At 50.9% G+C, this 68,060-nt stretch overlaps 4 protein-coding genes across 10 annotated transcripts in view; 1 reads left to right on the top strand and 3 right to left on the bottom strand.

The window, feature by feature from the left end:
* Window positions 1-536: 536 nt before the first annotated feature.
* Pgam2 (phosphoglycerate mutase 2) lies at window positions 537-3,053 on the bottom strand. The gene is made up of 3 exons (XM_021632697.2): window positions 2,254-3,053; window positions 1,981-2,161; window positions 537-809 (listed from the first exon to the last, which is right to left on the bottom strand). The coding sequence occupies exons 1-3, from the start codon at window positions 2,665-2,667 to the stop codon at window positions 643-645; spliced, it is 762 nt and encodes a 253-aa protein (XP_021488372.1). The 5' UTR covers window positions 2,668-3,053; the 3' UTR covers window positions 537-642.
* A 23,028-nt stretch (window positions 3,054-26,081) lies between these two features.
* On the bottom strand, window positions 26,082-35,461 carry Polm (DNA polymerase mu). 4 transcript variants are annotated; one of them, XM_060365622.1, is made up of 11 exons: window positions 35,071-35,461; window positions 33,848-34,028; window positions 33,339-33,437; window positions 33,049-33,219; window positions 32,372-32,443; window positions 29,790-29,910; window positions 28,375-28,507; window positions 28,142-28,244; window positions 27,795-27,974; window positions 27,624-27,707; window positions 26,082-27,235 (listed from the first exon to the last, which is right to left on the bottom strand). In XM_060365622.1, exons 1-11 carry the CDS (start codon window positions 35,256-35,258, stop codon window positions 27,149-27,151), a joined length of 1,419 nt encoding a protein of 472 aa, XP_060221605.1. In that variant the 5' UTR covers window positions 35,259-35,461; the 3' UTR covers window positions 26,082-27,148. The 4 variants fall into 4 exon arrangements, with proteins under 4 accessions (XP_060221605.1, XP_021488409.1, XP_021488411.1 ...); XM_021632734.2 differs by having other exon boundaries at window positions 27,795-28,040; window positions 35,071-35,362; XM_021632736.2 differs by having other exon boundaries at window positions 27,795-28,040; window positions 33,848-34,023; window positions 35,071-35,209.
* A 20,298-nt stretch (window positions 35,462-55,759) lies between these two features.
* On the top strand, window positions 55,760-66,288 carry Aebp1 (AE binding protein 1). Of its 3 annotated transcripts, none has more exons than XM_021632687.2 (21): window positions 55,760-56,263; window positions 56,469-57,159; window positions 58,663-59,037; window positions 59,769-59,840; window positions 59,948-60,058; window positions 60,136-60,204; window positions 60,757-60,834; window positions 61,220-61,300; window positions 61,383-61,439; window positions 62,001-62,110; window positions 62,183-62,322; window positions 62,638-62,722; window positions 62,817-62,961; window positions 63,064-63,149; window positions 63,373-63,496; window positions 63,650-63,846; window positions 63,938-64,117; window positions 64,304-64,655; window positions 64,741-64,880; window positions 64,980-65,079; window positions 65,447-66,288. In XM_021632687.2, exons 2-21 carry the CDS (start codon window positions 56,913-56,915, stop codon window positions 66,049-66,051), a joined length of 3,354 nt encoding a protein of 1,117 aa, XP_021488362.1. In that variant the 5' UTR covers window positions 55,760-56,263; window positions 56,469-56,912; the 3' UTR covers window positions 66,052-66,288. The 3 variants fall into 3 exon arrangements, with proteins under 3 accessions (XP_021488362.1, XP_021488363.1, XP_060221606.1); XM_021632688.2 differs by having other exon boundaries at window positions 55,771-56,263; window positions 61,386-61,439; XM_060365623.1 differs by lacking the exons at window positions 55,760-56,263; window positions 56,469-57,159; window positions 58,663-59,037; ... (2 more) ...; window positions 60,136-60,204; window positions 60,757-60,834 and adding an exon at window positions 60,963-60,981 and having other exon boundaries at window positions 61,386-61,439.
* A 92-nt stretch (window positions 66,289-66,380) lies between these two features.
* Pold2 (DNA polymerase delta 2, accessory subunit) overlaps window positions 66,381-68,060 on the bottom strand; it is a 6,137-nt gene continuing 4,457 nt past the window's right edge. For both annotated transcript variants that reach the window (XM_021632653.2, XM_060365625.1), the window contains exons 7-11: window positions 67,856-67,936; window positions 67,567-67,724; window positions 67,245-67,372; window positions 66,873-66,974; window positions 66,381-66,619 (exon numbers count right to left, since the gene is read on the bottom strand). In XM_021632653.2, coding sequence (XP_021488328.2) covers window positions 66,459-66,619; window positions 66,873-66,974; window positions 67,245-67,372; window positions 67,567-67,724; window positions 67,856-67,936 — 630 coding nt within the window. In that variant the 3' untranslated portion in view covers window positions 66,381-66,458. The remainder of the gene's footprint in view (window positions 66,620-66,872; window positions 66,975-67,244; window positions 67,373-67,566; window positions 67,725-67,855; window positions 67,937-68,060) is intronic.

Consider the following 68,060-nt stretch of genomic DNA (forward strand, 5'->3'; position numbering starts at 1 on the left):
TTTGTGCATTTCAGTTCTGGAAAAGGCCACTGCTGCAGTTTTTCCAGGAGCCTCTGCAATATGGTCTAGCTCTAATCTGCCTGGAAATGCTGGGTGAACATGCTTGACTCCTAGACCTAGCCAGTAGCGGCCTGGAGTGGAAGTGCACAAGGAAGCCACTGACCTCAGGCAGTGGTCAAGCCTACTTCCTCCCTATCTTCTGCCTATCCTTTAGACTTTATGGTGATGACAGCAGGCCCTGGAGGACCTATGAGCTTAAGCTGTTGCAGGCCTAGCCCTAGGCTTGCCGTGGCCTGGAGGTACACTTAGCCAACCATTTAAGAGGTCACCCGGGTAGCAGAAAGCTGCCCTGAAGGAAGCTGGTCAGGAGCCACACTTGCATTACTCATGGAGAAGGCCAGGTCACATTGTTTTTTTCTCTAATATAACCGAGTGGCTCTAAAGCTCCAGGGTCACTACGGAGGGTTTGCATGGTCCTGCCCTAGCCCCCAATCACCAGGGATGGGTACTGGGCTTCTGCCTCCATAGATGTTGACTTGAACCCAGGAGTTCCTGTGACTAATGAGTTGAGCTGGGCAGACCAAGCCTGGCTATACTAAATTTGGCACTGTGCAGAAGTAACTTTATTGCCCATGTCCACCCTCACTTTGCCTTTCCTTGGGCAGCAACAGCTTCCATGGCCTTCCGAACTGTCTCTTCATCTCCCAGGAACCTCATGGGCTTGGTAGGCTTCAGCGCCTGGTCCAGCTCATACACAATGGGAATTCCCGTGGGCAGGTTCAGTTCCATGATGGCCTCGTCTGACATCCCTAGAGCAGAGAACAGTGTTCTTAGCCCCTTCACTCAGTTCATAAGCATGGCCTTTGTGGCCTTGGTACTGGGATGCTGCCACTTTGCCCATCCCTGAAAGCAAGGCCGAAAAAATGTGCCTAAAGGTCAAGGCAGACCTGTCTACAGAAATAGCCCAGCAGCAAGACAAGTACATCCCCCATGAATAGCAGTGACCTGAGTGGTGCACGCATGCGCTCAGCCCAGTGCGAATTGGCCAGGCTAAAGGGTTTGGAAGAAAGTCATTTGGTTTCTAGAGGTTCTAAATTCTGAACAGGGGAGGAACAGGAAACCTGACCCACTGCCTGCTGCTGCACTCCCTGACTGAAATAGCAGCTCAACCTTTGCTGTTGCCATCACCCCATCCTTACCAACCAGGAAGACCAGGGAGGAGGGGCAGGGGTATCACCCTCGTGTTGCCCATCTGCCCACTAGTACTCTGGAGCTGGAGAAATGGGCCACACCCTACTCTTTTCTTGGGATCCCAGCAAGCCTAAAGGTCATCCAGAATCTAATATAGACTTCTGGAGTCTTAAGACCCAGTTGAGGCCATAATTTGTGTCCTCCCTACACCATATGGCCTTCCAGGGCCTGTGTGTTGGCCCTTGCTATCTAGCAGGAGCACCACCATAAGCCTGAAATCAGAAGTAGCTGCATAGCTCTGCACCCAGACTGCTAGAAACTCTGGGAGGGAGACACGGTAGACCAGCCTTGTGCAGCTGGGCTAGCTATGCATTGTAGGCCCACGCATGAAGCAAAAGGACCTCAAATCCAAGGCCTTGTGTATATAGTAAGACTATCTTGAGAGAAAAGAAATTAGCAAGAGTTCTGTACCAGCTCAAGTGGCTTGTACTCGGGGCTGAATGCACAGAGCTCTGGCACGTTTTCCCAGCGGCTGCCTCAAGCCTGCTCAGCCCAGTCAGCTGTGGCTGGGGAGGGGTGGGGTGGCTCAGCTGTGCCGTGCAGACTAAACACCACCGTTGTCCTAGCAGCCTACTGTGTACTGGAAATGGAGCCACATAAAAAGTGTCTCTCCAGGCTTCCCTCGATCTCCTTTCGAAGCCCTCGCAGCTTGTAACAGCTGAAATGCGTCAGGGCTCTTCCCTCACTGGTCTCTGCTATCCCCTCCCCTCCTCCCTGAGCGGGCCTCACCTTCCAGGTGTTTCACGATGCCTCGAAGGCTGTTCCCGTGGGCTGCAATGAGCACTCTCTTGCCCTCCTTAATCTTAGGGGCAATCTCCTCATTCCAGAAAGGCAGGGCCCGGGCAATGGTGTCCTTGAGGCTTTCACAGGTAGGCAGCTCCCCAGGCTTCAAGGCTGCATAACGCCGTTCCTGGGGAAGGGCACAGGAACACTTGTGTTTGCTCCCTGGGTAGCCCTCCCACCCGGGCTCCCAACCTCACAGCTCCCCACCACCTGGCCCACCTTGCTGATGGCAGTGTAGTAAGGGTGCTTATCATCCATGGGGGGTGGTGGGATGTCAAAGGAACGCCTCCAGATCTTCACCTGCTCCTCCCCGTGTTTTGCAGCTGTCTCGGCCTTATTGAGGCCTGTGAGGCCACCATAGTGCCTCTCATTGAGACGCCAGGTCCGAACCACAGGCAGCCACATTTGGTCCGTAATGTCCAGGATGGTCCAAAGGGTGCGGATGGCCCGCTTCAGCACTGATGTGTAGCAGATGTCAAACTCTATCTTGGCATCTTTGATGGCAATGCCCCCCCGCTTGGCCTCCTCAGTCCCCTTCTCACTTAGTTCTGCATCAAACCAGCCACAGAATCGGTTCTCTTGGTTCCATGAGCTCTCACCGTGGCGAACCATTACTAGGCGGTGGGTGGCCATGGTGGCAGGGGGACACAGCTCCAGGTGACAACTGCTTGCTTGGCGCTTTCAGCTTTATAACAGTTTTCCCAGCCCCCACCCCAGCCCTTAACTGCCAATCAGCATTCCAGAAGGGACAAGCAGGCGTAGGCAACCAGTGGCATAACTGGGGGTGGGGTATAGTCCAAGGAGCTGGACTTAAAAATAGCCTCACAAAACCATCAGCTCTGCCTGGGCTCAGATGACAAGTCCAGAACCAGCTGGCACCTGGCCAAACTGGGTGGAGCTGCTGAACTGGACCAGAGTGAAGGGCAGAAGTCAGATATGGGGTTGTTCTCCAGGTGGAAATACTTACCTTTAACGTCAGCAGCTTTCAATGTCTGCTCAGGCAGAACCAAAACTACTGCATGCCCACTTCTGATATATATATATATATATATATATATATATATATATCAGGTTTAACTCTGTGACTCAGGCTGCAATTCTGCCTTAGCCTCTTAACACAGTAAGACAAGCTCATGCCTATCTCGGGAAGGAATCTAGCCTAGTGTCAAGATAAAGTGTGTGTATAGGATATCCACACATAGAAGTCAGTGAATATATAAACATGTATGTGTGCGGTGACTGTTCTCTCCCCAGGTGCCTGACTCAGCAGACATGCATTGTCTGCTGTCCTTGCTCACTTGGAAAGGTGTCCTGGGATTCAGGAGCCTCAGAACCACATAGCTCTGAGAGGAGGCCTCCTCAGGAGCCACAGCCCTGCTCCACTTCTTGGCTTCTTCCGATGTCACACCAGGCAGCAAATCTAACAAAAGAGATTTATTGGGAGGGTCCAGGGTGTGGAGGGATGAATTCAGGTTGGTTAATCCTGCTCCCGGGAGAGGACAGCAGGGAATGAAACAAAGGGCAGGGTTTATATAGGATTGCGGGGGGGGGGGGGGTAGGGGTGGGAGGGGGAGGAGCTTTTCAGGGCAGAGATTTCTATTGGTGGGGTTTCATGCTCAGGGACTGGTGGATTTTGTGGGAGGCTCAGGGATTGGTAAATTTTTTTCTCCCTTCATCGGGCCCATATATTAGGATGGGAAGACCTTCCAAGCTGTAGGCAGCTTTGGCTGAGGCACCATCACTGCCTATCTTCTAGGGAAGGCTGAAGAGGAGGTGCTGCTCCCGAGCTTCTAAGGTGGTACCTCACAACAATGGCAGCAAACAGAGGCAGGAAAGGTGACCTCCCTTCCACAGGCAGCCAAGCTAGGAGGGCCCTTTGTTAGACAGAGAAGGAGGAAAAGTCACAAGAAACGGAGCGGGGAAGTCATGTGGAGGACAGCACCAAACCCAAACAGCTAAAGCAGGGGCTGAGACACCTCTCCCCCACCCCCTTGGATCGGTTTTCAGAACAATCAAAAGAAAAGGACTCTCCTCTGGGTTCCCTTGTTAAGTCTGAGCTGTCATCCGAACTAGGCTCATCCCACCAAGCTGAGACCACCTTGGAAAAGAAAATAGGATTCGTGGCACGTGCAAGCCCCCGCCCTCTAGGGACAGAACTGCACTGACTTACCGGTGTTAGTTATGGGGTATGTACGAACCTCCACTCTCGGGAGCACCAGGGATGGGTTGAGGCAGGGAATGAGCAGCATGATGTAGTTATGCACACCTTTAATCCTGGAGCAGGTGAGGCAAGGCTGCTCAGCCAAGACTGGCTGCAGAAGGTGGCAGAGCCACCAGAGTGGGGAGCCGCTGGCTTAGCCCTGAGCCCCTGATGTGTTGAGACGGTGGAGGAGCCCCAAGCGAGGCAGGCGGATTGCTGTGAGTTCCAGGCCAGCTTGATACACAAAATGAGTCCAGGACAGCCAAGGCTGCATGCATTGTCTGCTCAAAAAAAAAAAACAAAAACAAAAACAAAACAAAAAAAAAACAAAGAGCAGCAAGGGACAGGAGACCAAAGCTAAGAGGTTGCAGAGTCCCAGACAGTCCTGGGAGGGCAGGCTAGCCTTGGTAGCCTGAAGTAGCACTTGAAGTAGAATTAGGTAGAAAAACCAAATATTAGATACTGATTTGTTAATGTGCCTAGTGAGATTACTTAGAGCACCACTGGTACTTCCCGTTTGCCAAGCATGACTTGACCTCCTGCCTGGAGCAGAATGTCCTGGAGGAAGAGCTGAAACCGTGGTCAACACCAGGTTACTCTCTCTGCTCGCTGTCATGTAAGCATCTGTGAAATCTTGCTTGCCCGCCCCACCTTGTGGTTTTAGTGTATAAGATGAGGCTACAAACTGGATCTGGTATTGAAGCCTTTCAGGAGCTGCCCCCGCCCACATCCACAGCACTCTCTTGGGTGCCGGAGTACTTATTCCAGCAAGAGCGTGTTCCTGTAACACCTTAAGGGCTCTGAAAAAATCAGGACAGGCAGACATGAAAAGGAAACCAGGTTCAAAGTTCCATAGAACTGTAAGGATACCTTCCCTCCCGTCCCCTTCCCTTTCTTATCCTTCCCCTCTCCTCCCTCTTTCCTTCTCTTCTTGCCTTCCCTTCCCTCCCCTCCCTTCCCTTCTCTTTTCCCCTCTCTTCCCCTTCTTTTCCCTCCTCTCCCTTTTTCCACTCTCCTTCCCTCCCCCTCTCCTCTCTAAGGGTCTCACTACATAGATCTGACTGTCCTAAAACTCACTCTGTAGACCAGGCTGGCTCAACTTCACAAAAATCTACCTGCCTTTACTGGGATTGTACTATACTGCCTGGCCCAACACAAAGCAGCTTGAAACCCCTGGGATGGATGGAAAGGACTCCTGGGGCGTCCGCATCTAGCAAGAAATGGAGTCCTGCAGGTCAGAGTTCAGGAAATGTGCCACCCCCTCCCTCTTTCTTTCCCTGTATTTCCCATGGAGTGGCTGCAGTGGTAGTGGCAAGCAGCCACCTAAAACCTGAGGAGCTGAAGCCTGGGGAGAACAGGGCTTTTCTGCACAGCTGTGTCCTCTCCCTGCACTGGCCTCAGGCTGTGGAGGAAGCCTACCACAAGCTAGAATTAAGATCCTCACCAAACTCTCAAGTTTACTAAATTTTTTTTTTTTTCATTTTCCTCTGCTCTTGAGCCTGCCCAATAGACTTCCGGTTTTCTTTATTATATTTGAAACGTGTTCACTGTTTGTTGTTGTTGTTTTGTGTATGTGTGTGTGTTTCTCTGTGTAACAGTCCTCCCTGCCCTGAAACTCACTTTGTAGAACAGGCTGGCCTTGAGCTCTTAGACATCTGTCTGCCAAGTGCTGGAATTAATGCCACCACACCCAACTAAAAAATATGTTTACTCTTATAGCTTTGTTCTTACCTTTCCGCCCATTTTGATAAATTATCTCTGCCAATGAAATAAGCCAATTCAAGCCAGGCTAGGTGGTACACACCTGTAATCCCAGCACTCAGGAGGCCAGCCTGTGAGTTTGCTCTACAAAGCTAGTCCATGACAGCCAAGGCTACACAGAAAAACCCTGTCTCGAAGAAGAAAAAAAAATAGAAGAAGAAGCCAATTCAAGTCAAATTAAAAGCAAAAATACAGTTTTATTGGGAACAGCTCTTGGGCAGGTTCACCCAACCTCACAGGAGGAGGTCAGAGAAGTCACCATGCAGAGGCAGACAGAAAAACGAGGGACAGAGAAACAACACTGATGGAGAGAGAAAAGGGGAAATGCAGAGGGGGTGGGGAGAGAGAACACTGGAAAAGCTGCTGGAGGAGGAGAACCCCAGCCCATGGCTGGAAAGTTCAGGGCAGAGGGCTGCGTGTGCTAGCCATGCCCTGTAACAGGAGAGACTGAGGCATGCTGGGAGAACCTGGAGGACACGTCAACTTTTGTTAAATGGGCACCTCAGCTGCTTGTCCCAGGTCTGAATCCCAACATTAAGGATGTTTACTTTTTTGTAGTTTGTTTTTTTTCTGACAAGGTTTCACTATGTGACCCAGCATTGCCTCAAATGCCTAAAGATCCTCCTGCTTCTCCAGTGTTGGGATTAAAAGTGTAAAGATACACCAATGTATTTTTTAATTGACTAATTTTTTTGTTTGTGTGTTTGTTTTGAGACAAGGTCTCTTTGTGTAGCCTTGGCTGTCCTGGAACTCACTCTGTAGTTCTGCCTGCCTCTGCCTCCTGAGTGCTGGGATTAAAGGCATGTGCCACTACCAAAGCCTGATATATTGTTTTAAAGACAGAGTCTCATATAACTCAAGCTGGTCTCAGGCTTTCCTGATTGTTGTGTGCATTTTTTATCTATTTTATTGGTTTTGTATGCCTCTACCACCCTTCTCCATCCCTTATCCCTCCTAATTATCTCTGCTCTCCCAACATTAGGTAGGAGAAAAAGAAGGTTAGAAGGTATTAGGGTCCAAGAATTGCTGAAGAAAGATCCCAGACTCAAGTAGTATGCAAAAGCAGAAAGCATTTATTCTGCAGAAGTTTCCAGTATGCTGGGATCACCATTAAGGCAAAATGGTGATCCAGAAGTGAATACGTAGGCTCTTTGTATAGACAGTTAGGGGCTTTGTGTGGTTACTCTTAAAATAATTGGTCAGGAATAACATAGGGGCACAAGGGGATTCAGGATTGGCTAATTGTTTAGTGATTTTTCCCTAGTTGCTGGGGGCTTTACTGACTCATTGAGATTTGGCTTTTACTTATGTGTTGACCTTTAATTTCATTGGATAGGGCTGGAACAAAGTGGAGAAAAGAAACATGTCATGGCATCCAGGCCTGGCTGTCCTGGACTTGTAGACCTGCATTTGTAGACCAGGCTGGCCTCAAACTCACGATGATCCACCTGCCTCTGCTTCCCAAGTGCTGGGATTAAAGGTGTGTGCCGGGCCCAAAGGCAGGTCTAAGAAATAAATTCATAGCACTATAAGTACCTACGTAAGAGAGTATGAGAAAGAGAGGAAGAGAGAATTTATATTAGGAACTTAGTGGCATAACTGAAAGCTCTAGAACAACAAGAAATAACTCCCTAAAAGAATAGACAGCAAGAATATTCAAACTAGTGGTAAAACCAACGAAACAGAAATAAAGTGCAAAGAATCAATAAAATGAAGAGTTGGTTCTTTGAGAAAATAAAGTGGACAAACTCTTAGCCAAATTAACTAAAGAATAGAGAAAGAAGAACTGTATTAATAAAATTAGGGATGAAAAGGGGCCATTAGCCAAGTATGGTGATGCATATCTTTAATCCTGGAACTCAGGAGGCAGAGGCAGATAAGTCTCTGTGTGAGTTTGAGGCCAAGCTGGTCTACATACCAAGTTCCAGGAAAGACAGAGCTGAGGAGTGTGATCCTAACTTGAAAATATATAAAATATTTATAAAAGAGAAGGGGTACATTACACCAGACACGGAGGCAGCCCTGTATAATGACAGTCTTCAAAATTTTGTAATTCACTAAACTAAAAAACCTAAAAAGAAATGGATGGATTTTTTAATATGTATAACCTACCAAAGTCAATTCAAGATCAAATAAGCAATTTAAATAGACTCATAATGCTTAGTGAAGTGGAAACAGTAATTAAAAGTCTCCCAACTGATGAAAGCCCAGAGCCAGATGAATTCAGCACAGAATTCTACCAGATCAAAACTAACAGTACTCTTCAAATTGTTCACAAAATAGAAACTGAAGGAACAATTCCTAATTCTTTTTACGTCACTCTTACCCTGGTTCCTAAATCATACAAAGATTTAACAAAATGACAGAAAATATAGACCAATATTCCTTGTGAATATAGATACAAAATTCTCAATAAAATACTTGCAGAATAAATTAAAAAAAAAACATTCAAAAATTTATCCAGGCTGGGCATGGTTGTACATGCCCTAATCATAGGACATGGGAGGTAAACGTAGGTGAATCTCTATGAGTCCAAGGCCAGCCCGCTCTACATAGGAAATTCTAAGACAGCAAGGGCTACTTAACAGGGAGATCCAGTTTCAAGAAGGAGGAAGAGGAGGAGGGGAGGAGGAGGATTATCCCCCAGGATCAGTGGCTTCCTCCCAGAGATTGAGGGATGATTGGACATACGTAAATCAATAAACATAATACACCACACAAAGAGACTAAAAGACAAAAACCACAAGCTCAGCTCATTATATGCAGAAAAGGCCTTTGACAAAATCCAACATTCCTTCATGATACTAAGCCAGAAGAGACTAGATATACAAGATACGTAACATAACACAGGCAATTGACAGCAAGCTCACAGCCAGTATCACCCTAAACAGGGAGAAATTCAAAGCATTTCAACTAATCAGGGACTAGAGAAGGATGCAAACTCTTTTCAACCTATTCAACTTAGTACTTGAAGTCTTATCTAGAGCAATAGATAACTGAAAGAGTCAAAGAGGTGCAAATAGGAAAGAAGTCAAAGTATCTTTATTTGCAGATGATATGATTTTATACATAAATGATCCTCCCAACCCACCACACCCCCATAAAAAAGTTTCCACCAGGAAACTTTTACAGCTGTTGTGGACACAAAGATCCTTGTACACACAGAGCACTAGGGAACCAGGCATATTAAACACAAAGAAGAAATTACCTGTTTTTCACCCAGAAGCCTGGGAATGGGTGTTTTTAATGGCCTGGTGACCTTTTGCTAGCTGTATGAGCAGACTTCACCCAAACCCCTCAGAATGTGTATCCCAGACTGTCCCTCCCCTAGCCCTTTATCTTTAGCTCCGAGTTAATAGAACCTGTTCTTAGGGGAGATGTCTTATGTATTTTAAGGCTTGCTGACATATATGCTATTTCAGTCAGAGACCACAAGAGATTATAGGCCTTTAAGCTATAGAACCCACCCTCAAGGTCACATGTACTTTGTGTTAGGATTGTGAAGCAAAGTTACACAGTGGGTTCGCAAATCACGCCACATGACTGGTTCCACGTGAGAAGTTTATTAAGGAAAGGGTCACAGAGACCTTCTCAGGGCAGGGCAGGAGAGAGAGAGAGGAGAGGCTGCTGAGTTCTCTTACAAGGTGACTCAGAGCATGCGCAGGTGGTTTCAGGTGGTCTGTAGGTGGCTTCACAGAATTTTGTCAGCCCCAAGGGTGGGGCTGGCCATAGAGATGCCTGCTTACAGATCCCAACATTCCTTCTTTTTTGTTTTATTAAAAAGTGAGGAGGGCTGGAGAGATGGCTCAGAGGTCAGGAGCATTGACTGCTCCTGCAGAAGTCCTAAGTTCAATTCCCAGCAACCACATGGTGGCTCACAACCATCTATAGTGAGAGATCTGGTGCCCTCTTCTGGCATGCAGGTGTACATGCAGGCAGAACATTTTATATGTAATAAATAAATGTTTAAAAAAAAAAGTGAGGAGCTAGGAAGGGGTGATGGTGAGGAGGGCATAGGGGTGACCTTTGCTCTCCAAGCTACTTCCTGCTGATTAGGGGCATTGTCATCCTCAGAGTATAGCTGGTCCCCACCATCAGGCTCAATTGGAAGGTCATATCATCTGGTCCTGTGGGCAGAGGTTGATAATCCTGTAAGAGAAACTGATTAATGGTTTGCTTAGAGAAATTTTGCTTTTGTTGTTGGAGGAATATAGAGAGGAAATTAAAAAAGCAGGGTGCAAAAAGCAAAAGCAGAAGGATGAGCTGAAGAGGTATGAGGAAGGGCAAAATCCATTTCCATATGGGGTTCTCCAAGGCCCAAGAGCTAGAGGCCTCGAGCCGTTCCCTTTGCTTTTGTAGATTTGTCTGGAGTTGTTGGATTTTGTCCTTTACTATACCTGACTGGTTGACATAAAAACAGCATTCCTCCTGGAGGAAGATGTAAAGGCCACCTTCTTCAGCTGTGAGGAGATCCATCCTCCTGGAGGAAGATGCAAAGGCCACCTTCTTCAGCTGTGAGGAGATCCAATCCTCATCAGCTTTGAAGCACTACTGCTGCCAGCGAGTCAGTCTGTCTTTGGAGGGTTAGTATTGCCTTAGCCACTTGCTGGAGGTCCTGGAAGAAAGCTGGTAATACAGAGCTCATGAAGTGGCTAGTCCTGCTATTCCTGTCCTAACAGCTGCTGTGATTCTTGCAGCAGCCAAGAGGGGCAAGATTTGAACTGCCCTCTTATCCTGCTGGGAAGCTATTGAGTCCACGACCAGGATTGGTGGGGGCTCCTTCTCACTTATCACCCCCACCTTGGGGAAGAGGAGCCCCAGAGTGCAAACCCCTAACCAACCAGCAGGCAGACAATGGTAGACTGAGTACCACTAAGAATGGAGGTGTTATTAGCAGTAGGGCATTGGGAATGAGATGAGGTATCAAGGATTATAGTTTTATTACACTCTAAGGAAATTAGCATTCCTACAGAGTGTGTCCTGGATGCCTTGAAACAGCTTGCCACACCAAAGAGGGTGATATGAAAAAGGTAGGGGGTTGTGGCAACATCAGTCAGGGCAGTTAGTGAATGGTGAAGGAAGGTTACTTGACAGAGTCACCGAAGAAGCTGCCAGTGGTAGTTCTGAGTTGGTCCCAGGTGGGACACACAGACAGCAAGCTTTAAAAAGGCCTGGTTGGGTCACATTAAGGAGCTTGTAGGCCGAGGTCAGAGTCTGAAGTAGGAGATGAAATGACGGGTTTGTATTATTTAGGAGAAAGGATGTCAGAGAGGCAATGACCTTAGATGCTGGAGCCCACCAGCAGAATCAAACAGTTCCTGAGTGGGGAGTAAGGATTGAAATAATTAAAGCAAGTCACAAAAATACAAGAAAGAAATTTATGGAACTGCCAAACTTGTTTTCTAAAATTACTTCCCTATAGCAGATATGGTCACATAAACAAGTTTTAAGGGACTTGGCAAAACTTCCTCTTCTCTCTGTCTCAGGTGAAGGCCAGGGTGAAAACATGTTTTTAGATAAATAACAAAGCTGCTTGACAAACAAGCAGCTCTCCACACTTAGAGGAGTATTTAATTACCTTCTCTACTTCTCCCATCCCCAGGGACTGGATAATATACCAGGTAGGATCCTATAGCTGAATGACCACAGGGGAATGGTACCTAGCAACAAAGGGGTTTGGAGCATCCCAGACTTGGGGGTCCACTTGAGAGGATGGTAAAGGAAGTAGCATGGCACAGCTGGGGGCTGCAGAGATGGCTCAGCGGTTAAGAGCACTGTCTGCTCTTCCAGAGGTCCTGAGTTCAATTCCCAGCAACCATATGATGGCTGACATGTCACAACTGGTAGGTGGGGTAGCTAGGAGAAGCAGGAGAGAGGACGATGGCAAGCTTGGGGTCAGGCAAATGGGTGGAGTAAAGGAGATAGAGGCTCCCACTTTAGCTAAAAAGCCCCTTCCCAGTAAGAGAACTGGACAGGTTGGCATCACTAAAAAGGAATGAGTCAACGGAACACGCCTGCAAATATAATTAAGTGGTGGAGTCCAGCAAGGCTGTCAAGGCTGTCCCCCTACCCAGACAATAAAGGAACTAGGAGTGGTTGGTCCCCAGTACTCGGTCAGGACTGAGTAAGTGGCTCTGGTGTCCACAAGGAAGGAGATGCCTCCCCCCTCCCCATACCATGATAATTACCCGTGCCTTCCTGCTAGTGATGGCAGTGGTCTGGTCAAGTGAACCAGTGTTCTGTAGCCAGGCCTAGGATATCAGCCAAAGGGCAGTCTGGGAGTGATGCCTCCATACCATGGGAAAAACGGTTATAGCCAACACTCCAGTGTCCCTCTTGGTGGCATTTTGGACATGGTCCTGGTGCCTTGCTGGGGTTAGGGCAAAATCGGGCCCAGTGACCTTCTTGACCACATTTGAAACAGGGACCCCATGGTCCTCATGCCTTAGGAGGCAAGGGAGCCTGGGTAGTGGCTGAGGCTGGTCAGATGGCCTTGGCCAGCATTTGGTATTTTTGCTTGCCAGCTTTCTCATCTCTCCCAAGGTACACCTTAAAGGCCAATGCTAAGACTTCTGCCTGTGGAGTCAGAGGTCCTCTCTCCAAGCATTTAAGCCTGATCCAAGCCCTGATATCAGGGTAACTCTAGAGAAAAAAAAAGTCATCAGGAGTTGCCTACCCTCTGTACTTTTGGCGTCTAGATTAGTATGTTGTAAGAGGGCCTTTGTAAGGAGCTCTAGGAATTGAGATGGGTTTTCATTCTTGTCCTGAACGATTTTCTCGAGCTTTTCAAAATTAACTGGCTTAAGGGCAGCCTTGCAGAGACCAGCCAGGAGGCAGGTTGTAAAATGATCTCTGGCTAAAATACCTTCCAGGGTATTATAATCCCTTTGTGGATCCTGGTCAGGCAGTGCCTCAGCCCCAACCAGGTGTGCTGCATTTGTTTGGTGAACCTCATCTGCATGTGTCTAGCCTGTTCCCAAACTCTTGCGTTCCTCAGGCAATAGGTTATTGTAACAATCATATATATATGATTAGGTAAGACTATAGGATTGAGTGAAATATTGAAATTCTTTAATGAAAGCAGAAGGATTAGAGGTATAGGATCCTAGTCTCTTTTCTACTTGAGAAAGTTCAGTTAATGAGAAGGTAACATGCACCCTAACTAAGCCATCCACACTGGCCACCTCCTTCAAGAGAAGAATTGAGGCTGGTTTGTACTAAGAAGAAGAAGAAGGGGGCTTTGCTATAGAGTGAGAGTGGGTAGCAGGAGGGCTAATAGCTGTTGGTGGGGTGAAAGTGGGTGCCAAAGTAGGATGACCAGGACAGTCTGTTGCTGGTAAGGGGGGGGTGAGGGTTCTGGAGAAGCCAAAGAGGAAGAGGAAGAAGTAGAGGAGTAAGGGGAAGATGCCAGAGGTTGAGAAGAAGCCAGAGGGTGAGGACAGTGAAGTGGAGGTTCATCCATGGGGTCAAAGGTAGAGAACTCTTGAGGTTGAGACTTTATAGCTAGAAGAAGTTTGGTAGGAGAACAGGAAAACAGAGAGAAGGTTTAGAGGAGGGAAGAAAGAGCTTGAACATAAGATACCTCGTTCCACTTACCAGATCGCTGACAGTAATTAAAATGATTCCATAAAATATTGGGATTTAATGTGCCGTCAATCAACCAATTTGAACCATTATCTAAGGAATATGTAGGCTAACTTTTATTACAGAGGTGTATGAGCTTAGAGGCCTTTAACTCAGACTCCATGCGTAGAGTTTTAAAATTCTCCAGAGACATCCCAGTGGGGATGCTGGAGGAATGGACAAATGGGCAGTTCCCATTGGGAGGGTAGGAGTCAGTGACCTTCCGGAGGCATCCCAATGGCAGGGTTTGACCCAGTAGAGTATGGTCCTACCTGATCCAACAACTCAGCAGCATTGGCCAGAGATCAAGGGCACAACTGCCCATAGGAGACACAGTTTACCTAGCACTAGGATTTTCATAAGCGAACGTGAGAGGGGCAGAAACCATGCATGTAGAAGGGAAAAAAATATCTCCCAAGGGAAAGGGGAAACCCTATATGGAGGTCACCAAAAATGGTCAACCATAGCCAAAGAAGACTGTGGTTGGGGGTTCCTCTGCCTCAAAGGGTAGTAGGAAGTTGCCAGATGCTCAACGGTCAGTTTTCCCTTACCAAGAGAGGCATTTATGCTGACCAATGAGGGAAACTCACCAATACAGCCAGTGTTTCATGAAGCAGATATCGTTCTAGTTTCTGGAAAGTGGGTCACGGGCGGATTTGGAATGAAATAGGTTTCCAACAGCTCTGGTGGGGCGCCGACGTGGTGTGGCCACTGGTGGTACCTATTCCCAGCCAATGCACCAATGTTAGGATTGTGAAGCAAAGTTAGGTGGCAGCTTCACAAATCATGCCACGTGACTGGTTCCACGTGGGAGGTTTATTAAGGGAAGGGGGAAGGGGTTACAGAGACCATCTCAGGGCAGGGCAGGAGAGAGAGAGAGGAGACTACAAGTTCTCCTATAAGGTGACCCAGAGCATGCACAGGTGGTTTCAGGTGCCTAGAGATGGCTTCACAAATGCCTGATATCTGGTTTGTCAGGTCTGTTGGGAGCCGCCGCGTGAATGTTTCGCCGGCAGAAATGCACGCGACCACAGGAATCCTTCCGCAGTAAACTTTATTAGTCACGCGATGAAGAGGGGAGAGAGGCCGCCCTGCCACCTCGTGGGCTCGGGCGGCTTCCCGAGGGCCGCGGCCCCGGGCGGGGAAACGGGGAAGGAAGAGATCGAAGGAGAGGGCGGTCCCCGGAGTAGCGCTGTTTATATAAGCCCGGGTCCACCTGAGTGACGTGTCAATACCCTGATTGGCTGCTCACTCTTACCGGCATGCCTACGCAATTCTTAGCGTGCTTACGCAATCTTTAGCGTGTATATGCATCTACGCATGCACCCTGGAGGTTTATAGTTTTGAGGGCGAGATGTCAGCGCCACCCAGTAGCATCTGAGTCTCGGCTCTCCACAAGGTCCCTTGGGGCTGGCCGTAGAGATGCCTGCTTACAGATCCTGACACTTTGTATAGGAGTTTCTAAGTAGCCACACCTTAAGCTTTACTGTGCACCTGGAATGGAAATGATTGTTGTCTAGAATTTTTTTTCCCAAATTGTACTGTGTTTAAAATATGCTGACCATGAACTACCTGGTGTCCAACTCCCCAAGTCTGACCCAGGTTGAGGAAGTCAGTCTGAAAGAAGTCATTCTCACCTCTGTGGTTTGCTTCCTTGCCTAGACACCCGCAGGGTCCCCCTCAGTCAACACTTTCATCAAAGTAGCAGGGTACAAAATCAACACACAAAAATCAAGTAGAGGTGGCATCAGAGCACCTAAAAATGCACCTGGAACACTCCCCTTCTTGACAACAGCAACAACAAAAATTTGAAATTATATGGATTGTTTTTCATATCACAAAGAAGTATACCCAGAATTCTATAAGATTAATGGGAAAATCTTCTAACACTGTGAAGCAGAGCCAGCAACACCTTCTAAACAACCCTGGGATCAAAGGAAATTTTGGGAGAAACAGAAAATAATTTGAGCTGAATAAAATAAAAACACAGAGCCAGGTATGGCCCATATCTGTATTCCCAGCACTAGGGAGGCTAATGTAAAAGGATTGGGAATTCAAGGCCATTCTAGATTATAGAATAAAATATAGTCCAAACAATCAGACCAACCAACAAAAACAGATTAACAGGGCTGGAGAGATGGCTCAGCAGTTCAGTGCCCTTGCTGCCCCTGCAGAGGACCTGGGTTCAGTTCCCAGCACCTGCACGTGGATTTCCAATCATCCTTAACTCTGGTTCCAGGAGATCTGATACCCTTTTCTGACCTTCAAGTGTACTGGGCAGTCATGTGGTGCACATATATACATGTGGGCAAAACACTCATATACATGAAGTAAAATCCAAATATCAGAAAACATAGAGTGTTTAGGCCCACCAACACTCAGACATGCCCAGGCCTTACTGCCTAACGTAAGAACAGACATTTTGTCTTCCCTATCTTCAGTGTTTGCTGCTTACAATAGAAGAATGGTAGGGATGATAAATGTATGTTCTGCTTGAGTTAAACCACATAGCCTGCTGTGTTTCTTTTTCTTGGGAATGGTAGAAAGCTGGAAAGACCACAAACCCCCAAGAGAAGGGACTGGGAAGTCCCCAAGTTCCCCTACCCTTTATCAGCCAATCAGCTTAAAGGTTAGCTGATAATACTTTGTCTAGTTAGCCAAAGTGCAGCACTGCCCTCCCCCTGCCTTCTACAATTGGTTTTCCTATAAAAAGCCTGCTGTAAGGGAAGACCACTGTTACAGTTTGGCTCCCAGGTCCACTGTGTCTCTGATCATGATCAGTCTTGGGGTATGTATTCAATAAACCATATCTGGCTGAGATCAGTGTCTGGGTAGTTTGTGTACTATTCCTGGACTGTAACAAGAGTAACAGAAAGCACCCTGATTTCCCCCACCATACAACGTAGCCAAATTGTGAGATAGTTAAACACATGATCAGAGGGAAATTTAGAACATCACATACTTATTTGAGAGGCAAAGCATGCCTCGATCTAGGTTTCTACATCAAAAGATGGGACAGGGAAAAATGATGAAATGATCAAGGGGGAAGTAAAAGTAATGACAAAAAATGTAGAGAGTCTGAGAAAGGAAGAAGACACTTATCAGTCTCAGGAAGGAGGGGAGGGGAAGCGTAACAGCATGGCCACCAAAAGTTAAGAAAACACTATTAACAGCTCCACATGCACCATCAGTTTTGATGACATAGACCTACGGTTTTAGAAGTCACAGACTATCAATACTTACCAAGAACAGCACACACCACCGAACGTGGCTTACCACTGCACTTCCCCAGTGTCTAACACTGCCAAGTCTCTGCACAGGGCTTATTTGGTCTCTTGCATGCTTTAGGGGGAATGTCCAAGGTTTTCTTACTGTTGAATTTTGACAGTTCTTTGATTTGTTGTTTTTGTTGTTACTGAAGTTTTGAGACGGTCTTAACTAAAGGCTCACACTTGCAATCCTCCTGCCTCAGCTTCCATGTGTGGTAAATTTTGAGATTTCTTTATGTGCAATTATGTGATATGGTGTATTTCTCCATCTATGTGCACCGTTGCTTTTTTTGTTTTTTGTTTTTTTTTTTTTGTTTGTTTTTTTTCTTTTAACAACCATCCATAATTCCAGCTCCAGGGGGTCTGTTGCCTTCTTCTGACCCCTGCAGGCACCAACCATGCATGTGGTGCATGAATGTACATGTGACAAACTACCCAAGGGAAACAAAGAAGCAAAGATGTCACTCAGTTGCTTGCACAGCTTTCACAGAGTTCTGGATTCCATTTCTGGTGCCACATAACTGGGCACGGAGCTGCTCAGCCACAGTAACGTACACAGGAAGTGGAGGCAGGAGGATCAAAAGTTCAAGGTCACCCTTACCTACCTATCTGGTTTGAGGCCAGCTTGGGCTACATGAAACTCAGTCTCATTAGAAAAAAATATTTTGGCTCAGTTTCACTCACGGGCTTCGTGTCACTTGGTTTGTGGTGAGACAGTGAATGGCGGTACAGGAGACACAGCGGCAGAGCTGCTCACCTCATGGTGGCCAAGAATCATGAGGACGACACATATGCTTCAAGGCAAGACCCTAGAAATTCACTTCCTACAATGAGGCCACCATTAAAGTGTTTATCCACTATTGGATTAAGCCATGCCTGCAATCAGGCACCTCAAGATTAGTCAAGCTTCTCCAAAAGCCCATCTCTGAACCCTGCATTAGAGAACAAACCTTCAACGCGTGAGTTTGGGGGGGGGTACGCCATATATACATTACAATAAACTACAGCTTCAGCCCCATTAGAAGAGCTAAAAAAATATATGTTCCTAGGAGACTGTTAACGGCTATGGATGGTTTACACTTTGACAGGGCCAAATTTCTTCCATCTTGTCCCTGCCTGCTGCAGCCGTCTAAGGTATTACTGAGAGATGATCCTCCCTCCACTTAATACCACCCTCTTATGGGAAAATCCTTAGAAAATTACCCAGCCATGTCTCAGGGACTTGAGGTGAATACGCCCCAGCTAACTGCTTGCTTGCTTGCTTGCTTGCATTTCCCCTGGCAACTAACAACCAGGATATGATTTTTGCCTTTAAAAGCTTCCCACAGAAAGCAGTCCAAATTGCTCTGTGAGAAGTGTTCTCTCCAGGTAGTTGCTGGCTGGCTTAATAAAGACTCTCAAATTCAGACTCTTGTCCTGAGGTCTTGGTCTGATGACAACACTGTCAATGAACTTCAAAATGGCGCAAGCATGCTGGACAACAGGTTGGCTTTTACCAACCTGAACATACACTTACCACTTACGATGGTTGTTCTTGGTGGCCAACTTGACTACATCTGGAATTAACTAAACCTCAAACAGCTGGGTACACCTGCAAGGGATGTTTTTTTCAGCCTATAAAGGCAGACTTTTTATTATGGGTGAGAAAGCATACACTGGGGAGCACACAGACATTCAGAAAAGCAGAGAGGAACTTGAAAAGCCCCAAGCCTGGCTCCCCCTTGAAGGCTTTTTTTGTTGTTTTGTTTTTTGAAGACAGGGTTTCTCTGTGTAGCCTTGGCTGTCCTGGACTTGCTTTGTAGACCAGGCTGGCCTTAAATTCACAGAGATTTGCCTGCCTCTCTCTCCCAAGTGCTGGGATTACAGGCATGGCCAGGGATTACATGCCTGGCTTAAAGGCTTTTTTTTTTTTAACACAATTTTTAATTTACTCTTTGGAAATTTCACATCGTGCACCCCACTCGTCTCACAGTTCTTCCACATCTACCCTCCACCCTGTAACTTCCCCTCAAAAGTAAATAAAAATGAAAATTATAAAAGAAAAAGAAAACAACAACAACAAAAACTGTGTCATCAACCCCTCTGGGCAACACCAGATGAAGAACTGGGGTGCCCCCTAAGTCTCCATACTCAAAAGAGACCTCAACATATCCAGCTTCCTCTTTTCTGAGTCAGCAGGGTCTAGACCATACCAGAAACAAAACAGAAAATAAAAACTGAACTGGAAGTTTCTGGTTTCTTTGAAGACTCAATTTTGTCATGCGATGTTTTTCTGCAATTTGGGCACATGATGCTTTGTGAGATGTTTTGCTGTGAACTCTCTCATGCAAACTCTTGTGAGTTTCTCTCTCTTGTGTGACTGGCCAGCTGAAAACATCCGTGGGTGGACTCTGAGGAGAGGAGTTATATAGAGGCCAACCCACAGTGAGACATAGCTTTTTGGATTGACATAGCTGCACTGATCTTCGAGCTTTGACACTTGACTTCACATAGAGAAATGTTCCAGAGAACTTCTCGGGGCAATCGAACTGAGTCTTGAGGCTTTCACTGACTTTGTGTTGTTGCTTGGTGTTGGCCTTTGGACTGGACTGCTGGTGTCCTGATGACTGAGTTTGGTAATCCCCTAAAGACTCATCTACCCTAATCAGCGTGAGGTAGCTAAAAGAGGTCTACAGCCCTACTCACTACTAATCTCCTACCTAAGGTTGGGTGGTGTGGTGGAAGGGAGGCAAAGGTGTTTAGGAACCCTAAATAAAGTAGGTTTGGTGAAAAATCTAAGCCTACAAAAAACTTACCCCCTTACGGAGGAACTGGCCTTTTGCTGGCATTCACTTATCAAACTGAGAGGTAGTCGAGGGTAGTGGGCAATCTCTCTGGGCCTCCAAATGTTGTAGACTAAGAATAGCCACACAAACCACTCAGACACCAATCTCAATATGATTTATTGCACGCACACCCCAACTAAGGACACAGTGTGGACTTGACCTGTTCTTAGGGCAGTCTCTTTATAAGAAAACCAAGTATAAAAGATGGGGGAGGGACAGTAATACATTATAGGTTCAGTTTGACTAACTAAACAAGCTATTATCAGCTAACCTTCAGGCAGATTGGTCCTAAGTGAGGTAAGTGGGGCAGTGGTTGGGGTTTTCTAGAGTACAACCAGAGTACAGTCAAGTGCAGAGATAACATAGAGTGTAACTAGAGTGTAGCCAAGTGTGGAGATAACAGAGCATGAGTTACGACACCATTGAGTCATAGTAGAACATAAGGTTAATTTGACCCTCTGGCAGGGTCTGTTAGTATCAGCTAGGAATAACTACTTCTAGAGAGCAGAGTTAAAATTTTTTGAACTTAATTTTCACTTTATAAACAAAAATGGATACTAAATACAAAATGGCTTCAGCTATGTTACAAAGAGCAGGCCCAAGCTGGTGAGATGGTTCAGAGGTTAAGAGCACTGTCTGCTCATCCAGAGGTCCTGAGTTCAATTCCCAGCAATCCCATACTTATGAGCAATGGTGGCTCATAAGTATCTCATAAGCCCTCTTCTGGTGTGCAGGCATACATCTATACAAAGCCCTAACAACTCCAGTCCATATTCCAAGTGACTTGGAAGGCTCTTTGGAAGGCTTTGAGTGGGGTCTGAGACAGGAAAAAGGCTCTTCAACAGGTCCAGGCTGCTGTGAATGCTGCTCAACCACTTGGACCATATGATCCAGCAGACCTAATGGTACTTGAGGTGTCAGTGGCAGATAGGGATGCTGTTTGGAGCCCTTGGCAGGTCTCTGTAGGTGAACATTAGAAGGGGCCTTTAGGATTTTGGAGTAAGGCTCTACGATCATCTGCAGACAACTATTCTCCCTTTGAAAGACAGCTCTTGGGCCTTAGGGGAAAGTGAATTTTTGACAATGGGCTGCCAAGTTACCATGTAATCTGAGCTGCCCATTATGACCTGGATGTTGTCTCGCCCATCAAGCCATGAAGTGGGATATGAACAGCAGCAATGTAGTATTAAATGGAAGTGTTGTATATGCAATTGGGCCTGAACACGTCCTAAAGGCACAAGCAAGTTACATGAAAAAGTTGTCCAAACGGTTTGTTTCTACTCCTGATACAATACTGTCTGCTGCCACAAATGCACCTATGGCTTTATGGGGTGTGCCAGATCAGTTGACTGTGGAAGAGTATAAAAGAAAACTGTATTCTCCTGATTCAGTTGTTGTCTGGGATGCCTACAGCCTCTGTCTGCTAGCCTAGGCCTAGTCCTGGAAGCTTGTAGCCTCCGTACAATCTAACCTTGGCCTAGAATGTTTTCAGCCTCTGAGACTTACTGCTGAATAAGCTCACCCTTTCTTGTTTTTACTGACCTCTGAGCTGGCTGGTTCAACCCAGATGTTCTGACTCAAACTCCTCTTCCAGCTAACTTAGTCAATCTTGCTTTTCTCTCAGCCTCTGAATCGCTCTGCTTGGCTTGAAACTAACTCCAGCAATCTGCTCTAATCTACTGTCTCCTCATTCTCTGTCTCCTTCGATTTTCACCTGAGTTCTCTCTCTCTCTGCAACCTGTCTCTCTATTACCATCCTGGTAAAACCACTCTCTCTCTGTACTGCCCCTTAAGTAGCTTCCTTTTCCTCTCATGAGAGTTGGGCATATTCTATTCTGTGAACTCTTTCTTTGATTTGTCACTGTTTCTGCCACTCAATTAGACATCACTTTCAAACATGGATGCTTCTTTCTACAAACTAACTTTACTTTCATTGTTTCAGATTAAAGGCATGGGCCACCACACCTGGATCTAAGCTTTTCTTTACCTAAAACCTTCTCTATACCAGGCTGGCCTTGAACTCAGATCTGTTTTGTGTTCAGCCAGATCGCCCAGAACTAGAAGGTCTTTGGATGTGATCTCTTGCCAGAGTAGCCATGTTCTGAATTAAAATTCCTTTACAGAAGAGACTCGGGTCTGGTTTACTGATGGTTCTGCATGCGATGCCGGCACCACACGGAAGTGGACTGTTGGGGTTTGGTCTGGTGCTATGTATTCAAATGCTGACTTTAGCTCCTTGAGAGCTGGTTACTGCCCTGTTATGGACATTATTAATAACGCTGAACTCTCTGCTGTAACCACATGATGAGAAGGAATATCCCCATTATCCCAGATTGGTTGATTAAAAAGCCCTGGGCAGAGCGAATAGAGTAGGTGTAGGCTTTGGGGACAGGAGAGGATCTTGGTAGAGGAGGAAGAAGGAAGAAACACATGGCCATGGATTAGCATGGGAGAAGCCTGGGGCCGGCATGGATGGAGGAACTGACCCAGATGAAGAACATTGGCAAGTATCTGGACTTATGGATGGGAGATAGCCCAGATAGGAATGAATGAAGCAGATGGACTGGGGTGGGGGCTGGGAAACATAAAGTAGCAGAGGTGGAATTATCTGCCCAGCTAAGGTGAAGTAAGGCAAGTCTAAAATCTATCAGGTGTCTGTGTCCTTCACTGATTATAATAGTGGGTTAGGTAATATTGCTGTAATAATTATAGGAGCAATAATAAACATTATTAGTTCTTACCATTATATTAACAGCATTACAACCCATTCTGGGATGACCCTGAAAGACGCTGACAAAGGGAAATCTTCATAGTGGGCAGAACTTGGGACAGTATACATGGTCATACATTTTGTTTGGAAGGAGAAATGGCCAGATGTGGGATTGTTCACTGACTCGTGGGCTGTAGCCAATGGATGAATTGGATGGTCAGGGACTTGAAAAGGTCATGATTGGAAAATCATTAAGAAAGACATCTGTGAAAGTATGTGGATAGGCTATCTCTAAATGGCTGAAGGATGTGAAGATACTTGTGTGCCCTATAAGTGCTCATCACGAGGTGGCTTCAGCTGAGGAGGAGTCCAGGAATCAAGTCGCTAGGGTGACCCATTCTGTGGGTGACCCATTCTCAGGTGTGGTGGATTGAATGAAAATAAATGGCCCCCATGTGCCCAAAAGGAGTGGCACTATGAGGAGGCAGAGCCTTGTTGGGAGTAGGCTCCTTAGTAACATACTTATTAAGGAAGTACGTTACTTGGGGTGGGCTTTGAGGTTTCAGATGCTCAAGCCAAGCTCTGTGTCACTCTCTTCCTGCTGCCTGTCAGTCCAGATGTAGAACTCTCAGTGCCCTCTCCAGCACTATATTTGCCTCTATGCTGTGATGACAGAGGACTAAACCTATGAACTGTAACTCAGCCCCAATTAAATGTTTTTCTTTATAAGAGTGGCCATGGTTATTGTGTCTCTTCACTGCTGTAGACCCTGACTAAGCCATCCTGTCATTGTCCAATGGACCCATGAACAAATTGGCCATGGTGGGAGAGATAAGGGTTATGCATGAGCTCAACAATATTGATTGCCACTCGCCAAGGCCAACCTGGCTCCAGCTGCTGTTGAATGCCAGATCTGCTAAGACCAGCACCGAGCCCCAGATGTGTCATTCCTCTGGGTGCTTGCCAGCAATCTGGCAGCAGGTTGACTACATCAGACCACTTGCTCCTATAAAGGACAATGCTTTATCATTACTGGAGTACATACTTATTCTAGTTAGGAATTTTGCTGTTCCTACATGTAAGGCTTCTGATCAAAATACTGTCTGTGGACTTACAGAATGCCTTATCCACCATCATGGCCTTCCACACAGCATTGTTTCTGATTGAGGAACTCACTTCATAACCAGAGAACTGTCACAGTAGGTTCACGATCATGGAATCCATTGGTCTTACCCTGTTCCCCACCATCCTGAAGCAACTGCCTGATAGAAATATGGAATGGCCTTTTGAAGACACAGTTACAATGCTAAATAGGTGGCAGTGGCCTGAAGGGCTGGGGCAGGGTTCTCCAGAAGGCAGTGTGTGCTTTGAGCCAGCATCCAATATCTGGTAGTTTCTCTCATAGCCAGGATCCATGGATCCAGAATCAAGGGGTGAAAAGGGGAATAGTTCCGCTCACTATCACCCTTAGTGACCCAAGAGGAACATTTTTCTTCTTGTTCCCATGACCTTAAGTTCTGTTGTCCTAGAAGTTTGGGTTCCTGAGAGTAAATGCTCCTCCCAGAAGCCACCACAAATGTTCTGCTGAACTGCAAGCTCAGACTTCCCGTCCACTTTGGGCTTTTAATGGCCTTTAAGCCAACAGGCTAAAAAAGGAATTAACATTTTTAGGAGGGGTGATTGATCCAGATTACTACGGGGACATTGGATTGCTTCTCCACACTGGAGTAAGAAGGATTACGTCTTGGAGTCTCTTGGAGCTACCTTGCCCAGTGATGAATGTTAGTGAGAAACTCTAACAACCTAATCCAGGCAGGATGACAAAGGGCACAGAGCCCTCAGGAATGAAGTTAGGGTCACTCCTCCAGAAAAAGATCCATGACCCGCTGGGGCTCTTGCTAAAGATGGAGGAAATGTAGGGCAGTATTTACTATTAAATACATTAGTAGTTATAAATCCAGCTAAGTCCACGTGCCAGATACAGAAACGAGGGTTCTGACTTGAGCGCTTCTGTTACATTTTGTTAAGAATGTGTTTGTACAGGTGTTTGTGTTCTTTTGATTTATCATGCAATGGAACATCAATTAAGAGTATCAGTGGTTATATTTAAGTTCTGAGATGCCGAAAGGCTCCTGAAGGGACACTGACATCTATTCTACAATTCATAGTGTGTCTACAGTTGTATAAGGACTAGTTCCATCATGTTAGGGTTAGTTTTGACACGGTTAACTATATACTGCATTTATAATTGTACATGAGATAGTATACTATGTTAGGCATAATTATGACCTGGTGGTTGTTTTCGCTTGGAAACGTGAGATATTCGTGCCAGGTTAACAGGGAGGGGTGGACTTGTGACGGCTGCTCTTGGTTGTTACCTCATGACATCTGGGACCAACCAAAACCCACGCGGCTGGGTAGGTACCCCCAGGAGGGTTTTTTTTTTTTCTTAATTTCATCATTTTAAGTGGGAAGAACATTTGTAATTGCAGATCTTTCGAGGTAGAAAGAACCATCTTTAAGCTGGGCCACACCTTCTGTCAGCAGCCTGTGTAAAGGGCATGGATGAGGCCTCTTGCTTTGCCTTCTTGCCCTCATCCTTGCTGGAAAGTCTGTTCCTTCACTGGCATTTGAGCCTACTTCTTTGGGATTCCAGCATATACTGAAGGCCAGATGAGACATCCAGCCTCGTGGACTGAACAATTGTGGATTCTTGGATCTTCCATTGGTAAAGAGTCATGTTAGACAAGCTGAACCACAATCTGAAAGCCATTCTAATAAATAACACATATATATATACATATATGAATTATATATATACACACACAGATATATGAATTATATATATATTATTGGAATATATTCTGTTCCTCTTACAGAACCCTAATATACCATATAATCCAATAATCCTATGCCTGGGTATTTACTCAAAAGAAATGAAAACGTTTGTGATGTTTAATATTGTCAACTTGACAGGATCTAGACTCACCTAGAAGACAAGCCTCCAGGTGTGCCTGTGAGGGATCCTATTGTTCAGGTTCACTGAGGTGGGCAGACCCACCCTGAGTGTGGGTGGCACTCTTCTGCCCACTAGGGCATAAAGACTATCTGAGCATGCACATCCATGCCTGCGTCCTGGCCAAGGAGACAATGTGCCCAGCTCCCTCAAGCTCCATCCCTCCAGGCCATGATGGACTGAACCTGAAACGCTGAGCCATAATAGACCCTTTCTCCCTTAAGTTCCTTTTGTCAGGGTTCTTTACCCCAGCAGCACAAAAAGCAACTAGTACAGCACTAGTCACACTTAGACGCGTGCCCACAGCAGCTCTCCTTACAATCACTAAGCCAGGGCAAACCTTCAGGAGCCGAGTGGACAGTGGACACCCACAGCATGTAGCAACAGGAGACAAGCTTGATCTGTGTAACAACTGCAGGGACCTCAAAAGCATTTGCTAAGGGAGAGGCCACCAACAGCTTACATAAAGTTTAGTTGCACAGCTGACTTAATTGTAGGGACAAAGCCAAATGCGTGGGTTGGGGTAAGGGAGCCTGTCACCAATAACATGATATAAGGCAATGTTCTGGGGGACGGAGCTGTTGTGTCCTGATGGTGGCAGAAGTGGCCGTTCTCTGCGTGTGTGCGGTAAAACTCACATAACTATAATCCAAAAGAATGCATTTTATTGAATGGTAATCTTTAAAATACTTGTTCATGTGGTGACTGAGGTAGGAGGCCCTCATCTGTGAGGTCCTGAAGAAGGCAGCAACAGTGGGTAAGCAGTGAGGGAAGGGAAGCGCCTTCCCAGCCCTTGGTGCTTTGGGATGAGGACTGTGTGATGAGCCTACCGTAGTGCTTCTGGCCCCAGAGAAGGTGAAAGAGTTGGTCACACAGAGTCTGCAAACATGGGAGTGAACTGGGAAAGTGTGGAGGAGGCATAACTGGGGGAATACAGCCGAGACGGAAAGAAGTGACAGAAATGCCAGAGCCACAGGCCTGCACGAGACTACAGGCTTGGAACCACTTGGTTGCTGCCCACTGATCTTGCTGAGTTTCAGTATTTCTGCCAGGCTGGGCTGTGCCCGTCTCTGTCCTAGGAACCAGCCCTCCCAGCATGCACTGCTGGGGCTGTCGTTAGGCAGTGCAGGCTCTGCCCGGGCTGGATTGTGAGGGGGTCAATAGCTTAGAGTGGGAGAGGAATGTGGAGCCCTGATTCCAGAGCTGCGCTGCTCACAAAGCCTGGCACAGGCCGGTACCCAGCTCTGCGGGTGGGGTGTCCACGGACAGCCCCAGCACTGGAGGTTTCTGTCCTGGGCCACCTCCTTCTCCACATACCGCGGCACAGCACTTAGTCAGACTTCCTGCTTCTGTGCAACACCTCATAGCCAGAATTACTTTCTGCTCAAGCCCAGGGCAGGGACACGTGTCTCTTTTCTGGCGCTGAATGGGGTAGTCTGCAGTGGACACAGCAACCACAGCTGGACTGATCAAATGCTCACAGCAGACCAGGACGCTGTCGTAGTTCCACAATGTATGGACTGCTCAGAGTCTCTGACCCTGAGGACTGTGGAGGCTGAGAGTTGAGTTGACTCGGGGTCACACCTTGCCAATGTGCCCACAGGTGAAAACTCCATATGCACCGGTGAGGCCATGGGGTGGCAGTGCGCCTTCTGTCCAGAAACATTCCTGTCAAGCATGAGGCAGCCCCTCTGCAGCCAGTAGGCAGGATCAGGCATTTCTCTGCTCTGGAGGAATGTACTTGAGGCCCAGAAATCTGAAAATGTCTTCCTCAGAAGTCGCATGGAAAAATGTCTTCTGTAAGGAATAGGAACATTAGTGATTTCGGCCCATACTATGCTTCCATGCAGTGTCCCTGGGGCCATGACATGCTATGATACAGTGTCACTGGGGCCAGGCCATGCTATGATACAGTGTCGCTGGGGCCAGGCCATGCTATGATACAGTGTCGCTGGGGCCAGGCCATGCTATGATACAGTGTCGCTGGGGCCAGGCCATGCTATGATACAGTGTCGCTGGGGCCAGGCCATGCTATGATACAGTGTCACTGGGGCCAGGCCATGGTACTGTGCCTAAGTGGGAATCATGTGGTGCTACCTGGCAGTGTACATTACGTGGACGATCAAATTGTGGACCAGATTCAGGTTATGGAAACTGTTGCTCACCCTAATTCCTGGCAACTTACCCGCCCAGGATCAAACAGCCCATGGCTATTCAGCCACAGCCCCTTCTCTCGTCGGCTGAAACGCCGTAGCTCCCGCTCAAAAAGCTGGGAAGAGAGGGAAAGAATACCTGCCCTTAGCAGGGCTGGCCCGCCCTAGGCCCAGCCCCTCCCCTCCTATCCAGGAACACTTACCTGGGAGCCAGTCCAGCCAAGAAGAGCAAAGGGGAACTGGCTGTTGGGGGTGACCACAAGGTCTACCCTCACAGCCTTCTGCGTTGGGCAGGGATGCAGGGGCTCCTCTAGAGCTGCCCGTGGAGGTTGCGGCAAGCACAAGATGCAGAAACTCCTCTCAAAAGCATCCATGGTATAGTTCTTTGAGAGAAGGTAGGCAGAGTCTCCTAAGTGGCTGCAGTGGTACTGGTGATACAGGACAAGCCCCTGGGGGAGGAGAGGAAGGTGTGGCCTGGTGTGCCATGGTTCTGGGAGGGCAGAAGGCTGGTCACTGGTCACTCCTGGGTCAGGGCACTGGAGGCCCTCACCTGGCTCTGTAGGTAGCTCATCACCCTGGGCAGCAGCCCCACTTCTTGGCCCTCCTCAGGGTGTGTGATAAGGAAGTCCACATCATGACCTTGTAACTTCCCCCTGAAAAAGACAGTTTGATTCTCTGGTTTCAGCACAACACCATGTTCCCTTCAGTGGCTGTCTACAACTCAAGTCCCTACCTCAGGGAGGAGGCTGGGGTATACTTGGAAGGTTTGGTGGGCTCTCTTACCTCCGGAAACCGCCAGTCAGTGTGACAGTGGCTTCAGGCAGGGTCTGTCTCACGGCTGCCTCTACCAACCGCTGCAGAGCCTCGGCCTCAGCTCGCCCAACTGGAGTGCTCAAGTCCTGGTAATACTGGAGCCCTGTGGACAGCACAGCCTGTCTTCCCCAGGATGCCCCCTGACCCCCAGCACACAGCAGCCAGCACTGCCGAGCAGATGGATGGCGCTGGAGCAGCGATCCTACAAATGCTCTACTTCTCCTGTTAAAGTCTTATTTTGAGATAACTGTAGATTCACATGACGCGCAGATGAAGAAAACAAGATCCCTGTGCCCTTTGCCCAACTCCCCCCCCCCACAGAGTATCTTCTAAAACTACAGTGAGTGAGTTTGAGACCAACATGGTCTATCGATAGAGTTTCAGGACAGCCGGGGCTACCCACCAGCGAGCTGGGGCGGAGTTTGTTGAACACGTGCCTTGGAAGGCCCTACGTTCAATCCCCAACACTACAACAAAACAAACAAAAACAATTCTTGCACAGAACTACATGGGACAAGGAAGTTAACACAGGCACAGGCAAGATGCAGCCGGCTTCTTTAGGGTTTCAGATTCTCCATTAGTCAAAGGCAGCCAAAAGACGGTAAAAGGATGTGACGAAGACAGGTTTGCTACTAGCTGCCTCTCCCTTGGCCTCTTCTGTCTTCTTGCCCACCAAAGGGCACCACAGTGGCCTTCATGCTCAGCTAAGGAGGTTCGAGCATGAGGAATGGCAACACCTAGCACATAGCAAGCCATCAGTAAAGGGTGCTAGCCACCCTGTCAAACCTGCCCTGGGGAGAGGCTACTGAAGCAGGCAGCACCCTGGGGGCACCACAGTGCCCCTCGATGGGCTCTCCAGCCAAGACCACTAGCAGGCTACACAGACAGGATGTCTGCTCCTCACCCGTTTGCAGAGGCACTCAGGAATTTCATGCTACCACTTCTCTGTGTCTTCTACGGAAGGTGACTACGACTCACAGAGGTTAGTCTTAAAGCCATGGTAACATACCCAGCAATTAGGAGTGGATTCAAACCAGGTGCAACGAACCCAAGGTTTATTATTTTCACTCATGGTGGCACCTGAACCACAAAACCACGCACACCAGGCACATTGGACAGGAAGTCCAGACCAAGGCCGTCCCTAACACAAACCGAAATCAAGCAGGAAGAAACATGAGGCCCAGATGCCATGGCAATGCTATGACAATAGTCACTGTGAAAGGGCCATGGTAGATCCTGGCTACAGGAGGAATCCACAGGGAGCCCATCTCATTACTACCAGAACCCCGCTGCACCACCTGATCCCTGCACTCAGGTAATCAGCATGTCCCACACCAGAGCCTCATTGTGTGGCTTCCAGGTCCAGGCAGCTCTGGGAAGTTTACCTGCTTTCTGCTGCTGAGTCAGTCTCTGGGGCTGCTCCCTGAGCTCATCCAGGGTTCGTAGTCCTTCCTGGTACCACCGGTCGGCAGTCTTCACCCCAACCCCGAAGACCTGGGTGAAGAGCTATGTGGAAGAAGAAGGAATGGATGGGTCAGGAGAAAGTCCCCAGAAGATGCCCCTGAGTGTGCTGCCTTCGTCCCCAATGCCACAGGACAAGGACTCAACCCTGGAGTGTGGCCTGCTCCGACCGCCCTCACAGGGGACTGAACCCACAAACCCTGAGAGTAGCTCTACTAGGGATAGCATGCTTCTGCTCCTCAACTACTAAAAAACTTCAGTGAGCCCTCTTCAGCCCTGTATAAAAGGTCTGTCTCCTTAACACACAGGCCCAGCCTGTGCTTACAACGGACTCAAAAGGCTCACCAGGTTTTTAGTTCCCTGGGAAAACCTGCAGCTGGAACTTACTTGCAGATCCTCTTCAGCAGCAAAACTGAGGAAGTGAATAAAGGGTTGATTCCAACAGAAACACTGGAGGCCTGACCAATATCTACCACAGCAGCTGTGGAAAACTTGCTCTCACAGGTTTCAAATGCCAAATGGTCCATGGAGCTCTGGATTAAGCGTGTGGCCTGCCTTGGGCCAACCACTCAGAGGCTCTCCTGAGGGATTCTGGAATGAGCCTAAGGGCAGCCCCCACAATTATAGAGGCTGTATACACAGAGCATTCCCTTCTGTGGCTATGTCTCCTAACAGCGGAATGTGTCAAAGAGGACAGAGGCCAGGAGCAGCCATGCATGCCTGTGATCCCAGCCCTCAGGAGACAGGTGCAGGAAGATCATGAATTCTAGGGCAGCCTTGAATGATAAGCAAGACCCTGATCACAAACAAACAAAATGGAGCTGCCTTGGAGAAGAGCAGAGGCAAAAAGGAAAGTCTCAGCCCTGTTCTCCCTGACTCTCTGAACTCAGTGCAAGAGAGACCACTGTCACTGCAATCAACAGAACCTGACTTTCAAAATCTCGTACTAGCTGGGCAGTGGTGGCACACACCTCTGATCCCAGCACTAGGGAGGCACAGGAAGGCAGAGCTCTGAGTTTGAGACCAGCCTCATCTACAAAGTGAGTTCCAGTGCAGCCAGGGCTACACAGAGAAACCCTGTCTCAAAACACAAAACAGCAACAAAAACCTGATACGAGGGCTGGAGGGATGGCTCAGTGGTTAAGATCAAGTACCACTACTTATGCAGAGGATTTGAGTTTAAATCCGAGCACTCATGTCAGGTAGCTTGCAGCTGCCTCCATCTCCAGGGATGCCACCTGTGCCCACCTCAGATCTGACATGACTTGGTCATGGCAGTGCCTTCTGGTATCTCAGCATGTGAGAGGTGAAGGCAGGAGAAAGGTGGCCCCAGCTACAGAGTGTGGTCCAGCCCAGACGGGGCTGTGCGAGATGCAGTCCTCCAAAACCAGAAACAACCCCTGCAAGTTATCCTCCAAGCTTCACACCTGTGCCGTGGTGGGCTTTCCTCCAAATAAATAAACCAAATTAAAAAAATTAAATATAAAAATGAGTAAAATATAAAAATGAGTTGAGGCCAGCCTCTGCTTCAGTATAAGAAAGTCTCAAACCTGAAACAAAAGAAAACAAAAAAAATACTTCTAATTACTAAGATAAATTCCTGCTGGCATGGATGTTTTCTAGGTCTTTGGGGTCCTCTGGAGGTAGAATGGAGAAGAGACACCTCCAACATCTTACAATGATTCCCTCTCTTCTGCCCAGGAAACCCTCATTGGGGCTGGGGCTGATGGAGAACCCATTCCTTTACTTATGTCAAATCAAGGCCAGCCCAGCTTGGGCCCCATGTCTGATCTACCCACATGGCCAGAGCCAGGCCTCTTGGCTAGAGGACTTTTTCCAAGCCCTCCCTGCCACTCTGACAGTACTCTGTACAGTGTTCCACACGACCATGAGCCTCCCGGGAGGCCACAGTTCACGGCCACAAATCTCAGGCCACTGACACGACAATCTCCAGCTTAAAAAGGAGAGGCAGAAGGTGGCAGAGCAGAGCACCCAGGTGGCCTCCACATAAGGTTAGCAGTGAGTAGGCATTGGGGTGCGTCTCATGGAGACGGGCAGGCCCACACACAAACACACACCCTACTGAACATATTTGTTCAGTGAGCTCTTTATTTTTGTTGCTGGTTTTTTGTTTTTTAGGACAGGGTTTCTCTGTGTAGCCTTGGCTGTCCTGGACTCACTTTGTAGACCAGCCTGGCCTCAAACTCAGAGATCCACCTGCCTCTGCCTCCAAGTACTACGATTAAAGGGGTGCACCACCACGCCAGGCTCGGTGTGCACTTTAATACATACTCAGGAAACCGGAGGTGCTGAGTGATGGAGAAATTTCCCTATACTCAAAACAGGCTCTGTCTGCATGTCTCCATTTGGCAGCCTGCTGCCTATCAGGTGTCAGTTTAGCTGCCATTCCTTAGTGACCTTCTATGACCCCAGGGCTGGGTGAAAAGGCCTTTGCTGGCTGCTTGCTCATGTTGTGGTCCTAGCTGTCTCCTCCCCCAACACGCACCTTCATGGTCTGGTACCTTTCTGAGCATCGGACTTGCTCCACCTCCTCACACGTTCCACGTTCCAGCAACTCCTGGGACAGGAGACAAAGCAAAACTCTGAGCCCAAGACCGTTCTGTCTGTACCCTGAGGAGAGGGGGTCTGTGGTGTCAGGAGAAATGGAGACTGCCCAGGGAGGTAACCAGAGCCGCACGGCACAGCTGCTGGGGCGGCAAGGGGCTCCTGCCATAAAGCTCTCCAGGGCTGGAACTACAACAGTCAGCGGGATCGGTTACATGGCTCACTGCTCATGGGAGTCCCAGGACACACCACTGTTTACCCTTAGCAACATGTATGTCTTCATCTAAAAGCAGCCTTTGCCACTTGGGTTCTTGAAGGAAAAGTATCCAAAAGGCCGGTTCAAGGTTGGGTCCTCAAAAAAAATATTTCAGGTGGTGCTTTCTTTCACTACCCCAGACACCCTGGGACCCCTAACGACACCAATGCCAGCAGCAACCTCCCCCGAGCTTACTCATCCACCCTAGGGCAGGGGAACAACCCGCATCCCAGGGATCTGTGCTGAGGATGGCTACTGTGGCCTCACACCTGGGCACCTGCATATGGCTCTGAACCAAGTCTCCTGCTGTTCCACCAGCCCCAGGCTCCCCACTCCACCCACTCACCATGAGACGCACCTACCTGGACTACTCTAGAGGAATGCTCTCCGAAGTGAGGCAGCCCCTGCAGCTGGCTCAGGGATGTGACAGGGCAGGAAAGGGACTTGAGCAGCGAGGCTGCTCTGGAGAAGGCGAGAAGTCGGCCCTCGTTGCCTTCAAAACCTGCTGCCTCTGCCAGTGTCTCCAGAGCCTCCTGTAGGGAGGGCCCTCGGTTAGGGTACCAGGCGCCTTGCCTCAACCTTTTAGCCACACACCAGCTCTACCCATGTCCCCATTCTCCAGGGCGGGGATCTGCTCACAGATGCAGCTTACTGAGAGGATGGTGTTGTGGTGTGTGAGAGGTGTGGGGCGCTGACAGGCATATGCAGGCATCGTCACTGAGCATAGGGGCTCCTTCCTGGGCTCAGCTACCTGAGAAAGGGCAAGACACGGGTCATCATGAAGCTGCAGCACTGGCATGTACTCTACCCCTCAACTCTGTGGATGTGGACTGGGGACGAAGGTCTCCAAAGTCAGGGAGCTTGTCTCCTGTCTCCTAGCGGCCTGGCTCCAGAGCATCCCAAGGACAGGCTACTGCCAACTCAGTTCATCCCAAGTACTTGCTGAGGAAGAAACTCCTAAATATACTAAAAGTAAGTAGGTCAATGGTTAGAGCAGAAGGTGGGATGGTCCAGCCCCCAAATCCCTGCTGTGGCCTCTCCTGGTTTTCCAGGGCCCTCTGCAGTCTTGGGAGAGCCTTCACTCTCCACCTCCTCCTGAGGACACCGAAGACCTGTTATCCAGTCATCTGTCCCAGCTGAGCTAGTCCTTCACCAGCTCACCTCCAGGCGGTGCCGGCCCTCCTCAGGAACAGGCTGCCCAGCTGCCATGCTCTCTGTAAACCAGCTGATGTCCAGCAGAGCTGGCTGGGGACAGCTTGAGAGAAGAGCATCCATGTTCTTCCGCCAGCAGATGGCCTCCTGGGCTGAGGTCTGCTCCATCACCACATGCGTCACCTCTGAGCTGGGGGGACAGGAGGAGAATGAAACCCAGCTGCTCTGCTGCTCACCCCCGCAGTGCCCGCTGCACTGTGACTGCCCTGCGATCTGCCAGAAAGCCCTCTGGGAGGGACGAACACCTCTCCACTCTTCCCAACTGGCTCTCAGCTCCAGCCACACTCACAGGCCGGTTTGACTTGTAAACCTGTCTGTCACCCTGTGCCTCAGGCCAAGGGGTGACTTAGGGGCCAGGGTTCTGATCTCAGTGCCAGCGGCTGTTTGGAGACTTGCTGAGTGGGCCAGGCTGGCCTGGAACTCTAGCACCTCTGCACCGCATCCCAGGATCACAGGCAGGCACGACACTCTGTTAGGATTTTGAGACAGGAGAGTCTTGCCCTATTTATTCAAACCCAAGCAGGCCAACTTGCTGCATGTCCATGGGAGAGCGTGGCATCTGTATTTCCTTTACATTGGAGCAATCCAACACAAGCCATCTTGTCAGGCTGTGGTAAAAACGTAGTCACGTGCAATCCAAATTGTTACCTCCACTCTTAAGTGAATCTGATGCACTAGTCTTTAGGGATGTTTCATTTTTGGGGGGAAGGGGCTGGGAGTGGGAGGCGTTGCAAACAAACCAGTTAGCTACAAGGATACAGGCTCCAAGTTCTTTTATTACTCCGTTGCCCTGGTGTGTTCTCTACAGGAGCTGGTTGGTGACTAATGCAAACTCAGGACATCCTTGACCGCTGGCTTCACTGGGAGGGAGGGCAGCTAGCAAATATTGCTCACTCAATACTTTTCCTCTAAGAAGCTCTTTAAGAAGCCTCTCATTTTGATGGCATCCTTTCAAAAAGAGGAACTCCGGGTTGGAGAACTGTACCGCAACCGCGAAGTACCAACTGGCTTGGAACCCAAAGCCACAGGTGCCGCCTGCCGTCTCGGCCAGCTGCGCGCCCTCCCCCGCCGTGGGCCACAGTAGGTCCGTACACTGGGGTGACGGGCATAACTATACCAGCCTCCCCCAAGGCTGGCGTCCCACCACCATCGGCCCCGCGGGAGCCGCACACCTGTAGGCATCTAGGACGCGGAAGCCTTTGGAGCGCGCCAGGCGCGTGAGGAAGGCCCGGCGGCTGCGGCCCATGCGCGGCTCGGCCAGGTAGATGGCCACACTCGGGAAGCGCGCCGCCGGCGGCGCGGAGGAGGCAGCGGCGCTGTGTGGGGACCCGGCACGCACTCGCCGTCGCTTGGGAAGCATCTGGGCACCGACTCAGGATACAGGCCGACCTGGGCGGACGAGGTCGGGAAACGGGGCGGAAGGACGGCGAGGAAGCCTGCGGCGGGGGGGGGGAGGGGGGGAAGTGGTGTCTAATTTACCGCCGGGGGAGTGGGCGGGGCTCTATGCAAATGACGCCCTCTGGGCTGGTTTGGGCTCCACCCCTAAGGGCCCAGCTTTACGCAAACAACACCCGAGGACTGGGCTTCTATTTGAACTACCCCTGCGGAAAGCCCCATCAGTTTCGCAGACCCTGGAGGAAAATAAGCGAGGGTCCGTGGGCGGGGCTTCGCCTCCTTTTCTCCCCTCGGGGGCGGGGTCTCAGCCGTCTCGCCCCTGTCCCCACCTCGGGGGCGGGGTCTCGGCTCATCCTAGCCCGCAGGCCAAGTCCTGGCCCATCCCTTAGCTGCCTGCGCTGTGACGCTGCGCCTGCGCGGCGTCCCCTAGGTACGCACGGGGTCGCAGATTTCCGGTCTGCGAGTGAGCTGGTGGAGTGTGAGTTTTCCAACGTAACGGTATTAGAACAGCTGGCCGTCCATTTGGAAAAAGTAGAAATTGACCACGTCACTGCTTAACATCAAGTAAATTCCATACACATCAAACATTTAAATCTGAAAAAGAAACCAAAACTGTACTTGCAGAAACTCGATTTTTTTTTTCATTTTAAAAAACTTAGATTTATTTATTTTTATTTTATGTGTGTACGTGTTTTGCTTGCATGTGTAGCTATGGGCTACGTGCATTCCTAGTGCCCACGAGAAGATGGTGTCATGTCCTTGAAATTGGAGTGTGAGCCCCTGCCCCTGTGATGCTGGGAACCTAACTCAGGTCCTCCGCGAGAGCAACCAGTACTCTTAACCTCTAAGCCATCCCTCTAATCCGTTATAAATAGCTTTTAAAAAGTTACGTGCTTGACTGTTTGCCTGCGTGTGTGTGTGTATAATAAGTGTATACATACACACATATCTATGCCCTACGTGTATAGTGTATACCTCGTGCTGGTGGCAATAGGAAGAGCGTGAACTCCTTGAACTGGAGTTAGGGATGACCGGGAACGGAACCCAGGCCCTCCGCAAGAGCAGCGAGTGCTTTTAACTGGTGAGCCATCTCTCCAGTCCCGTTGATATAGTTCTGTGATCTACTTAGCACAACCAACTTGGTAATACTGGAGGTAAAGAACAGTACGTGGAAACATGCATAAATTAAAACTTTGGGCTACAAGGCGGTGTACTGTGGGGCCTGGGAGCCATGCAACTGGGGGGAGCTGCTCTGAAGCAAGAGCGAGGTCAAGGGGTGTCCAAAACCCTGAACATCTCATCTTAAGACTGGTAGGAGTAGGACCCTTCCCTCTCTGCCCTGGGCCTGCGCGTCCCAGTGCACAGAGCCTCACACCCCCACCTCTGCCATCCTTGAGGTGGTCACTTAGCCTGGCGGCCAGGTTACAGGTTAAACTTCCTCTCTCCTTCTAAGGTCATGTCCAGCAAGCACCTGGAATTCCTCTTCATGCAAATATGGCATTCCCAGCCTCTTGCCCTGGCCAGTGATGTACACTCACCCCATAGTCCCTACCGACTCCCCAAAGGTTCACATAGCCTTTGTTCCCCTTAGTTAAATGGGCTGCATCACTGAAGCTGTCTCCTGAGAAGCCTGTTTTTCACACACTCACTGACTGAGATTCTGCTTTGTACCTCCCCCCCCCATTGAGCCCTATGCGAAAGGAGCCTGGATGCCCCAAGTGGAAAGCAGACATGGGGCTACAGCATACCTCTGTACTGTCTGTACCCCAAGCTGAGAATGGAGGGCCTCCACTTGGAGGTAATTTGGGCTAGCTGTGTGTTGAGTACTGGCTGTTCTATATGTGTTTGTGTGCCTCTAAGTGTCCCGGAACAGACTGAAGAGCAGGTGTGTAATCCTGTGAGGAGCGGGGAAGGGCAGGGACCTCTCCTGGAATGCTGAGGGACCCTGTTTGAGACTGTCCTGGCCCTGGAGGCAGCTTTTGCAGCAGGGCTAACAACAGTAGGATGCATGGTTAGTTACCTTGAAGGTCCAGGCCCCAGTGTGACTGAGATGTTGTAATGGGAGTTTTGGGCTCTTTGTAAACTCAGTTATGTTGTGTAAATACGTTTTTGTTTTAATCCCAAGTGTGGGATTTTAGTTGGGCTATAGTTTGTCCACACCTGTTAATTGTCTTCTTCGTGGTGTGGCTGAAAGAACCCACTGACCCTAAATAGCTGGGAGAAGTAAAGGGGTCTGTGCTCCCTGTCCCCACTAACCTTCTCTCTCCTAGTAGGGTCGGGAGGTTGGAAGGGAGGTTGAGGCCTAAACACCCCAAAGTAAGTAGAGTTTTAAAAACAGGAACTACATGAGGTGCTTGAATGCAGTTGTGCTTCCTGGAGGGCAGTCCTTGAACTGTAGCAAAAACTCCTCAGAATAAATACTTCAGATTCACATATGAACATCACCTTTAGGTCTCATTCCTCAGTTGATTTAGTTGCCCCGTGCAGCTCTACTGTGGTAGGAAGGTGGTGAGAGGTGAGTCTGGGAAGGGGAAGGCCTGCCTCAGGGGCAGTAGTGAGGCATGCCACCTCCTCTGTGTGGATCCACTGCTAGTGCCCTTAAGATAAAAGAGGTGTGTGGACAATAGCCCGGATGAGTCTAGAGAGCCTTAATGCCAAGCAGAAAGAACCATGCCGTGTAGGCTCCCTCTGCCCACGTAGGTACCCCAGGAACTGAGGCCCAGAGAAGATCCTTAATTGAAAGCAGGTAGCCTCAGGAGGCAGCCCAAGAGGCAGAGACCTGAAATGGGGTGGGGAGTCTTTGGCTTTAATTTTTAGCAACCTCCAGGCTACTCTGGTGCCTCTTGGGCATAAGACTGATTTTGGTGGTCTGTTCCGGTAGAGTTAGCTCAGGGGTTCCCATCTAAGACTCAAGCCTCCCATTCCTCTCTCTGGGACCCCCAGAAAGTCCTTCAGCTGTCCTGAGGCTTGCTATCCTCTCTCCACTTTCCAGCCTGGCTATTACTGCCCATCTCAAACTCATGTTTGGGTTACTTTTGCCCAGATGTGCGAACTTGTGATTTTCCAAGATGAATACCCTGTTCCAACCTCTAGCTCCAGACCCTGCTGTGGGATGGGGGAGCGGGGGGGGGGGGGGAGGGCAGGATTACTTAGTTCTCAAAACCTTCCCAAAGCTACACAACCCTTGCCCTGCCTCTGCCCCTCACCCTCACCCTACCAGCGCCTGTCTTCAGGTCAGCCTCACTTTGGTGTCAGTTACACCTGTGCTGGGCTTGTTCCCCGGCCCGAGGGACTAGGAGTCAGCTCTGCTCCAGCACTTGCTCCTCCTAACTTGATCCATTTTCCCCCTGCAGGCCTCTTGCCAGCAGCACTTGGAAAGCTTGTTAAACTCCTGATGCTGCTGGACGGGGCTCCTGGAGACTGTCGGCCTTTCAGGAGCACTGGCCTGGACCTTCCAGCTCTCTGACATATTGTAATCATTAATCTCTGGTGTGCCTGTCTTGTGACTGCTCTGACAAATTATCACAAATTGGGCAGCTTGAAACAACGGAAACATAGCCTCTCCTGATATTCAAGGCCAAAAGTAAAAGAAATAAACAGATAATGAATAATAAAAAATTTAAAAAAAAAATCCAGGTGTCAGTAGGGGCTCGCTCCTGACCTCTGCAGGCGAGGCCCCTGCCTGCGTCCTCCAGTCAGTGGCTGCACTGGTCTGGTCTCTGCTGTCACCTTTGGAGACTGCCTTCCCTCTGGGCTCTTCTGTGTGTCCTCCTCCTTCCTTAGAATGACACAGGTCAAGAAGCATTGCTCTAATTCAGGAGGGCATCATCTCAGAGTTCTACCCTAATTATATCAGCCAGGACTCTTATTCCAAAAAGCGGTCTGGAAGGACATGGGTGTGGGTCTAATCTTCAACCTGTTACCCTGGGTCTGGTTTTACCACTTTCTCTGACCTCTCAGAAATTTGTGTAGTTGTAGTTTTTGAGACAGGTCTCACTGTGTAGCCCAGACTGTCCTCAAACTTCCAATGCCCCATCTCCCCATTTCCCACCCCACCCCTCCCCACCCCCACCTCAGTTTCCCCACTGCTGGGATTATGGGTTTGTGCCACCATGCCTGGCTTAAATTTGGATTTTTGGCAGTTGATGTGCTAGTGCTGGGGCTGGGACTTGCCAGGGCTTGGCTGGTTATGTAACAAGTGTAGAGGCTTTATTTGTGAGAAACATTTGCTGCCTTTTAAGGAAGATTTGCATGTCTCCTTCTGGACAGGCACTATTATGCAAGAACCCTGTGAGCAGTTGGAGGCCCAGGATGGGACCCCATTGGAATATGGGGGTGGGAGAAATCATGAAGCACTGGGACCCCTTTCTGTCTAGGGATTTGGCCAGAGGATTGTAATAAAGGAAGTATCCTTAAAATGAAGCCTCCAAGGGCTTATTAGTCTAACCAACCCAGGTACAGCTCGAAGTGAAGGAGTGCCTTGAGGGCCCAGAGGGAGAGACAGGGTGCTTGCAGTCCCCCGCTCCACTGCAAGTTAAATATCCAAAGATGGCCAGGTGTGGTGGCACATGCCTTTAATCCTAACACTCAAGAGGCAGAAGCAGACATATGTCTTTGAGTTCAAGGACAACCTGGTCTGTGTGGAGAGTTCCAGTCTAGCTAAGGCTACACAGTGAGGCTCTGCCTCAAACAAACAAAAATCCAAAGATGATTTCATTCACACTCTTGCAGAAGCTAAAACCCTATTTCATTCTTGAATAATCAGACCCAATGTTGTTTAGCTGTTTTCTCATTTACTGTGATTACTATTGAAGTAAAACACAGATGCAAACACTGGGGATGGAGGGCCCTGGTTTATTGACACGGAGTTAGGAAATCTTGCTTCTTTCCTGTTTTCTGACCCACGGTGTGGATAAGTGGAAAGTCCTGAGAGGCCGGACAAGGAGGCAACAAGCTACCTCTGAGTAGCATCAAACCAAGGTCAAAGTCAACGGAAAAGAGGCAGCAACCAGGAAGGATTGTGGAAAGAGCCTGGATTCCCAGCCAGGGGCGGGACCTGCACCAGAAGTTGAGTGGTAGACAGGGGAAGAGGTAACAACTCTTCCATAATATGCATGTTACATACATACACTGTTACACATGTAGCTTGGAGGCAGCTACATAACATGCTAATGATTTATTGAGTTTTAGTTTTTTTCTGAATAGGTTGAGTTGGTGGTAGAGGTTCCTTGACCTCTATGGGGCTATACACCATAAGCCTCAGGCAACTTATAAGTCTTACAGGTAGAGAATGATCAGATACGCTGGTTCTACAGAGCCCTGAAGCTGACAATTGCAACACACTATGGGTCAGTGACAATTTCCCCTCCGGATCAGTGGTCATCACTGATACTGTCCATTACTCGTCTGGGAAAGATACAAACTCAAAGTGCAGTTACAACCGATGTAGTTGTTTTCACACCACTGCAAACTTGAAAATGTGTACGTCGGACCATCAGAAGCTGAGACCCTTCTGCTCTTTGCTGTTGGTGGTTTTATTTTCTCTATCTGTAGATGAGGCTGGTCTCAAACTCAGGTCCACCTGCCTCCCAAGTGCTGGGATTAAAGGCTCGGGGCACCATGTCCAGCTTGGTTTTACTCTCATGGTTTCTCTTACTGTGTATAAGTGTTTTATCTGCATAGATGTGTACTCACCATGTGTATGCACTGCCTTCAGAGGGTAAAAAGGGATGTTGGGTCCTTTGGAGCTGCAGTTACAGCCACCTATGCCATGTGGGTGCTGGGAACCGAGTCTGGGTTCTCTGCGAGAGCAGTAAGTGCTCTTAACCCTCGAGCCAGCTCTCCAGCCCCTGCAGCTGTTATTTTGACAAGGTCTTGCTGTGTGGCCCAGGGCTGGACCTCTCAGGCCTCTTGCCTTTCCTCTCAGGGTGCTCTAAGGAAAGGTACAAACTGCTACACCTGCTTTCACTAGCATTTCCCACCTTGTAGCTACCGTAGCAGGTTGAGTTAAAATAATGTTTCCAACGTTGCTGCAGCCTTAGAGGCAGAAACATGATTTAAACATGCACATATATGTGTATGTACATACACATACAGAAACTATAACTTAAACTTTGTGGCAGAGGGTGTGGCTCAGTGTTAGAGCATTTGTCTGTCATGCCTGAGACCCAGTCACAGCAAAAACCTAATCACTAGCAAAACAAACAAGCACTAACTAGCCAACTAACTAATGACCTAACTAGCTATTTAATGTTTGAGTTACCCTTCCAACCATTCATTCAACAAATGCACAGCCTGCGGTGTAAGCACGTGGACTAGAGTAAATGTGGCATACGGAAGCCACTGCCCACATGGTGCCAGACAGATAGGGAGAAGGTACATCGGACCAGCGGGTTAGTCAATGACAGCGACGGTGGCCCCAGGAATTCTTCCCACCTGTTGTCTTTCTGTAGTAATGTTGGTGTCCCTTCTCCCTAGAGAGAGGTGGGGGTTTTGCCCCTCCTTTTTTGATGTCCATTCTCTTCACCATGTGGGGCCCAGGTATCTAACTCAGGTCGTCAAGCTTGGTGGAAAGTGCCTTTAACTCACTGGCCCTTTTCGATTGTAAGCTGGTCCCGAAGCTTGCATTAGCCAACCGAGTGCGGCAGAAGTAACAGTGTGACCCTGTGGACTTACACTGACAAGGAAAAAACAAACAAAAACAAGGAACCACAGACAGGAACCATAGCCCCCAGCACTGATTTGGGTTCCTGCCGATCAGGAACAGAGCAGGCACTAACTGGGTGCATCAGTAGAGTTTAAAAGCAAAACCAGGGAGAGCGCATGCCCAGGGCCAGAAGATGAAGGCCAAGCAGTGCTCATGCAGGCAAGCAGGCCTGTTTGTTCTTGGCTGGGAACTAGTGAGGTGAGGCTGTGCTCTGCGTGTTCAAGGAAAGAAGTACCCATGCAGCTGGAGCAGAGCGACAGGGAAGAAGTGCAAAAAGTGCTCAGGTCATGTGGCTCTGTTAGTCACTAGAGGAGACTTTGGCTTTCTGAAGGAGAAGGGAGGTTTAAAGCAGAGGCTCAAAGCAGGACCGGTCCCTTTTCAGTTTTGAAATGAAGGGAAAATGGCAGGAGGAGGCAGACCCCTCCAACAGGCGGCTCTCCTGCTCCAGGTGAGGAATGAACCAGCTCGTCCCGAGGGAAAGGGAGGCAGGGATCTGCTTCAGCAGCAGAAAGGCTGGAGCTGCCAGCACCCGAGAGCAGAAAGCTGTGGGTAGAGCATGAGTGGTGCTCCTGACACCTACAAGGACTGGAGGGAAGAGGGTGAGGGCCTCCTTGCTGGACGAGTGATGGCCTTGGAGCACTGAAGTCTCCAGCTGTCAATGAGGGGAACGTCATGGACCAGCAAAAGAGGGGACACAGGCACAGGAGATGTGACAGGACTGAGTGCAGGTCACACCGAGACAAGGGACGGGCAAAGGAGACATCCAGAAGCAAGCATAAAGAGGGGGCAGGCCGTATGGGCTGGTAGAGTTGGTGGGCCACTGTGGGAACTGTACTGTAACCTGTCCCTGAGGCTTCACCAAGTCCTGCTGGAGGGTGAGGGGATGGGGAGCCTCTGACCAGAAGTCGTCTCTGGAAGAGTGGCCTTCGTTTTCCATCCGCTTGAAGGTACCCCTTTGCTTGTCACTTCGTGAAGTAACAGATCAAACTCTAGTTTCTCATTCATGAAACAAAATCCTGTGAGTCTTGCAGAGGCCCAAAAGCACACTGTAAACTGACAGGGGTTTTGCTTTCCACCTGGCCATCCCTTGGTTACAATGAGGTGAGATGTGGATAGTTGAGCATGTGCCTCTGGGCACAGTGACTCAAGCACCGAGTTCTTTAGTTCAACCTTGCCTTCTGGTACCCTGGAGGCCAAGGGGAAGGGATGGAGGCACCCCTACAAGACTGCAACAGATGCTCAAAATCAGTATGAAACTGGGCTGGAGAGATGGATCAGAGGTGAAGAGCACTGGCTGCTTTTCCAGAGGTCCTGAGTTCAATTCCCAGCAACCACACGGTGGTTCCCAACTATCTATAATGAGATCTGGTGCCCTCTTCTGGCATGTAGGCAGAACACTGTATACATAATAAATAATTTTCTTTTTTCTTTTTCTTTTTTTTTTTTTAATCAGTATGAAACCATTCAGGGAAAAGTCAAACTGAGTTCTCAACATTCTGAACTTTGGAGTTGAGTTCATGTATGCAACAAATGTCACTACGTTTGTTTGTTTCGGATGTTTGGCGTAGAAAAAAAGTTAGCGAAGTCCAGGCCTGGGGAAAGTTCTGGAGAAGCAAGCTAGATGCAGTAGAACATTCAAGAAAGAATGCTGAGGGCACTGGAGGTGGTAATCCCAGCCCACGGGCTTCCTGCAGACGCTGATTCAAATAGAGTGCAAACAAAGAATGCAGGGAGCACTCAGGGAAATCTGTGCTCTTACTGAATGTGGATACTAATGCTGAGAGAGAGAGAGAGAGAGAGAGAGAGAGAGAGAGAGAGAGAGAGAGATGGGATCACATGATGCCGTCCGGAGGAGAGAGAGAGCACGCTCTCAAGGAGCAGGTGGTCCGTGAGTGGAGTTGCAGGAGCAGGCGCCAAGGCTGGCAGTCAGCTTGTGCAGATGACTGAAGTTTCCACAATAAAATGTTTCTAGGGGTGTGCACATCTACATAATGAGATCAGCCTGGCTAGCGCTTGCTGCCAGACTCCTCTAGGGACCCCACGCCACACATGTCAACTCTTTAATGTCCTGTCAGTGGGAGTGACATGGATGCCTGCATCTTGCCAGGGAGGGGTTGGAGACAGAGAGGGCAAGCCTCTTGGCTGAAGCACAAGGCTGGTAGACAGCGGTGATGGAACGTGAACCCCGCTGCTTGGCCCTTCCTGTGCCAAGGTCTAAACACATTCACAAACCTCTGGAGGATTACAGTTGTTCTCCCTGGCCGGGGAGGGGCAGCCTGTACTTTGATAACACGTATCAGTAGTTTTGTTGTTTGGCTTGACATGTTTTTTTAATTTTTCTGCAATGAACACACAGTGCTTGCGCAATAGAAGTCTTTTGAAAGAACCATCTTCTGCAGAGCTGTAACCAGCACCAACCAGGAAGAGGGGCTTCTGCGCTGGCTAAGACAGACACCCTGCATGGCACCTGCGAGAGGGCATCAGGCACTAAAGTCTCCCTGTTCCCATCCCTACTCCCCACCACTGAGCCCCTGACCGCAGCCTTTCTCTGATTCCACACAGCTGGCAGGGAGCCAGGCCCTACCGGGAGGTTAGAAGAATCCCCCAGTGTCCCCACTGGACCCAGCTACCCACAACCGAATGGCACTTCTGTACCCCTAGGCATGAGGTCGTTTCAGGAAGGGGCAGAGGTCAGGCCATGTGGGCACCTGCCGTACGTGAATTCTTCCTTCCCAGCTGGCTAGGGTGGGCACATTGCCTCCTCCCACCAACAGAGGTCTGCCCCCGTCTCTCACCAAGGCTTTGAAGTGTGTCAGCAGTCTTGGAGACATGCTGGGGGTGAGGCACCTTCTCTCTTCCCTCCCCTGCTCATCTCTCTCTGGGAGCCCACCTACTGCTTCCAAGCTTTGCTGGCTCTGTCAACTCTTTGGCCATGTCTTGTGGCTGTGTGTCTGCCTTGTCCCTGTCCCTCTGCTCTGTGCAGGCCATTCCAGTGACCTCTGCCCCAGCCCAGTGAAGAGCCAAGCTCAGGCTGACTTGTTACCACAGCTGACTCCTTCACCCCTTCTTTGGCCTCCTCCCCCAAGGTTAACAGGATCTGAGGGCTCTGTTCATGCCACCCCTTCTCTGCAGGCCCCACCCAGCCTTTCTTCCAGGGAGTCTGTGTTCCTCTTTCGTGTCAGGCTGCAGCCATTTCTCTGCTGCTGGAGAGGAACGTCAGGGGCAGTTCTCCCACATGGCGGGTGATCGAGTCTTACCTCCACACCCTGCAGAAAGGGGCTCAGCTACAGTACTATGAGGAGGTGATCCATCAAAGCAGGCAGGGATGTAGGCCTTTGGGTCAGAAGCAGTGGACTAGAGCAATGACAGCAGGCAATCTGGAGCAAGGTCCTTGAGGTTTCAGACCTACTCCAGGGCTAAAGGGAGGGACAAGATACAGGATGGGGTTTTCTTAGGAGCCATTAGAGAGGGACTTTTCCCCCTGTATGGGGGCCCTCAAGTCTTTGCAGTGGCCTGAAGATGGTACCTGTGGCTGGAAGGGGTGACACGGGACAAGCAGGTACGTCAGCCATGATGCCCAGATGCCAACTTCCCAGACTAGAGGGAGGCAATGGGCCGGGGAGACAGCAGACCTTGGGAATAGTGACCCAGGCCTGCAATGCCAAGGGAGAGGGCAGCTGGACCTGGTGGGAAGTCAGAATGAAGTCCAGGCTAGACATGGAGAAGAAGAGTTGTCTGGGGTGAGGGTGGGTGGTCATCTCTGCAGTGGGAGTGCTCCCGCAGGAAGGAGGCAGGGAGAAAACAACCGGGACCTATGAAGGGCTGGGTGAGGTGTTTGTCTGGTGTGTGCCAGGCCCTGGGTTCAACCCTCAGAACTGAAGAAAAAGAAGAAAGAAGAACCAAAGGACAGACCAAGCGATATTTTTGGGACCCCTTATCTCAGAATGAAGAAGAAAAAGAAGTCACTTAGGAACTTGGCACAACCCTAACCCCACCCAGGGGAGAGGCAGCGGCCGGGCTATGGAAAACTGCCTGCGGCTGAGGAAATGGACCTTTGTGTGTGAACAGCTCCTTCTTGGCCAGGATGGGAGGTGAGAAATGGCAACCAGGCAGCTATAGGTCCTGGCACCCGGAGCACCCCAGGGTCCGGTCGAGCATTCTTTCTTTATGCTGGCAGAGGCTGGGGAGCAGGGCTGGGTACCTGCAGGGTGTCTGCCTGGCTGGAGCTGGCTGTCCACGTTTTCCTTGGCTGGGCTTCTGGCTGAGTCGGCAACCAGCTGAGATCCGAGTACCTCCACCCAACCCCCACACACATGCGCCGCAGCTGCCCAGCCAAGGCTATACCTCTGACTCCTCATGCTTTCTGGATTGCAGCTCACACCCTCCTCATCCAGACAGCCTTAGACCTCAGGGATCTCACCAGACACAAAAGCAAGAAGGATATCACGTGTAGCAGACTCTGTTCATTATTCCTCGGCATCTGTCAACCCCTTCTTTAGAAACAGCCCAGGACATCAGAAGAAGCTGTATGTCCCATCTCCCCTTGTAGCCACCCATGGCCTGAGATGCACTTGTGATTAAAGGCCAATGGGATCGATGGAATGAATGTAGAGCTTTATGGGAGCTTCTAGAGAGTGGTAGAGGGTGTGTGTGTGTGTGTGTGTGTGTGTGTGTGTGTGTGTGTGTTTCCTGGTTGGTTGGTTGGTTGGCTGGCTAGTGTGGGGGAGGGGGAGGGGGACTAGAAAGTTTTGCTATATAGTACAGACTAGTTTCAAACTCTTGCTCCTTTTGCCCCTGCTTACTGAGTGCCGGGATTTGAGATGCCAGCCACCTCACCTGGCTACAAAGTATTCTGAAGGAAAGTTTCTGCAGGCTTGGATGTTGTGAAAATGACTGGACGGTAAGCAGATGATTTGTGCTGTGAGAGAGAAGCTGTACGCTGTGGCTAAACAAACAAGGTGGCAGGTGGTGGCAGCAGGGGGCAAATGCCTTTAATCCCAGCACTTGGGAGGCAGAGGCAGGAGGAGCTCTGTGAGTTCTAAGACTCCCTGAACTCCAGGGAGAGCAAGGTGGGAGGAGCCAGAACCTCCAACCATTGTTAACAATTATTAGTTTGCTGTGGTCAGAACTCCTTGTACGTCAGACCTAATCTGCAAGAGTAAGAATTACGTTCCCATCGTATTTAGTTGCTGTTACACTGAGTTTGTTTCCCAGCAGGGTGCTTGTCGGAGTTCAGCTGTTTGCAGCCGGACTCTTCTGTTCTCTGCTGCCAACTTATCTTAGATAGGACAGTCTCCCGGGGGCCTTCCTGTTACCAGGGACTTCGACAGCCCTCTCCCAGTACTTCTTACGAGGAAAGATTATTTGTTTGGTGTGTGTGTGTGTGTGTGTGTGCAGGAGAGCACTCCTTGAGAAGTGGAAGATGCAGGCTCACAAATGTAAAAAAATCTTCAGTTGTATGGCCAGTTCAAGGCCAGTTGTGGGCTACACAAGACCCTGTCTCAGAAAGGAAAAAGGGGGCAGGAAGGAGGAAGGGAGAGAAGGCAGGAAAAGAAAAAATGGGGGGGGGGGGGTGGAAGGAGAGAGAGAAAAAGAGAATTGGGTTGATTTTTGTTTTTTGAGACCAGATCTCTATGTAGTCCTGGTTGCCCTGCCCAGGCTGTCCTCAGATTCACAGAGATCTGTCTTCTGCCTTGAAAAGGTATGCATCACCATGCCTGGCTTTGGCTTGATAGTTTTAGGACTTTTTTTTTAAACCAACTTATTTTCTTTTATGTACATGTATGTATTGCCTGCATACCTTCTGTGTGAGGATGTCGGATCCCCTGGAACTGGAATTACAGATATGTATGAGTGGGAATTGAACCAGGGTCCTCTGGAAGAGCAGCCTGTGCTCTTAACCACTGAGGCCTCTTTCCCGCCCCCAAGACCTTTATTTTTATGTGCATTGTATGTTCAGCTTTCACATATGTCTGTGCACCACAGCTGCACTTGTCCCTCTGGGAGGCCAGAAGAGGGTATTGGATCCTGAGACTTGAGTCACGGATGACTGTGAGCCACGTGCCAGTGCTGGGAATGAAACCCGAGTCTTCTGGAAGAGCTGTCAGTGCTCTTAACCACAGAGACATTTCTCCAGCCCCCTTCGGTTTGAATGTTTATAACCTTTGGTGAGCGCAAACGTTTGTACATGTTTAGTGGCCTCCTGCGTTTCTTTTGTGAATTGTCTATTTATATCTCTTAGCTCACTCTAATTTTTTTAATATGGACATTTTGGCTGGATGTATGTCTGCGTACTACATGCATGCCGGATGCTCGTGGAGGAAGCAGAAGAGGGCTCTGGCTCCCTGGGACTGGAGTTATAGTCGGCTGTGAGCCACATATGGGTGCTAGGAATTGAACCCATGTTCTCTGGTAGAGCAGCAAGTACTCTTAGCCTCTGAGCCATCTCTCCAGCTCTTTGAGCTCACTTTTATTCTTTGGGTTTTTTTTTTTCCTTCATTTATTTATTAATTTAATCTTCTTACAGCCTGATTCCAGCCTCCTCCCTCGTCTCCTCCCAGTCCTGTCTTCATGCCCCATTTTCCCCATTCTACAGTCTCCTTTCTCTCAGAGAAGGGGAGGCCTCCCAGGGGTACCAACCCACCCAGGCACCTCAAATTCACAGCAGGACTAAGCACATCCTCTCCTACTGGGGCATGACAAGGCAGCTTAGCTAGGAAGAAGGGATCCAGAGGCAGGCAACAGCCCCTCCTCCCATTGTGAAGGGACCCACCTGTTGACCACATCTGCTACATATGTAGGGGGCCTAGGTCCAGTCCATGCATGTCCCCATGGGGACTAGGTTAGTTGACTCTGTAGGTCTTCTTATGGTGTCCTTGACCCCTCCATCTCCCTCTATCCTTCCTCCTGCTCTTTCGCAGAACTCCCCATGCTTGGCCTACTGTTTGGCTGTGGCTCTCTGATCCTGTTTCCATCCAATGCTGGATGAAGCCTCCCAGAAGACAGTTATGCTAGGTTCCTATCTGCAAGCACAGCAGAGTATCATTAATAGTGTCAGGGGTTGGTGCTCTCCCATGGGCTGTGTCTCAAATTGGGCCAGCCATTGGTTTGCCTTTCCCTCACTCTCTGCTCCATCTTTACCCCTATACTTCTTGTAGGCAAGACAAGTTTTGGGTCTAAGGTTTTATGGGTCTCCCTCCCTCCACTGGAAGTCCCACCTGGCTACAGGAGGTGGCCACTTCAGGCGCCTTAACCTTCACTGAAGTCTCAGGGCCACCCCTATAGACTCCTGGAAGCTTCCCCTATCCCAGAGATGCCTCCACCCTGCCTGCCGATTTCAGTTCCCTCTCCAAGTCCTCCCTCCCAACCCTTGACCTCTGCTCCCTGCACACCTGATCCCCACCCCTGTTACCCTCCCCATCCCCTTCCCCACCCAGTTCCCTCCTTGCATCTACTTCAGGTATCTATTTTATTTCCTAGTCTGAGTGAGATTCAGCATCCTCCCTTGTGCCCTCCTTGGTTTCTTTGGGTCTGTGGGTTGTAGCATGTTTATCCATGGCTAATATCCACTTGTAAGTGAGTACATTCCATGAGTGTCTTTCTGGGTCTGGTTTACCTCACTCAGGATGACCTTTTCTAGTCTGTCCATTTGCCTGAAAAATGAATGATTTCTTTGTTTTTAATAGCTGAGTCATATTCCATTGTGTAAATGTCATCTTGGTTGTGAGATAGGGTTTCTCTGTGTAGCCCTGGAACTCTCTTGGTAGACCAGGCTGGCCTCAAAGTTACAGAGATCGGCCTGTCTCTGTCTCCTGAGTGTTGGGATTAAAGGGGTGTGCCACCACAACCTCCTTGAGCAAACTTATATTCTCTGGGGTTTTGTTTTGTTTTTCTAGAACCCAGGGACTCTTGCATGCTGGGTAAATGCTTTCTCAATAAGCTAGACACTTAAAAGGGAAGTAGAACCAAGTTAGCTTTAAAAATGTAGTTTCCTTTATCAAAGCAGTACTGGACAGGTGCAGACATACGTACAGGCAAAATGCTCACACATATAAAATAAAATAAAGCTTTATTATTATTTTTTCTGAGACAGGGTTTCTCCGTGTAGGCCTGGCTGGCCTAGAACTTGCTTTGTAGATCAGGCTGGTCTTTGTAGATCCACCTTCCTCGTCAGTGCCATTGGTCTGCACCACCACGTGCATTCAGAGAAGCATTTTTGAATTGGAGGGCCAAGAAACCTGGCTTTGCCATCAGGTCTCTGGGACCTCAGACCCTGTCCCTCCAGACACTGAGTCTTCCTAGGGACCAAAGGATGTGTGACATCACACCTAGCAGATCTTAAAAAAGAAATACTGTTTTCAGGCACAGGTGTCCAGATGTGTCTCCATGAAACCTGGAACCATGATATAGAGATTTACTGTATCATTTTGCGAGTTTCACAAAAGAGAGTAGCTGAGTCTCCAAGACAAAGTCATAGACTCTTCTCTAATCTCTGAGGAGGATCAGGCAGGAGGATTATGAGTTCTAGACGAGCCTGGACTACATAGCAACACCCTGTCCCAGACAAAGAGTGAGCTGTTACGGAGTGTGACTTCACAGGAGGTTGGTCTGAGGCCACAGCTGGTTCCTAGCACTGCAGGAGGCTGTGATGCTCACTCTGACCTCACCTAAGAAGGGCAGATTCCTTCCTAGTGTTTTGTTCCTTTGAGATTTCATCCTCAGCGACTTTTGTTGTACTCAGGGCCAAAGCTCGAATGCAGCAAAGTCTTCTGTTCAGGACAAGAAGTATTAACATCGTAACCTGAAGTTAATCTTGATGAAGGTGTGTGGGGGAAGCAAACACTCATTTTTGTCTGTGGACCCCATTTTGAAGGGTCTCCTTCTCTCTGGCTTAACACTGGGCTGATTGTTACACCAAATTGTCACATGTCTCCTTCCCGGACCAGCAAGCTGCAGAATTACTCATCAGTGCTGGATGCCTGCCCTGCCTCGATGTGGTGACCCCCCATTCCAGAGAGTCTCCCCACAGCTGGGCCCACTGTCTGCCCTGCGGTGAGTGGAAGGAATTCAGCGCGAACTCTGCTCACTCAGCAGCCAGGCCCAGGGAGCCTGGACTATGGAAAAACACATGTGGTTTTCAAGTTGTTGGAAACAGAGAGGATTGTTCTGCCAGTTGGTGAGCCGGCTAGCCACTGCCTGGAAGACCCAGAGCTGCTCGGCTCAGGGAACCACCTCTCTTTGTGCGCCTGAGCAGCTGACCCCACTGCTGAAATCCAGGCAGTTGGGCTGCAAAGAAGGAGGAATTGAGGGACTTCTGCCAGGGGAAGGAAAATCCTGTCCTTTTCCATTGGGTTCCTGGGAAGACCCAGTGTCCAGGAGAGGCCTGATGGCAAAGCCAGGTTTCTTGGACCTCCGATTCAAAAATGCTTCTCTCCAAATGCACATGGTAGATTTGAGAGCAATTGAAGAGAAAGGGCTCACAGAGACCTTGGTACACGCCGCTTTCCAGTTCCTCAGACTTTCCATGTTGGAGCTGCTGCCACAGAGAGCTCATAAGCCTCAGGCTCAGGTTGGGACAGTCTGTCTGCTGCCTGGCTCCCATATGCTCGCAGCCTCCTGCCCTCTTCCATGAGAGGTCTAGAAGCAGAGTCTAGCCAACTGATTATCCTTTCCCCTCCCTCAAAGCAGCTTGGGGTTCCTTGTGTGGACCCTTTTGTCTAAGGTCCCATTTGCTGAGGTCCTGGACTCAGTCTTTGTTGTTGTTGTTTTTCAAGACAGGGTTTCTCTGTGTAACAGCCTTGGCTGTCCTGGACTCTCTTTATAGACCAGGCTGACCTCAAACTCATAGAGATCTGCCTTCCTCTGCCTCCTGAGTGCCAGGATCAAAGGCGTTTGCCACCCCAGCTCGCTCAAACTCAGTCTTTTCTAGCCTCAACTTTCCAAAGGAAGCTTACAGTGACTGGGGTTCTGGTCATTCCCAAGCCAACGCCGCCCTGGGTGCTCCTTATGTTCCACTCTGTTTTTATTTCCTGACATTTGCTTACTGCAAGGCGTGGGGCCGCCATTGCACAGGTGTGAAAAGTAAAAGCCAATTAGCAGGAGTTGGTTCTTCTCTTCCATCATGTGGGTCCTAGGGCTAGAACTCTGGTCACCAGGCTCGGTGGGAAGCGCTTTACTCACCAAGCCGTCTTGCTGGTCCACTCTAGATGCTGTCAAGCCAATCAAAGAGCCATAGGCAAGGATACACAGCCAGTGAGCTCGTAGAGAGGCGCTAGGTGGGCAGCTGACTGATATTCTGTTTTGCCCATCAGCCCCCAGGCATGTGTAGAACCACAGAGATAGTTCATCAGCTCCCTGAAGAAAGGGTCCTACTGAGAGGGTCAGGGCTATCTTTTTAACGTACTTGGGAAGCTGAGATGCACCTCTGGCCCCAGGTTGTGTTAGGTAGGATTCAGCTAAGACCTTTAGACTTGCCCACTTCCCTTAGAGGTTGCCCCAGCATAAGGCTCCCACTGTATAGTGTGAGAGGAACACCTTCAAAGAGATGCCATGAATCAGTCAGGAAATTCTTGGAAGGCCCACGGTATTCCTCAGACATGGAATGTTTTAGTTAGGGCTCTATTGCTGCGAAGAGATCCATGACCACTGCAACTCTTATAAATAAAACATTCCATTGCCTTACAGGTTCAGAGGCTTAGTCCATTATTGTCACGGCGGGAAGCGTGGTGGCACGCAGGCAGGCACAGTGCTGGAAAAGCAGCCAAGAGTCCTACATCTGGATGAGTAGGCAGCGGGAAGAGAGAGACACTGAGCTTGGCTTGAGCATTTGAAATGTCAAAGTCCACCCCCAGTGACACGCTTCCTCAAACAAGGTCACACCTACTCCAACAAGATCATAACTTCCTAATAGTGCTACTTCCCCGTGACCAAGCATTCAAATTCAGTGTCTCTGGGGGTCATTCCTGTTCAAAGCACCACATGGAGGAGGAGTGCAGAAGCTTGTGGTCACCTGAATGAGACAGGACTCAGATCTGACTATAGGGGAGAGAGTCTCCAGCAAGCAGAAGAAGGTCTAAACCCTTGTGACCCCAAGCCTATCCAGTATTTTTGGAGGCTTGAATGATATCTGCAACAATGAAATACACTATCTAGAACCTTACTTGTGTGTTAGGTTGGCCCAAAGGCACAGACCTTTCCTCTCAGTCAAGCCACTCCTTCCCACTGAAGCACAGGAAAGCTAAGATCGTCATTGACGTCTCAGGAAATAGGATATGCCATCTGTATTCAGCCCCTTTCTGTCTCCCTCCTTCCTGCTTCTGACCCATCATCAGTCAGCATTAACTGACTACATTCAGTTATTTGTCTATCTGTCTGTCTATCTATCCATCTGTCTGTCTATCTATCCATCTGTCTGTCTATCTATCTATCTATCTATCTATCTATCTATCTATCTATCTATCTATTTATCTGGCACTTGGGTTTTTGAGACAGGGTTTCTCTGTGTAGTCCTGGCTGTCTTGGAACTCAAAGATCCACCTGCCTTTGTGTCCTGAGTGCTAGGATTAAAGGCATGTGCCATCACCGCCCAGCTCATTTCTTTCTTTATTTTTTTAAAAGATTTATTTATTAATCATGTATACATTATTCTGCCAGCATATACACTTACACACAGAAGAGAGCACCAGATCTCATTACAGATTGTTGTGAGCCACCACGTGGTTGCTGGGAATTGAATTCAGGACCTTCAGAAGAACAGTCAGTGCTCTTACCTCTGGAGCCATCTCTCCAGCCCTCTTTCTTTATTTTTAAAGATTTATTTTTAATTGTTTGTGTACAAGTGTTTACCTACAAGTACATCTGTGCACCATGTAATGCAGTGCTCAGGGAGGCCAGAAGAGGGCATCAGATTCCCCAGAGCTGGAGTCAAATGGTTGTAAGTCACCACGTGGGTGCTTGGAACTGAACTTAGGCCCTCTGCAAAAGTAGTAGGTGCTCTTAACTAATGGGCCATCTCTCCAGCTCCTGTTTATTTTTAAGGCAGGGTTGCACTCCAGAATCCAGGCTGGCCTCAAAATTGCTGTCTTTCTGTCTCGACCTTCTGAATCCTGGGGTGACAGGCGTGTTCCACCAGACCTGGCCTATCAATTTAATTAAACATTTTGATTTCTTATGCTGTTTGCAGTATCCCTTCCCTCTACCCCGGGAGCCTGACCTGAGAGAACTGGCCTCTCATAAGAAGGGTGTGGGTACCCTTCCTTCCATGGGGAGATCTGACACTGCAAAGGAAAAAGAGACCTTTGTGTCCTTTCCCATGTGGGCAACTTTGCTTATGTGACACCACAGAACACCAGTCCTCTTTGCCCTTGACCCAACCTTAGCCTCTGTCTCCTGGGGCTTCCCTCTGGCAGGTAGCCCTCATGGCAGGGTGCTTGTTCCAAGCCCTAAGAGGTGCAAACTACACAGATTCACTGAAGGATCAGAGGCTTGGGCCTCTGTTCCCCAGAACCTCTCCTTCCAGCTCTGCAGCACTGAAAAAAAAAAATTGAAGGACACCTTTCTTCTCTCAGGCCGGCCCAGTTCTGTTGTAGGATCCCTTGGGAAGACCCTAATACATTCACATGGAAAACTGGAGTCAGGAGGGAGGGGAGAGGAGTTACCAAACTGCCTAGTAGGACCGGAGGCCACAGACAGAGAACTCCTGTGGGCCCTCCGAGAGCTCTTGGTCATGGAAGCCACTGGCCTTCCACTTTCCTCAGCTGTCCATGACCGCGCCCTCTGCACAGCTGACCTAGCTGTTGTGCTCCTTAGCAGAGGGGAGGGCTCCCTTCACAGGCGCTGGCTTCTTCTTATCCCCTTGTCCCAGAGCTGTGGTCCCAGATCAAAAGGACTCCCTGAGGATGGGTTCCCTGGGGGGAGGGGAAACACCAGCCTAGCATAATGCTCCCTGTCCACCTTCCTCAACCCCTCAGACCTCCTGGGCCCAGCTCCTCATAGGCATGCCTGCTCACATTCCTGCTAGTGACTCACTGAGGCTAGGAAAGGCTCTCTAGATCTTGGGGGATTTTGTTTTCCATTTTTGAAATGGCTTCTATTTTCCCTGGCAGAGGATATCTGGCCCAGATTCAGTCCAAGTATGACCCATTCCTAGGGAAGTGACATCCATGGCCCAGCATGCACCCTGTGGCCTCCCCGGCAGGGTACATTGGCCTAGACTGGGGGCAGAAAGCAAATTCCCAGAACTGATTTTTTAGCACAGTGATTCAGAGGATGATGGGAAACTTGCTTCACCCTTGCTGCTACACCACCAAGCTGAAGTTACTTCTGTGAGAAGGTCGTTCTGGGATGTGGGGGGTGGTGGTGGGGGCGGACAGTTGGCGCAAAACTGATGAGGACCAACATTGCCTGTGGGATGCAGGGGTTGACCATGTTGTGCTAGGCATGGCACAACATGATCCATTTAATATACATGCAGTTAAGTTCTGGACTCTGAGGCCTGCTGAAACCTGGTGGCTGGGAGGGCAGAGATGGGATAGACCCCAGGTACCAGTTCTCAGCGTAGTATCTCTGCTTCCTATGGGAGAGCCAGAAAAGAACTGTCTGGAAGGGCCTCACCTATTCCCAGAGAGGTGGGGTGCAGGGCCCAGTCCCTGAAAATCTCCCTATTTCTCTTCCTGCTCATGTTGGCTGGGGGGTAGGGCGGGGGGTGAGGGTTGTGCTGGTGTTTCCTGACCTGCTTTTTCCTTTTACTCTTCCAGCTGAGATGTCAAGTCGAGCATGTCAATCATCCTAGGGTCCCTCCTCTGCTCTTTCTGGGTACCTCCCGTCTTGGTTGAAAGCTGCCGCTACTGACCTGGACCCATGGCTACAAGCCTGCTTCCGAATCCTTAATCCTTCAGTGGTAAATGCTCTGGCAGTACCGGATTTAGCTGTGATGGCCATTGGAACCAGCCAACATTTATCTTCTAGACGCCAACGGCTGACATGCTGGCACCTGGACGGATGTACCCTGGCAGGCTCGGAGGCTCTATGTACCCTCTGGGCCTGTATGGTAGCCGGGGCTATTGTAAACGATCTGTTGTTGTTTTAATCAATTCTGGTTAGAGAAAAGAAAGAAATGGCTATTTTTCCACAGTGGGACTTGAGCTCTTGAGTGGGGCTCCCATCTCCAGGACAGCAGCTGGCTTGCTGAGAGCCTCCCTCAGAAAAACCGAATCCCTACAAGGCTGTTTTCTGTTGTGGACACGGGCGATAACTACACAGAGCAGGTGATTCTTCGAAGAACCAGTCTCCAGGGAGCGGGAAGGAGTGGATTGCCAGTACCCTCGGGGCACCAGGTTCCTTTTACCCTCCCTCCCTCTCCTACCAAGCTCTAAGGCACGGAACAGAGGGCACAATCAGTACAGCCCAGATCTCCTTAGACCCTGCACGCGTCCTTCCCCACAACTTGCACTCCACATTCTCTCCTCCCAGGCCTGCCTTCCCACCAGGCGCCCTGCATGCACCCAGACCCTCTATGCTGGGCGCGGAAGCTGCTGTGAGCTCGGGGCTCGTTCTGCTCCGCCTCCCTCCCCCGCAGCCCCCGGTCCAAGGCCGACTCCTCCTCCTCTCCCTCCGGAAACCCGAAGCCCCCGCCCCAGCCAGGCCGTCGCAAGCACTCTGGAGGGCGGTCCGCGTGAGTGCTGGCCACGCGGGGTGGGAGCGCCCAGTCGCCGCCGTCAGCGCCTTGGGGCTGGGCCCGCCAGAACCTTTCCCGGAGCCCCTTGTTCTCCCTCTCCCACCCCTTTCTGGGTACCCTCGACGCCCACGTTGCTCCCCGGGGTCCCTCAAGCCCTGTCCTGCCTTCCACGCGGGGCGCTGCCCCTGCCATCCAAGTCCCTGCCCAAGCCCACCCGGGTCCTGCGAGTGCCCAGAGCCATGGTTGCGGTGCGCACCGCACCCCTGCTCTGTGGCCTCCTGGCACTGCTGGCGCTGTGCCCCGGGGGGAGCCCGCAGACGGTGCTGACGGACGACGAGATCGAGGAGTTCCTCGAAGGCTTCCTTTCGGAGCTGGAGACCCAGTCCCCGCCCCGGGAGGACGACGTGGAAGCCCAACCACTTCCCGAGCCCACCCAGAATGCCCGCAAATCCAAGGCAGGGGGCAAGCTGCGGGCAGATGGAGAAGGTGAGAAGCCGGCGGCACGGGCGGCCATGGCCTCAAGTGGACATACAGGGACTCCGGAGGGTTTAGTGGCTGCCCATGCCACCCAGTGAGGACTGGCTCTCCAGTGCAATACAAGGCAATCCAGTGCCAGGCCTTTCTAGCCAGTAGTTTGGAGACCTGGAGGTATGTCCAGCCCTGGGTTTTTGCGAGTCTAAGGATCCAGTCGTCCAAGGATGTAGGTTTGGGCGGGTGGGGGATTGCGTTTACCTCCTTGTTCAAACTAGCCCTAGTCTGTTATTGGCGAGCTTCAAGCCTAGGGAGTCCCCTCCTCTTCTGCCACAGGGGAGGAGGGTGAGGAAGACCTCTGTTCTCCAGACTTCCAGGTAGAGGCGGGCAGTCCGAGATAAGCGAGGTCAGAAATAAGCGAGGTGATAGCATCACCGAGGCATGTAACGCTGAGCCTCTTATGTAATCAGCTGTCGGTAAATCTTAGTTGTTTTTCATGGCCCTCTGGAGAGTGGCAGAGAATCTTGTGATCTCTCTCCCAGGAGACTGTAAGGCACCATTCCTCATTCCTGAGGTCAGCAGCTTCCCCCTCCAGCCCCCACTGCTGTAGATCAGGCTTGTTCTCCCCTGCGCCTCACCTCCCTGCACGATTTACCTCCAGCAACCAAGGCTTGCTGGACATTGCCAGAGCCCCTGCTTCTGCCGCGGGTTTTGAAATGTTCCCTGTGTTTCAGCCCACTTCCTTTGTGTTTCCCACCGGACCATTTGCAGCTTCTACGGTGCTGCGGGCTGATCAGACTTCTCTGAGATGAGCCAGCAGCCAGGAACTACCTACCTACCTACCTGTTCCTCTGCCCTTGATGTGGTCCCCAGGGCCTCCTGTTGGTTCTGGCTTTCAACCTACCCTAGACCTCATTTTGGCATTCCAAGACCTACTGAGTGCCTGCCTGCCTTCCTGCCTTCCTCCCTTGGTGCAGTGCTGGGGAACCAAACCCAGGGCCTTGCACATACCAGGCGAATGACTGTTCTCGTACTGAACTACACCCGCAGCTGACTTGAGTATCTCTTTGAAGCTTTTCTTGTCCCTGCAAGGAAGCTGTAGGAAGGCTGTGCGGTTCTCTTTAATTTGCCTAGCTGTTTGCTTGGGTAGCTTTGCTCCTTCAGGCACTTCCCTGCAACTTCCGTGCCTTGCACAGAACTATGCTCCAGAGCTAGGCAGACGTGAGGACCCCCCATGGAGGTTTTGGCAGATGGAGATGTCTCCCTAGATGTCGTGTCTCATACTCAGGCTTTAGAGCAGCCAAGAGTTGTTGCTGATCCCTCTGGATGTGCAGACAGGAAGCCTGGACACATACGTCATTCTACCAATTGAGCAAGTGGCTAACCTCAGTTTCCCCATCTATACTGGACCAAGCACTGACAGGTGTCCTCACACCCAGGCTATGGGCACTGTAAGGGACCACATGGGCACACAGAATGGGCCCTGATTGTTTGATCCTACATTTTCATCCTTGACAGTCCCTGCAGAAAAGAACAAAGAGAAGGGGAAGAAAGGAAAGAAGGACAAAGGCCCCAAGGTTACCAAACAACACCTGGAGGGGCCCACCAGGCCCACCGAGAAGCCCAAGGAAAAGCCACCCAAGGCCACCAAGAAGCCCAAGGAAAAGCCACCCAAGGCCACCAAGAAGCCCAAGGAAAAGCCACCCAAGGCCACCAAGAAGCCCAAGGAAAAGCCACCCAAGGCCACCAAGAAGCCCAAGGAGAAACCACCCAAGACTACCAAGAAGCCCATGCCAGGACCGGGGCTCTCAACCGTGGCCCCCTTTGAAATGCCGGAGTGGCCACTCCCCTCATCCTCTAACCCCAGTCCCAAGGAGCCACCACAGGAGAGAGGTTTGTAGCAGGATCCCTGGCAAGGACCTTTTTGAGGACATAAAGGAATGAGGCTGAGATTCTTGGGACCGTAAGACAAGGAAGCTTTGAGGCCTTGGTAGTTTTATCGGTGAGTTCTCGTAATGCTGCCACTCAGGCAGGGAGAAGGCTTGGGAGCCTATAGGTGAGAACTCTGCCCCCTGCTCCCTCCTGCTTTCCTCTGCTGGCAGCAGCTTTGTGGTAAGCCCTCCTCTAGAAGGCAGCATAGCTCTCTACCCTCAGTTTACTAGCACTGTACTGTAGCCCGTGGACTTTGGGATACTAGATTGCCACTGTCGTCATAGTTGGGGAGCAAGTAGCCCATAGTCAGGGAGCAGCAGGGGCTTCCGAGGTGGCTGTGTGGAGCTAAGGTAGAAGTGAGCTTCCTATGCTTCTCGGAGTGAGCCGTGGCCTTAGGAGGGTATCTGCGGCGTCCACAAAGGCTCTGACACACTGTGGCCGTCAGCTTTCAAGGTGGTTCGGCTAGGTACCCCTGTTCATCCTGGGACTTCTGTGTCATAGGAAAAACCTTCACAAATATCTGGCAAGGTCAAGGAGAGGGGACCCAGGTGGAGGCCAGGGAACACCAGCCAGATGAGCAGCTGCCATCCGCTTAGTCATGGCCTACAGCCACGCAGTCCTACTAGACTGAGGGCCTTTCTGGACTGGGCCTTGGTCGGGTTGTCGGTAGCCTACTGTTTTCTTTCCCTCAGAGCCAGAGGAGGAGACCGAGGTGCCCACACTGGACTACAATGACCAGATAGAGCGGGAGGATTATGAAGATTGTGAGTAGAGCCCCTGCTCAGGTGTGGACTAGACTCTGGCCTGGGCACTGATGGCTCCTCCCAGAGGTCAGCCCAGTGCGCCTGCTCAGAATCTGCCTCCCTCTTAGTTGAGTACATCCGGCGCCAGAAGCAGCCCAGACCAACACCCAGCAGGAAGAGGCTCTGGCCAGAGCCCCCCAAGGAGAAGGCCGAAGAGCCAGAGGAGAGAAAGGAAATCGGTAGGCTGGTGGGAGGCAGTAGAGGGGGCTCGGGGTCAGGGGAGAGGCTCTGATTTACTTCTGCCTTACCTCCACAGAGCCACCTCTGAAGCCCCTGCTGCCCCCCGACTATGAGGACGGCTACTTGATCCCCAACTATGATGACCGTGAGTATCTCCTATCCCAAAGTCCAAGGGATGCAGGCAAGTGACATCTGGGGCCAAGAGTGTAGACAGGACACTGGGCTTTCCCTGCCTCTCTTTCTGGCTCCCATCTTTGCTCTTGCCCCCACTAGGGGCGTCTCTGGGTCTCTCTCAGCCCTCCCTAGCAGACTTCCTTCCTGCCCACCTCACCTGCCTTCTCTAAGGAGTTGGGCTGTTGACTTCAGCACACCCCTCCCCCAGATCCCAGTGGATCCTTCAAACCTCCTCCTTGCACAGGTCCTTACCATTTCCCTACTCTCGGCCTCAGATCTCCTGGCCTGGCCCCTCCTGGCCACAGATGCCAGCTGCCATCCAGGCACCACCCTCTGCCCATCTTTGAGTCTTCCTTTCCATAGGCTGACCTTGTACCAGGCTTGTGACCTCAGTCTTGGCCTGTCCCCTACCTTCTCTCCTCTCTCCCCTGTTGCCAATGCCTGCCTCACGGCCTCCAGTGAGGTCAGGAGCCCAGGCCAGGCCAGGAGTAGGACCGGCTAAGCCAGGCTTTCTCTTCCACAGTGGATTACTACTTTCCCCATCCTCCGCCAGAGAAGCCCGATGCTGGACAAGAGGTGGATGAAGAAAAGGAGGAGATGAGTGAGTGAGGCCGGGCAGATATCATAGCAGGCTCCCTCTTGAGGCCAGATGTGCCCCAGCTCAGCCGGAATCCCTCTGTCCCCAGCTCAGCGTGATCCTTATCTGCATGATCCAGGCTCATCCTGACCCCTTCCCCCCTGCTTTCAGGTCAGCCTGACCCTCATGTATCCCCAGCTTAGCCCGAACCCCACCGCATGCTCCCAGCTCTGCCTGACCACTCCTGCTTGCTCCCAGGTCAGCCTGACCCTCATGTACCCCTGCTCAACCTGATCCTTCCATATACCCAGCTCAACCTGACACCCCTCCCCATGTGTTCCCAGCTTAGCCTGGCCTCCCCTACTCCAGGCTCAGGGCCAACTTGACTCTTTTATCTTCCATGGCCCAGAGAAACCAAAAAAGGAGGGCAGTGGCCCCAAGGAGGAGACAGAGGACAAGTGGGCTATGGAGAAAAACAAGGATCACAAAGGTATATGGCCAGTCCCCTTGGGGCAGCATTTGGCCTTTTGATGCTGTAGGCCCTTGGCTTCAGCCCTTCCCTTTGTTGTTAGCAGGGTCCCGGAAGGGCGAGGAGCTGGAGGAGGAGTGGGCTCCCGTGGAGAAAATCAGTGAGTGGGGCTAGAGGTGGAGGGTGAGGAGCATCAGGACCATGCATAGGACCATATTTCTTGGTGCAGCTTTGACCCCCAGAAGCCCATCCTCCCATAGATTCTCGCACACTGGGGAGAGCCCAGGAGCTGAAGACAGCATTACTCAGCCGCAGCTGTGCTCTGGCCTGGCCTGCTTGGGGGGAGTGGGGCAGAGCTTCCTGTTATCCAGGAGCTGGGTGACAGTGGCAGGTCCTCAGGGAGGGGGGAGAGGGCTCCAGCTGCCTTTATAGGTTTCTTCTGGGTGACGTGCCTGGAGCCCTAGGATTTGTCACATGTGTTGGGCACCACCGTCAGCTCATTCTTCAGATGGCAGCTAATGCAGGGGAAGCAGGCTTGGTTTCAATTGGCTCCTGGCCTGACCAGAGTCGACTTGAGACAGGTAGAGTCTTCAGAGGCACAAGCTGCGGAGCTGTGCCTCTGACGGGCGCCCACATGTAAGAGCATGGGCGGTAGGCCCGTTGGCTCTGGACTAATGAAGGTTGAGTCCGTGAGCCGCTAGCCAAGGCTGTGCATCTGCAGAGTGTCCGCCCATCGGGATGGAGTCACACCGCATTGAGGACAACCAGATCCGGGCCTCCTCCATGCTGCGCCACGGCCTGGGGGCTCAGCGGGGCCGGCTCAACATGCAGGTGGGTGAGTGGACTGTCCATCCAGCGGTGGGCAGGGGCCCCTATGCCCATGCTCAGCCTCTCCTCTAACAGGCTGGTGCCAATGAAGATGACTACTATGATGGGGCTTGGTGTGCTGAGGATGAGGCGCAGACCCAGTGGATTGAGGTGGACACCAGAAGGATGACCCGGTTCACGGGCGTCATCACCCAGGGCCGGGACTCCAACATCCAGTATGTAGATGGGCTCTTAGGCGGTGGGCAGGGCCTCCAGCACAGCTGAGTCCCATTCTGGGCTATTCCAGACAGCCCTTGACCTGGGAAGGCCAGAAAAACCCATGAGGGACCAACCATGAACCTGGTCCTTAGCATGGCTAGTCAGTCCGCATGTTCAGATGGATAGATAGGCTTTGCAACAGCCACCACCCGTGGCCATGCAGGCACAGAGGTCCAGGCCGTGCTCCCCGGCCTTGCTGGCCCGGAAGTTGGTCTCAGGGCCTTGGAGCCCTGGATGAGAGCAGCTTTGCCTTGACTCTGTCTGCTCCACAGTGACGACTTTGTGACCACCTTCTTCGTGGGCTTCAGCAATGACAGTCAGACCTGGGCGATGTACACCAATGGCTACGAGGAGATGGTAGGTGCCCGAGAGTTGCCCTGCTCTTACTCTCTGGACCAGGGGGGACTCTTGAGAGAGGCAAAGCATTGTAGAGAGGCCCGCTTCTCTCTAGACCTTCCATGGGAATGTGGACAAGGACACCCCTGTCTTGAGTGAGCTCCCCGAGCCAGTTGTGGCCCGTTTCATCCGCATCTATCCACTCACCTGGAACGGGAGCCTGTGCATGCGCCTGGAGGTGCTGGGCTGCCCCGTGACTCGTGAGTAAAGAGGGGCTGGCTGCGGCTTTGGGTTGCTGACTGTGATTTGGATGCGGTCCAGAGGGCAGCTGATTCAGGCCCTGTCTACCTGCTCGTCTGCAGCTGTCCACAGCTACTATGCACAGAATGAGGTGGTAACCACGGACAGCCTGGACTTCCGGCACCACAGCTACAAGGATATGCGCCAGGTTAGGAACCCGAGTCACAGGCTGGGTTGCTCGCAGGCTGCGCTGGGGTGCATCCCAGAGGCATAGTCTCCCTTCGAGGAGTGTCGGCCCCCCCTTTGTCTTAAGGAGGAAACTAGTAGCTGGGGGCATCTGAGAAGAGCTGGAGTTACCTGCCTCTTCCCATAGAATGCCTCAGGGGAGCAGGAGGATCCTGGTGAGTGACATCCTATCTCCTCCCTGCCAGCTGATGAAGGTCGTGAATGAGGAGTGCCCCACCATCACCCGCACATACAGCCTGGGCAAGAGTTCCCGGGGGCTCAAGATCTACGCTATGGAGATCTCGGATAACCCTGGGGAGCACGAGCTAGGTGAGGGCCCAAGGGCCTTGTTTTGCCAATGCCTAGAGTACCAGGGTCCTGGCCTGCTTTGCACCTGCTGGGCCCGTACCGCGGATATGCAGCCTGACATGCAGGCCCCAGGGCCTCCAGGCTGACGGCTTGCTGCATCTCCCGTCTCTGTAGGGGAGCCCGAGTTCCGCTACACAGCTGGCATCCACGGCAATGAGGTGCTGGGCCGAGAGCTCCTGCTGCTGCTCATGCAGTACCTGTGCCGCGAGTACCGCGACGGGAACCCCAGGGTGCGCAACCTGGTGCAAGATACACGCATCCACCTGGTGCCTTCGCTGAACCCGGACGGCTATGAGGTGGCGGCACAGATGGTGGGTTGTGGGCCAGCGAGGGAAGGATGGAGAGTGGAGGCGGGGGCTCCCCAGCGTCCCACCCCATAGTCACCTCCGGTCTTCCCCGCAGGGCTCCGAGTTTGGGAACTGGGCACTGGGGCTGTGGACTGAGGAGGGCTTTGACATCTTCGAGGACTTCCCGGATCTCAACTCCGTGCTCTGGGCAGCCGAGGAGAAGAAATGGGTCCCCTACAGGGTCCCGAACAATAACTTGCCAATTCCTGATCGCTACCTGTCCCCAGATGCCACGGTAAGGAGGCAGGTCCTGGACCGGGGGCAGGGAGTTTGCTGACAGGAAGCTGAGGTATTGGCACAGAGACCCTGGAGGGCAAGAGGAAGAATCAGAGGGATATGGGTAGGATGTGGGAGTTCCCAGCACTAGTGTGGGGCTCCACGGACGGAAAGGGAAATGGCTTCTTTTGCCATCCATGCCTAGGTATCCACAGAAGTCCGGGCCATCATTTCCTGGATGGAGAAGAACCCCTTTGTGCTGGGAGCAAACCTGAATGGGGGTGAGCGGCTTGTGTCTTACCCCTATGACATGGCTCGGACGCCTAGCCAGGAGCAGCTGCTGGCCGCAGCCATGGCGGCGGCCCGTGGAGAGGATGACGAAGAGGTGTCTGAAGCCCAGGAGACTCCAGATCATGCTATTTTCCGCTGGCTGGCCATCTCATTTGCCTCTGCCCATCTCACCATGACCGAGCCCTACCGAGGAGGGTGTCAGGCACAGGACTACACCAGTGGCATGGGCATTGTCAACGGGGCCAAATGGAATCCTCGGTCTGGGAGTAAGTCCGCTGGGGAGGAGCTTGGGAAGGGCATGTGGAAGGGGCGGGGGAGGGGATGACCACGGGTCTGTTTCTGTCTGTCCAGCTATCAATGACTTTAGCTACCTGCACACTAACTGCCTGGAGCTCTCTATTTACCTGGGCTGTGACAAGTTCCCCCACGAGAGTGAGCTGCCCCGTGAGTGGGAGAACAACAAGGAGGCGTTGCTGACCTTCATGGAGCAGGTGGGACAACCTGGGCTACACAGAAAAGGGGTGGGAAGCTCGGCAGGGGTGTGGACGTGGAAGCTTCCACGTGGGCCCCCCAACTTACCTCTTCTGCAGGTGCACCGTGGCATTAAGGGTGTGGTGACAGACGAGCAAGGCATTCCCATTGCCAATGCTACCATCTCCGTGAGTGGCATCAACCATGGTGTGAAAACAGGTACTCTTTTTCAAGGGTCTCACCATGTACCTGTGGCTGGCTCAGAACCTGGCTGTCTAGCCCAGGCTAGCCTTGAATTCACAGCCCCGCCTGAGTACTGAGATTTTATAGAGCTTGTATCACGACTGGCTCTTGTGTGTACAGCTTTACCTGCCTTCCCAGGTGGGGCTCGCCTTGTCCTCACAGAGCAGTAGCAAGTTTCCTCAAGGAGCAAGGCGAGCCTGGCTGGTGTAGCAAGTCTCTGGCCTCCTGAACCCTGCCTGACATGCTGGGCCTGCCCAGGACTTGGGAGGACTGGGCCTGGGGGAATGTGAGCGGGCAGGGCTTTTGAGGCCCTGGGACAGTCAGGCCTGTCTCTCCTGTACAGCAAGCGGGGGTGACTACTGGCGCATCCTGAACCCGGGTGAGTACCGCGTGACGGCCCATGCTGAGGGCTACACCTCAAGCGCCAAGACCTGCAACGTGGACTACGATATTGGGGCCACCCAGTGCAACTTCATCCTGGCTCGCTCCAACTGGAAGCGCATCCGGGAGATCATGGCGATGAACGGGAACCGGCCCATCTTCCGCATCGACCCCTCACGACCCATGACCCCACAGCAGCGGCGCATGCAGCAGCGCCGTCTACAGTACCGGCTCCGGATGAGGGAACAGATGCGGCTGCGGCGCCTCAATTCTACCGCAGCCCCTGCCGCGAGCCCCGCCCCTGCCTCGACTCCCCCACCTTCCCCTACACCAGGCATTACCTGGAGGCCCCAGGAAGTTCTACCCACAACCACTGCAGGCTGGGAGGAATCAGAGACTGAGACCTATACAGAAATAGTGACAGAGTATGGGACGGAGTATGGGACTGAGCTGGAGGAGGAGGAAATAGAAGAGGAGGAGGAGGAGGAGGAAGAGGAGCTGGCCAGAGGCCACATGTTTCCCTTCACAACTGTGGAGACCTACACAGTGAACTTTGGGGATATCTGAGACTGGGATCCCAACGCCTTGGCCTAGTTCAAACTAAGGCGGCACTTGCCAAACCTGTTCTGGAAGACACATAGCCATCAGGCGCCCCTGGGTGGTCCCCCTTTCCCAGTGTGGGACATCAAGGCCACCAAGACTCCAAAGCCAGAGTCTATGCAGAAGCCTCTCTACCTGCCAGCCTTCGGGGAGGGGCAGGCCAGGAAGCCAAGGCCACACCAATAAAACAAGCTCATGACACCATCTGCCAATGTTCTCCCCAGCTGGAGGAGGGGCTTGCCTTGCTGGGGGCTCTCCCTAGCAGCCCCATCCCACAAATGCCCAGGGGCTCAAGGTTCAGACCGGTAAAAATTCATGTTTTATTTACAGGGCTCACGTCACAAGGGTGAATGGCCCAACCCAGCTGCCCCTCATCAGGGACCCAGCCCCAGGTCTCCCAGGTCATCAGGGTCTGCCCCAAAGCCAGCAAAGCTGATAGGCTGGCAGGCCAGGCTGCGTAGGTTCACCAGGCAGGCAGTCTGCGTGGAGCTAAAGTCAGGGACGGCCACCAGCAGCACCGCCTGGTCCTCAGGACCTGTAAAACGACCAGATGGGGCCCGCCTTAGGTGCCCAGTAGGACCTGCCTTACAAGGAAGTCCCCAGAAAGGGCAGCCACAGTTGGACCATGTACTCAGAGACATCTGACACCCTCTCCAGACAGCAACACCACACACCATAACACAGCGGCCACTCCGCAGACCATCTATCCCCTAGGGACCTCTGTACCCAGGTGAGGCAAAACTGCTCCTGACAACTCAGGCCCAGAGCCCCCCAAAGCTAAAACTTACCTCGGATGATTTTGGAGCCAAAGCTAGGGGTGTTGCCACAGAAGTAGACGTGGGGGCACTCGGACAAGATGAACGGATCGGTCTTGTAGAAGGGGTAACACCCTGGAAAGAGGCCTGTTGTTGAGCTGTCCCGCTAAGGGGTCCCTCCCTCCTTGCTGAATGCCAACAGCACCCCAAGCGAGACAGGAGTGCCCCGTGCTCCCGTGGCCCACTGGTACTGGGGCTGTATGCTCCTAGTCTATACTCTACAGGCTTTGGCCACAGACAGAATTGAGGTTCCAGAGTGGTTTCCAGAACCGCTTTTCTGAATACAGGGCTGTGCTGGGCACCCATCCTGGCCCCTGGGTCCCACAAGCGTGACTGAGTAGATACCCAGGGTGTCCGGAGCTGTGGGGCTGATGTGACGGACCCGCAGGGTCCACTCGAGGATCTCTAGGTGGTCTTCCATGCTGCTGTACCGGAAGATGTCGCTCACATTCTGCCCGGAAGTTCCCAGGAACCTGCAGGGGAGAAGCTCTGCTGATTGTGGCCTGGGGAGCTATCACTGCCATCCCACCCATAAAGACTACCTCAGATCCTCCCCGGTGGCCTTCAGGGGTGCCCAAGCCATCCTTGCAGGGTAGACAGATGCCGGGAGGGCCTTGTGCAGCCCACCCCCGCCCAGGCTTACTCTGTCCCCAGGTCTTGTGCCTACCTTACTCCATCGATGGTGGCCTGGTACGGGTTGGTGACCAGCTGGAGTGTGGAATAGGCCGTGGCCAGGGGGAACATGCAGGGGTGCAGGGGCTGCTGCGGGAGCGTATAGTTGGTTGGATCAAATTCGCCTGGCATCACGTCCACGGGTACGGAAGCCTGGAGGGCACAAGGCAGGGAGCGCGCATGTAGGCCTCGAGAAGCCCCGCCTCCTACTTTGGCCACCCTACCCTCCCTCCCCTGTCCAGCAGCTGGGTTTCCATCTCCCCGTCAGCCCCCAAGCTGCTTACGCTCAGCTGCAGCAGGATCTCATCCAGCATTTTGACCGCCTCCACGCTGGCTGCCTGGGTCTTCTTGGTGAGGTACTTGGCCTGGGAGAAGAGGCCCCCAGTGAGGCTCTAATTAGGGGGGACACCCAGAGCCTGTCGGGGTCCTTGGCTCCGAGAAAGGCAAAGGCCAGCAGCAGGTAGACAGGGGAGACAGGGAGCGGGGCCT

The sequence above is a fragment of the Meriones unguiculatus genome, chromosome 12, assembly GCF_030254825.1.
Source record: "Meriones unguiculatus strain TT.TT164.6M chromosome 12, Bangor_MerUng_6.1, whole genome shotgun sequence".
Classification (NCBI taxonomy): Eukaryota; Metazoa; Chordata; class Mammalia; order Rodentia; family Muridae; genus Meriones; species Meriones unguiculatus.

What these genes read in the sequence shown, in the direction of transcription:
- Pgam2 (XM_021632697.2), bottom strand. Translation starts at nt 2,667, where the DNA reads ATGGCCACCCACCGCCTAGTAATGGTTCGCCACGGTGAGAGCTCATGG. An exon ending in ACTACACTGCCATCAGCAAG is followed by an intron (nt 2,162 to 2,253) that starts GTGGGCCAGGTG and finishes GCCCTTCCCCAG; the next exon opens with GAACGGCGTTATGCAGCCTT. An exon ending in CATCGTGAAACACCTGGAAG is followed by an intron (nt 810 to 1,980) that starts GTGAGGCCCGCT and finishes TCTCTGCTCTAG; the next exon opens with GGATGTCAGACGAGGCCATC.
- Polm (XM_021632734.2), bottom strand. Translation starts at nt 35,258, where the DNA reads ATGCTTCCCAAGCGACGGCGAGTGCGTGCCGGGTCCCCACACAGCGCC. An exon ending in ATTCCTCTAGAGTAGTCCAG is followed by an intron (nt 32,444 to 33,048) that starts GTAGGTGCGTCT and finishes CTCCTGTCCCAG; the next exon opens with GAGTTGCTGGAACGTGGAAC. An exon ending in AAAGGTACCAGACCATGAAG is followed by an intron (nt 29,911 to 32,371) that starts GTGCGTGTTGGG and finishes TCTTCCACATAG; the next exon opens with CTCTTCACCCAGGTCTTCGG.
- Aebp1 (XM_021632687.2), top strand. Translation starts at nt 56,913, where the DNA reads ATGGTTGCGGTGCGCACCGCACCCCTGCTCTGTGGCCTCCTGGCACTG. An exon ending in AGAGGAGAGAAAGGAAATCG is followed by an intron (nt 60,059 to 60,135) that starts GTAGGCTGGTGG and finishes TTACCTCCACAG; the next exon opens with AGCCACCTCTGAAGCCCCTG. An exon ending in GCTGGGCTGCCCCGTGACTC is followed by an intron (nt 62,962 to 63,063) that starts GTGAGTAAAGAG and finishes GCTCGTCTGCAG; the next exon opens with CTGTCCACAGCTACTATGCA.